Source organism: Thunnus thynnus, chromosome 5 (genome assembly GCF_963924715.1).
Source record: "Thunnus thynnus chromosome 5, fThuThy2.1, whole genome shotgun sequence".
NCBI lineage: Eukaryota > Metazoa > Chordata > Actinopteri > Scombriformes > Scombridae > Thunnus > Thunnus thynnus.
In genome coordinates, this window is record NC_089521.1 from 26,102,894 (window position 1) to 26,174,982 (window position 72,089).

At 38.6% G+C, this 72,089-nt stretch overlaps 1 protein-coding gene across 1 annotated transcript; it reads right to left on the bottom strand.

Moving 5' to 3' along the window:
• Positions 1 to 24,747: 24,747 nt before the first annotated feature.
• lingo1a (leucine rich repeat and Ig domain containing 1a) lies at positions 24,748 to 50,279 on the bottom strand. The gene is made up of 2 exons (XM_067590400.1): positions 49,790 to 50,279; positions 24,748 to 28,691 (listed from the first exon to the last, which is right to left on the bottom strand). The coding sequence occupies exon 2, from the start codon at positions 28,677 to 28,679 to the stop codon at positions 26,832 to 26,834; it is 1,848 nt and encodes a 615-aa protein (XP_067446501.1). The 5' UTR covers positions 28,680 to 28,691; positions 49,790 to 50,279; the 3' UTR covers positions 24,748 to 26,831.
• Between the last annotated feature and the right edge of the window lie 21,810 nt (positions 50,280 to 72,089).

A 72,089-nucleotide genomic window follows, 5' to 3' on the forward strand; every position in this document is an offset into this window, starting at 1 on the left:
TGCTATGGAGCCCCAAAGTGTTCAGTATTAAATGAATAAATTATACATTATGAAACGAATAATCACATTAATAAATTGTGTAGAATATATAAATAAACCAATACACTGTGAAATAATTCAATAAATTATTAAAAACCATTACCCCATTACAGTGAAATGTTATTTTATCATTCATACTTTCATAGTAAGATAGTTTTTTTCCCATTATCTTTTTATTTCAAAATGTTACTTTTCAAGAGTCTGTTTTTAAATGTTTTATTACACATCGTCACATCTTATTTCAGAACGTCACTTTTCATGACACTGGAGTTGTCACTAGTCAGTCCCTCCGGGAAATTGCGATTTTGCAATCGCAATATATTATTAATATATTATTGCAATAATTACCGCCACTTATCCACATGAAAAGACTACATCAATAGGCCGCTTGTGATTTGGACCAATTGTCACATTTCGTGTCATGGTAACTTACATCATCACAGCACACATTCAGGTGCACGTTAAGGTGGAAGATGGACAATTCTCAGCTGCCAACATATATTACTGCAAAATAATTCCCAAATGTTCCCAAATTAAATTTGCATTAATTTAGTCAGAAGAATACAAGTCAATCCGTTGTTCAGACAGCAAAGATGGACATAATCTACCTGAAAGGAAGGATGTGTGATGATATCGTTCAAAGGAAGAGCTGGCGAAGTTCTTATTTTGAAGACGTTTATTAGACGATGGCCATCGGGTCCATTCCATGTACAAAGATGGTCTGGGCAACGTACCACTGTCGATGCATAGCTTATATGGGGTTTCATATCTGTATCTTATCACATGAATAACATGTTTTCCATGGGCACTACTTCAGTTGGGAGCCATCCATCAAGTGATTGACAGCTACCTCACAACATATTATGTGTCACAACATACCACATCTGGAACAGTTCCAAACTTGACCAGGGACCCATTGTTTGTATCTCTAAGGCCCCCCGAAGGGCTATACCATATTACCTAAGGTGACATGCAGACTCTGGAATGTTTATGTCACATGTCCAACACCCAAAATCAGTAAAGTATATAGGGTCAGATAAAAATCATACTAACACTACCTCAAACATAAAAATGGTCACTTTGGAAATGAAACTATATTTTTATGTTAATGAATTTATTTTAATAGCATTATTGACTGATTTTATTTGGTGCTAATGTTGAGGTTAAAGTTTATTTAATAAAGGCTTATGAATGGAACTCAAATACAGTATTTTCTTTTTTATATAACTTTGAGCCCATGGTTCTCATGTTCAGAAAATAAATGGAAAAATTAGCACTGAAATACAGTTGTTTCTGTGATATGCACTTTTTGTTTTTTTTATTGAGGGAAGTAATGACATATGACTCTTCACTGGTAGTAGTTTTTTAAAAAGAATTGTATCATATTCCTTTGCTTGCAATTTTTCCCAATTCCCGCAATTTTACCACAGTAAGAGGACATAAAACATTGCAAATTGTATCGCTGCAAAATCAAGCATTTTTGGCTGCAATAATCACAGAAAAACTCTTTTTAACCAAGCTCAATAACTGCTACCAAATTTAGCCACTTAGCTCCCGTTAGCTAGGACAACATCATTAGAGTTGCAAAGTGGGAGCAGCTATTTCAGGCACCCCTATTTCTGCAAGTAAAAATCCCATTCATTCATAGACAATGTTATGTTACTCACAGTCTGAGCACTTCTATGACATGGATCAGCATGAAACTATTCCAGTTAAACCATCACTATGTTAAAAAATATCTGGTTCTTTTATAAAAAGTCAAAGGTATAAGACATATACACAAAAGTTTTTAGGCAGAAGTTAACTACGTCTCCTAAGGTGCATTTCAGCAAGAGACAGCTAAACACCGAGCTTAAACTTCAGTCACATGTACTGCGTATGGTTGGCAGGAGCTAAAGATTGCAGCAAGTTTGAATGAATTCAGCGACAATTAAGTTGCATTTTGTTTACAACTTCAACGGCGAAGCATGTTGAATTCATTACTGCTCTAATTCGTGCCTCCTCTCCATAGTAATGGCAGCTGAGGCTCATGGGTATTGTAGTATTCTGTAGTATTCTGTCCACCATGCCAAAATCACAGACAAAATGTGATTTTTCAGAAATGAAGATGAATTGAAACATGTGTATAAACCTATAGGATTGAGTTTTCGAACCAGCTGTAGCTACTTTCCACTGAAAATAGTTGGCAACACGGCTCACAACATAGCCTAACTAGTTAGCCAGCTAAAAGTGTGCAGCCTTGTCAAGCTAAATAAAAGAGAGGTAGATGAAAGATACATTCTGCAGTTGCACTGGGACACATCATCAGTGATGGAACCTTGGGTCATTGGGTGTTTTGGGTCTTTCACACCCTCACCCAAGCAACCCAGCAAGGGCTGATCAGACCCCAGCTTGCGTCCCTGCAGCATTTGCCCATAGATCTACCCTCTTGATCCAAAGCCAACTAGTGGCTTTCTCTGTGGCTTCAAATCAAATCAAATCAATCAAAAACGCCCTGCAAATCCCCGGCAACCCACCTCCACAGGCTCACAGCGAGTTCGCCAACCTTGCCTTCTGTACTCACCCACAAGCTCCTGGTACTTGGTACATATGCTCTTCCCAGGGCACTGTGAGTTCCAGCATGATCAGTTGCTTGGTGGACTCTGAAATGATGATCATGTCTGGTTGAAGCCATTTTGATGTTATCCGGGCTGGGAACTTCACCTGCTTGCCCAGGTCTACTTCCAGTTGCTAATCAGGGGCAGTGGAGAGGAGACCAAGCTTTGCTTTAGGTTGTAGGTAGGGCTTCTCTACGGCTTTAAGGAACATGATGGTTTTTGGCTGCTGGTTGTACCTCCCCCTAGCCTGCCCACACTTCCTCCTTAACAAGATGTTGCCGCTCTTTGCCCAGGACATTGTTGACCCCGGTCACTGGGAGGTAGCCTGTGCCTGTACCCCACCAGTTCCTTCTTCCTCAGCCATGACTAAGTCCCGTCCGGAGATTTGTCTGCATTCAATTTCCTGCCTGTTCGAACCTGGATGCCGACAGATGCCACTTTTGGATCCCTGGGTTCTCTTTACTGCAGCTTCCCGTGTCTGTGACACCATAAACCCTTCAGCAAGACCACTGGCCACACAGTGTTACTGGTGCCATACAGAGCAGCACTGCTCAGACTGTGAAGTAGGCCTAGCCATCTTCACAAGTAGCTGCTAATCTTCCCCTCCAGGGACTCGTCTGTCATTATGGGCACTGCATACACCAGTAAAGGCCACAGGATCCAGGGTAGTAGTTAATGTGTCTCTGTATTGTACTGTGGGCTGTATTGTTACAGCAGCAGAAGGTAGTTGGTTGATTCAGAATTACTTTCACACTGTCACCTTAGCTAACATGTGCTATCTGGTTGCAGTTGGTGAGCCTGCTTCCTGAAATAAAAAATTATCATGAGGAAAAATGCCATAAAATAAAAAAAAATCGATAATTAAATAACAATGGACTCTTATGTTATGAAAATAACAATGTTGAAATCACATTCCATAATAATGAGTTAAGTTATAATAGCAATTTCTTGAAACATTTCACAATTAATTTGCCTGTTTACATTTCATTCATGTGATTATTTCACACTGGGGCTACACATATAGACTAGCAACTACAGTATTTTTGGCATTTAACATATTCTGAGAATTTAATTAGAAAATCAAATGCAATTATTGCATGCAATCATTATACTCAACATCAAAATTTAAAACATAGCATCCTTTTCAAGGGCATTGATTTCATTGCTTACAGCTACATTTACAGTTGGGAAAGGAATCAAAAAAGCAGTCAAATACTAGAGAACAACATGATGGTCTCCCATTCTGGGTGTTTAAGGTCTCTTCTTTAATAGCTAATAACACTTCGCTCTGTTCTACATAAGTTTCATTGATTTAATTTGGTCCCTCTGAAATCTGTGGGGATTTACATGTGGGTAATTCCTCAAAAAGAATGTGATGAGGATCTCTATCTCCGGCTGAAAGAGTCAACACTATTTATCCCTCTTGTCCATTTCCTATTTCCTGTACTGAGCCCACCATTCACTTTCCCCCACCCACAATACATGCAGGAAGATTCATCCATCCTCACTGTAGGCATCTCTTATGTAAACAACCACCAAAACTGAATCCTCTTCTATATTTTCTGCCAGCATACAGTCTGTAGATTTTCTTTATGTTGGTGTTATATTTGAGCCGTGATAAAATACAAATCAAACAGATGCTTTCAAAAGCCAGCATTAGAAATTTGTGCAATACAGTGATGCATTGTTCTAGGACAGATCAAGGTTAATCTTGTGTGGTCTCTCTGCATGAATTATAAATAGGTGGTGCAGATGTGTATGTGTGTCTGTGTGTAATTTCACACAGAAAACTGCAAGAGAAAATATACAGGCCTAATTGCCCAGCAGAGAGGAGAAACTTATATTTATCAATCATAAGTTTGGTTTGTGCATAGTTGTGTTCTCAAATGCTGGCAAATATGTAATTCTGTGAAGATTGGACTGGTTGTAACAGCAACACCAGATCATGATAAATGCTTTTTTAGAGTTATTATATATAATTTCATAGCATAGGCTTAATATATCAGATACACTGTACAATTTACACCAATTGTCATTTAAATTCATCTGGACATCTGAATTCTCCAGGTGTAATTGCTTTGTTCTGTGTTTTTTTTTGGTTTTTTTTACATGGAATGGTTCGCTACATGCCATTTAAAAAACAGCATATATCCAAAACAACACAAGCACTTTAAAGCAATAGTTCAACGAAAGACAGATGAAATGATCAATACAACTTTGCATTAAGTACAGATCTGGAGCTATAAGGTGATTAGCTTAGCTTTTGCTTATGCTAAGCCTATTTCTTTCTTTGCCAAGTGTCTCTAATTGTATAATTGTTGCCTGGCACCCTCACTGTCACTCCGTCTGGCTGTTGTCCACCAAGACATAGTGTGTAACCTCCAAAACCACAATTTCTTATTTTCCTTTTCTGTTTATGTATGGATCAAACAAATAAGACACAAAGTGTTAAGTAGTCAGCTTTAGAGGTATATTATTGAGCTTTGGTCAGCTGTACCAACCGGTCTTTACTAAGCCTGGTCCTAACTGCTAAGTCGGTCTTTGTTAAGACCAGTCTTCAGAATGGACTTTACATCAACCAAACCTAAGTCTAGCTGTCTTGCTAATTTGTAGCTAATCATTTCTAATTTGCGGCAATGTTATGGAGGACCAAAGAAGAAGAAAACTTCATGGACACTGAGATAAGAAAATTAATAGAGCTGTACGAGACTGTCAAGTAGTCCAACATAATAACAAATAAGAAGAAAAAGTGGACTTGGAGAGAAATAATGGAGGGCATAAATGATTGTTCAGACTCGGGCAGCCATTGTTCAGAAAACTGGAAAAAGTGCAAAGAAGGCTTAAGCCTAGACAGTGAAACTGGCGTAACTATTGGGTCAGACTTAGAATGTCAAGTTACGACTGACTTAGCTTAAGAACAGGGGTCCGTTTCACAAAGCAGGTTTAGTGAAAACTCAGGGTCTGTTAACCCTGAAATGAGGGAAACTCTGAGTTTTCCGTTTCAAAAAGGGAGGTAACTCAAACCAGAGAAAGAGGGATAACTCTAGCCTGTTTCACAGAGAGGGGTAACTTAAGCTCTTGGTCAGTTACCGTAGTAACAGACTCTATGAACCTAACCTGGTTGGGGCCAGGTTTTTCTCAATGAACCTCGAGTTTCTCTCAGTCTCCGCCCTCTTTCAGAGCCACACACTCCATTTGATTTCCTCATTCATTCAGTCAGCAGGCGAGTTTTGGCGTAGCCTAGTTTTGCCGTCTATCATTTAAAAAAATCATTAAAAAAATCAGAGTCAGTATATTAGAAGTCCATTAGGCACAGTAAGTGGCAACTTTTTCACTAACATGGCATGTCCTTTTGATAACGATCCCATGGATGAAGGTGCAGCATTACTGCGCAGAGAATTAAATATTCGTGGAGAGATGGTTATCAGACTGCGCATAGATGTTCTAGCATTTCCAGACAATTATCTTTTTGAGCGGTACCGTTTCACGTCACAGTCCATCATCTACATACACAACCTAATCCGTCCTTATATTTGTAACATTACCAATCGTAGTCATGCTCTAACATCCCAGCAGATATTGTGTGTTGCGCTGCGTTTCTTTGCAAACGGAAGTTTTTTGTACAGTGTCGCAGCCAGCCACTGGCCTTCCTAAATTCTGGCTGAGGGCCAGCTCCTCTGCCTCCGTTAGAGGTGGCGGTGCTGGACCACCACCCGTTTTACGGACATCTACCTTCTTTCTGTTGGCTGAGTGGAAGTCTGTGTTAATTTAAATAGGATTAATTATTTAACAGAACATGATGTAGGCTAGATGAGAAGACATTTATGTATGTGAAACCAGCATTATGTTGGGGATAAAACAGCTGCACAGTCAAACAGCCACTTAATATTTACTTTACAATGTAAGACATGATCAAAATGAGGTACCCCCATGAGATTATGTCATGGTTTTACTTGTTTGAACAATGTTTTTATATTTCATCCTAAACTGCTGCCAGGTGCGCTTCTCCCTCGCGGGATTGGACCTAAATGAAATAAATTAATAGGCGACCAATCAAGCAGTTTTCCTCTGTAATATTATTGTGATTGCAAAGGACTACATTTAAACTTACGCATTGACCCGAGCAGCGATGTTCTCCCACGCCGTCTCCCTCTCTTTTGCAGCTGCAGCGGTGTTGCACTTCTTTCTGGAAACATGCTCAAACTCGCCGTATTATCGCATTAAGATTTCTAATTCTGGTGGGGCGAAAAACGCAGCCCTCCTCTTCCCCGTTGCCATGGTGACTCGTTGAATCGGGGCTCCATTGATGCTGGCTTTTTATAGTTGTGGTGCACGCGCTTAACTCCAGGTGAAACTACTCCGAGTTGAATAAACTGACTCAAATCAGCTGTTCTGGAACCGGAAACTCAGAGTTTCTTATCTCAGAGTAGATCAACTCAGAGTTCAGGATTAGACTCAGAGTTTGTTGAACCTGCTTTGTGAAACGGACCCCAGGTGTAAGCCCAGTTGGTTCAACCGTCTCCAGTTTAGCTGTTTCTCCATTCCCAGTAGCTAATTGCCTCCCTGCTCCAGTTCGATACTTAATGCACAGACATGTGAGTGGTATTTATCTTCTCATTTTACACTTTGAAAGAAAGCATATACATGTATTTCCCAAAATTTGAATTCACATATTTAGATTAACTTTTTTTAGGATTTTTTCACAATGCTGCACCCTTTTGGGATGAGTGCCCGCAGTAGTAATAGTATTGTGTTGCAAGAGTGTTTCCAGGGTATATGCAAGAATCCTGAAGTTAAATTAAATGCCTTTTAAGACCTTTTTTAAGACCCTTTCCACACATTTTAAGACCTCATTGCCACTTCGATTTCTAACCTGTTACAGTGGCGACACACTTTAACTTACATTTACTATATAGCCTATTGATTGTAAGATAGCACAAATTCTTACTTTTTGATAAGTCTTTCAGGGGCTAAACTGAACCAGACCATGTACCCTGTTTTGTCTTCTCCACAGACCAACTTCTTGACTAATTCTGAATCTGGGAACATAGCTTGAAAAATATCTGAAATCCTGTCATTGGTCAGCAGTAATATTAGATGATGAAGCAGTGGCTGCAGTTGTAGCTTCAGTGGTGGTGTTGCACAGAAATGTGTGATAGAGACCTGCATTTTGCCTCCCATAGCGGCTTTGTGGCTAGCACTTGGCATATAAGATGGGACAGCGTTGATTCCCATCAAGGCTACACTAATAGTCTTCCAGCACACAGAGCAGTATGCCTCACGGTTATTCACAAAGACAAGACTCAGCCATGGTTCCAACTCCTTATCCTCCAACCATTTGTGCGACAACTTGCATTTCCCCATTAGTCAGCTATGTTGTTTAACAACCAGGCATAAAGGGACCATCAAGCAGCAGTCAGTCAGTGGATCAGTGAGGGCGCTAACAATTGTCCTTTTCGGATGATCTCAAATCTAGTGGGATTCCAGAAATACACAGGGAACGATTAAATACCTATGTAATGATTCAATTTGGGCAAACTTTAGCACACAACTTCTTTGGACAAAAATACATATTTAAAACAAGCTATGAAATTTAATACCTTAAAAAATGGCATTTAAGACTTTTTAATAATTTTTAAGTTTTGCTAAATTGATTTATCAACTTTTAATACTTTCTGAGACCCTGCAGACACCCTTCCTTCAAAAATAGCTCAATGACACATGATAGTAATTATATTAAAGGACATAAATACCAATTTAAATCCAAGAATATGTTGTTTTTGTGCCATTGTTTCCATATTGTTTGCAATTTAAACATTGTGCTGCATCCCCCCCCCTCCCCCCCTTTCCCATTAATTTCACATTTAAACATAATCTTGGCCTTGTTGGTGGACAAGCATAATTGATGGTAAAATGCAACATTTTTTATTTGGCCCCAAGTTGAGAGCAAATGCATTTACCTTGCACAGATTAGTTTCGAATTAAACTTATATAACATGGGGTCTAAGCAATCAGACCTTTCCCGGTAGCTCTCTGCGACTCATTTCTTTGAGCAAGTTTAATTATCTTTAATGGCAAAGTCAGGCTCTGCATATCTGGTGAGAAACAAGGTCCATTCCTCATAAATTCATTATACTGTTTGGACTGGGTATCGGAGGTGGTGCTTAAGGCAAGTAAATGTCTTGAGCCATTTATGGAAATGCAGAGAATGAAGTTTGCTGTGGTATTTTGTTTTGATTAGACTGCAGAGAAAATTATCCATTGAGACAGAAATAATTAATTGTAATCAACCTGTATAATAACCATGCACACCCTGAAGGGTGGACATGTTTTCAGATAGAGCACCTCTTTGGACAAACAGACAGTTGAGAGTAGGCAACTTTTGCTCTGTTATTATGATTATTTATGTCTTCTGCTGAGGAATATACATGCAAATATATATCAATTGTGTTTTGTTTGCTTTTTTTATTAACTTACCTTTTGTCAATCAGTTAAAAGATTTTCTATAATATCAGTGACTGCCCTCAGTTGTTGGCTGTCATTGGCCTGTGTCACATGATACATAGTAATGTACTATGTATGTGTGGTGTGTCTGAGGTTGAATGTGAGAAAGGATGATGCCAGCAAGATTAGCTTATTAAATTTCATGCAGATTGGAGTTTTAAATTATGCAAACCTTACTCAGAGTCAGAGCTGGTCTCACAGACATGATCTCATTGGCTGAGGTAAACCTTAATGGGTGGAACCAGAAATCCACAACCCACATGTTTTCTGGCAACGAACGGCAAAGTAACATTACACTGAAGAACACTGAAAAGACATTAGGTAGGAGAGGAGGAAACTAATACTGTGAAACCTTCTCACACTGCTAACTGAAAGAATGCAATCTAGCTAATTATTTACTGTAGTTTAGCCAGTTTACCTTACTGGTCAAGTTAACCGTAAGTACAAGCTAATCTTATTGGCCAGCTAGCCTGCAGAGAGTGTCAACAGGCCAATGAGAAAGTCTGGCTAAAAGAAAACGAGAAACATTTTCCATTCAAGTGTGTCAGTTACAACTTATTGGTGTTGGTTTTTTGTTGGTTTATCTCAATTAATAGGTTTAACTATTTTTTTCTGAATCATGTGCTTCAGGGCTTGACAGCAGCAAGGCACCACCTGATGTAGCCATGCCAAATCTATGACTGTTCTACATTTGCTCTATGCAATTGCAGGACAAAGGTTTGGCAATCCAATTTCAATTCAACAGTGGCCCTAAACTATACCACATTTTGCTAAATGTCATGTTGAGGGGTTATATTTGCAAATGAAATTACTACTTCATGCACAATTCACTTAAATAATCTATATTAAAGTTTTCCATCATTAGCATTTAGCTTGTTAACTTGTTACACCCACTAAACACAACAGAATGTCACCAAAACACAAGACAGACACCAATAGACAGCAATGCTAAACAAGCCTGCTGTTTCATCTTTGGCACCAGCCATGGGCGTAGATTTGGGTATGGACATTTGCCTAATGATGTTTGAGGTGTTGCTGAAATGTAATATATATAATATGAATATTTTTACCATCTCAAACAATCCTGCCATTTTAACTACTCATATTGTTACTTGTATGATATATGCAAGGATACTCGACTTGATTATCTGGCAGTCCTCAACTTCAAACTGTATTACACATTGTCGGCCTGACAGCAGTAGTAGTAGAATCTGTGATGAATGAATGGTGGTGAATCTGAAGCAGTTAGCATAGTTTAAATGTTTTAAACATAGCAGAATTGAAAATGTCTTCATAGGACAAAACTAACATCATATTTCAATTTCAGGCATTAGGTGTTGTTAGCTAATTTGGCATTGTTGCTCAGATACATCATTTTATTAATGAACTGTATTAATGTGGGGGAAAATGCCTTCCAAAATCTAATTAAGACATCAGGTCATTTTTAATGAAGAACCAAAGTGGAAATAACAGCTGAGCTTAGCCAGTAAGAATCAATCCAAACATTCATCTTCTTTGACATTATTAGGAGAAATATTTACTACTTAACCCCATCCCTCCCTTCTCCATCAGTAGATGAGTTATTATTGTATATGGGTCATTATAACATGAATTATTTATAAGGTAAATCCTGTCAGCAACAGCCCGAGCAGCACACAAACAGGTGAGCTGCAGACTCTCAGGTGAGCTCTGATGTCATAAGTGAAAGATATTTCATAGCTCTGTCATAGTGAAAGCTCAGGACTAATAATAAAAAATAAAAATAGGCTAGGGACATAAAAAAAAAAAAGTTCCTACCAAAGTTTAAACCAAATCTACGCCTTGGCACCAACCAAGTCTGGATATTATCATACACATCAATGCTGTTGTGCAGAGCAGAAAGTAAAATAACAGGTATTTCCAACTGTCAACCAATAAGATGCTGTCAACTGGATTGTAATATGTCACAGTCTCTCAGACAGTCTATGTGGGTGCATGACTCCTCCTGTGCTCTTGTGTGGTTTTCCTGTGAGTTTCATTTTCAATTATGTCTCTCTCTAATGTGCTACTGTTTGTGCCAGCGCTTATTATAGGGTAATTATAGTACAGCTGAAGTAGTTAGTATGGTTAATTGCAGATCCCTGTTGGACATAACCTGTCCATACCTGTACATCTTTACCAGACATAAGTCCACATGATGATTTAGTGTTTTTTCTTCTTTTAATCTATTACACATATTAGGTATAGTATCATTCATTGTAATCTAATGTATTCATTTCAGAACCAAACATATGTCATCACATTTTTACATCCTTTCATCTGTCAGGAGATAGCCTACTGGTGATCCAGTTATGTTTATTTGTGAAACCATATACTATATATCTGAATTTAGCAGTGACTGCAGTATGAGGTTCTCCCTTACAGAGCTCATTAACAAAAACAGCAACGACAACAACAAGAAAACACTGTCTGTATCTCTCTGGCATAGCTCAACCATTTCTGGCAATGGCGGTATCCATGGAAACAAGAAAATAACTTGGCAAAGCTGAAGAGGATGCTGGCACAAAAAATGAGGTTTGTCAAGTTTATTTTATACATGCCCAACAACAAAGAGAGTGGACACACGCTACTCAAAACACCAACATAACATAATTCAAGTTAATTATGAAAAGCCTTACGTAACCCTTTCACCATCGGCTCATACTGCGTTGATTACCGTCATAACAAAGCAACAGAAAGATAACTCATGGCATGTATATAAATGACAATGAAACACCATTAACCTAAAATTAGATGTCTAGAGTGATTATGATTCGAGTAACAGGTACTAAGTTATTCGTCCAAAATAATATTCACAACTACCATAAATCAGCCAGACACCCAAATATAAGTTAGAAATTTCAGTGTATTAACAAACCATTTTGCATATAACTACTGCAACAAAGCCAATTGGGACCACAAATATATGTGTATAGTCTGTGAGAGTCTATCAGGGTTTTTCCATTGACACTTTTGGTCATGTCGAGTCAAACCTTGCTGTGTTGATTTGCATTTCCATTACCAGTCTAAATGCACCGAATTGTGCTGAGTTGTGCCCGAGATGGAGCATCTCCAGAGTCAGACCAAAGGGTGCCCGACCCTCCTCCAAGTGGGTTGCGGTGACGTCTCACCAACTGCCGCCAACCCGTGATCACCCCCCTTCTCTTGCCTCTCTCCCTCAAAAAAGCACGTGTTGCGAGACTCAACTCATGTCTGTGCTGGAGACCAGAGAGAAAGACATTTTTAAAAGTCTCTGTGTGTTCAGCTGTCAGTACTTTTGTAGTTTCTAACTGAATCTCTGTGGTTTGAAGTTTAGTTTCTTTCTGTTTGTGTGTTTCTGTTTGTACTTTCAGATATCTGCTTTATTTTACCCTTTCCTGATTGCTTTCAGCCGAATCCGGGCCACGTTAAATTACTACTGATGAAAACACTTCCTGCTGCTGCTGCTTCATATTAAAAGCTTTCCACTGACAAACTAATGGAAGGCTGACTACTGGACTAAAACTTTACTCATCACCCCATTGCAGACAGACCTCTACTTATTTATACACCCATAACACAGAGACAGCACACCGTGTAAAATGCAAGGAAGAACTTCAAAGGCGATTATTGCTTTGCACTTCATTTATTGCCTATTTTTTACAACCTAACTTTGTGGAAAAGAGAAGGGGAACAACAGGTTATGGAGTGTCCTTTGGGAGCACTTTGTGTGTGTCAGTAGCTCAGCTTTATCTCTGGGGAACACCCCCAACTCTGAGAGTGATGTCCAAATTAGGAAATGTGCATCACGTAGCAGGTGGATGTGACTCCCCTTGTTGAGACCTGCTGATAGACGTAACAGTGGAGCAGAGGATAGATAGCGATGTAACCGACCTGCGCACTATTTGACATGTTTTTTTTTCTTCCAGAGAACAAATAATTTTTAAAATATGTGTATGAAACAAATATTCATAAAAAAAAAACACTATTTGCGCTTTGCCGAATAATTAATTTGACTCAGGACCCCTAGTCCTGAGTCTATTCACTCTAATGGTAGAAGTGAATGTGAGCACAGATTATGACCGATTCTTTTGCCCCATAGTCACCAAAATAAATATTGGACCCATTTTTCACATATCTTCCAAACATTCTGACACTAAAATGCCATTTTTCAGACTGACAAGTCAGGAGAAAATTAACTTTGTTCAAGACCTGTCTCTGTCTCAGCAACACACTCTCATGAGATCTGGCAAAACATATATCTTCTCTCTGTCAGGGCAAATAAAATGTCTCATTTGACCCCACTAGTGACTGATATAATGATTAATTCTCCAGGAAGCTAACATCATGCATTGATATAAGGGGTTTAAATGTGAAGAAATGATTGTCACTGAGGGCCCCAAAAAAGCTAACACCTGGGCTTTTAGAAACAAACCAAACTACTAAATAATGAAACTCTGTGTTTTTCAAAGCTCAAAACCAATAAACTTGCATTCACACTGTAAATAAAGTTTTTTAAAAAAATCTAGTTTCTGTAAAATTCACTTCAGCTCCCACTGCAATCACACTGTCTGTAACCTGACGAAAATGTTGCCAAATACAAACTATTTAAATGCTATTTAAAACATGAGGAGTTGTTGCAGTAAGTTGCATGTTTTCCACAACCCTTTTTATCATCCTATCAGCTTCCAAGGACATATATAATGCCTGCTCTCATTTATTTGATGCAGTGAGAAGCCTAAGCGGATGCCTAGTGAATAAATGAAAATTTGGGAAAGCCTTTATATCAAATGTGACAATCATGGCAGTTAACTCAGCAATTTGGAAGCACTGCTTTAACATTGCACTGCCCACCTGCATGGAATATATCCTTTTTTAGAGCACTTGGCTGCATTCTGCGCCAATGTTTTTTTTTTCTGTCTGTTTGATCTGTATCTTCTCTGCAACATTTTTTTTTCTCTTGTGTTTTATTTTCCTTCATCAGGTGTGCTTTTCTGCAGCTGTATGAATTATCTGTGCCTGTGCATCTGTGCCTCTCCAGCATTTACTCACAAATAAATAGCTAGCACATATTTGACTAACTGCACCAATGCTTGTTTTTCTTTTACTATATCTCAATATGCTCCTGTTTCAGCAGTGCCAAGCCGTAGTGTAACAACACACCTGCCTTTCACTTTACTTTCAAGAGCTGCAAGCTCTCAGCTGCTTACTGCTTTCTTGGTTTCAGAGATCATAGAGCTTTGAGTCTCTTGAGTCTCTCTTTAATGTGTCAAGAAACTAGTCCTCAAGTAACTTCACCCCATGAGCACTTGGTCTCTGCAGTCGGATGTGTCACAGATCCTGTCAGAGCAAGGAATATGGGATTAGTGAACAGATTCTTCCTCACTGGCTTATACCATTGTTCCAGATTGCTGAGCCTGAGATAACCAGCTAGCAGGTATAAATTCAGAGCTTGCAGAGCAAGGTTGTGAAGCTCAGGTTACTGTGAAGCTACAGTTAAAGCTGCTCACATCTTTAATCAAGTGAGAAGTTACATCTCCGATGTAGTGGTCACCATCAATAAGATACTAATTGTCAAAAACTTTTAGGTTCCCACACAATTTTTGCTGTATACGCAAAAAAATTGATGTCTCACATTACCAATAAGCAGATTCACAAGGCCAAAAAGCTTCCTCAACAGATTATGGTTTTTGGTGCAAGATATCTATAATTTAGATGACAACACTAGGTGTTTCCTCATGTCAAGAATAAAGTGGCTGGAGCAACAGCAACAGAACCTAAATGTTAGAGAAAGTTTCTGGAGACAGAAGTTTCCAGAGGCCAACAGCAGATGACTGGCTGTAGTCAGCTCACAGATGTGAATGTAATCTAAATTAGTCAGACTTTTACTTAGGCAGCTTGTCTCTGGACAAATAGTGACTGAATAAATAAAATATATGCATCTTTTCTCCATCAAGTGTAGAAAGCTGCATTTGTATGCTACAACATGCACACCACATGAACATATTGTGACTCAACCTATGTCACAAGCAGTTGATGCAAATGTACAAAGTGCCAAATATGTGTTTGGGCTTGTTCTACATCCAGTGTTGTTCCTTTTCAAGACGCAAGCGCTGCAAAAAATCAATTATGTAAAATAAAAAAGGGGACATTCATTCTTTGAATTTAATTGAGTAGAAGAGCAGAAGTCAACTCAGTGGTGAGTGGCTTGTATTGTGTTTGTGCAACATGCAGAATCAACCTGCCAAAGCTGCCTTTGTGTTTCCTTAAAACTCCATAAGCTCAGGATTTTACTGTCTAGGATGTAGATGTATTTCTTGGGTACAAACTTATTTGGTTACTGGTTGTCCACATATTTTTGACTGCAAAGAGACCATGTTATTTTGCTTTTTTTAACACCCAATTGTTCTTTCAATAGGACATGAAATAAGGAATGTAGTTTATAGTTTACATTTTACAGTGTGTACAAACACCATCAAACTACCTTATCTCCCCCTATTTGTATGCTTGCAGATCATCAGATTTATGTATTTTGTCATGTTCTAGCTTCTAGACCTTTGCTGCTATACTAATCTTTTCTCAGTTGAGAAGAAAAGAAGCAAAAAAATCACACTTGTTTCATGTCATTCTTGTCTCACTAATACATCACTGATATGGGCTTTATAGAAAGGATTGTTCTATCAGAAAGATCCTAGGCAATCTTACTATGAAGTCCAGTCGCTAATTGGTTGATTTTGTTTTCTTTTAATTATTTCAAACACACTTATAAAACACTTGGAAAAATCTTGGTGATGTTTAAGATTCTATACAGTGATGAAAATATTCCAGATGGATTTTTTTAAATCTTGTTTTCTATCTCATTTCTGCTCAAAATGATAAACCCATATAAACAAGTTATTTAACTGCCTGGAGATTTTAAGTTTACTTATTTTGCCCTAATTAGTTCAGCCAACTTTTCTTATTGTAGTAAATTGTATGGTTTTTAATAACCCACTGCATGTTTTAGTTATTTACATCTGTGGGTGAAATATGATTGTGTTGGATGCATGTTGGCCATCTCTTAATAATAACAACGGAATTGTAAATCTTACTTTTTGCAGCTTATACTGAAGTAAAACTGAAGTATACTGAAGAAGAAAATCATCTGATGTTCTTCCGTTCATTTGTAAAATACAGCATAATGTCTGGCTTTTGATAAGGAATCCACCTTGAGCGAGATGCGTGAGCTTCACTAGGCTACTCATGTAGTTTTGATGCAATAAAAAAGTAATTCCACAGTCAAGCAAGGATTGAAAGTCAGAAAAAAATTTTAAAAAATAAAAGCATTTCAGAACACTCTGTATTATTTTGTAAGACAACCGAGGTATCTCAAGGGCTGTCCTCTGAGAAACGGGATTTTCTCATACTCATCTTTCTCCTTGTGACTCCTTTTAAATAATTGAAAGCTGAGCAAAGCTGGGCAATTCTGTCCCACTGAATGAGAGAAAATTATTCTGTGGGCTCCTGCAGTGAGACTGTTGAAAAAGCCAAAACAGCTTAGATTTGTAATATCTCTACAGCTATGCGGTGCCTTGCCATTGTTGTATTGCTCATACCCAGGGCTTTGCAAAGAGAAAGTCATTGCTGATGCATTCAGCTGGTGTCTGACATCTTCACTATTTTACTCCAAGGGTCTCACAGAACAACTGGATTGATTACAGTCCCTTTTGTGCTGTTAAGTCTGTCTGAGCATTTCTCTACTGGAACTTTAAGTTATTCATACAGTTATTACCTATAGAGAAAATGAGTGACTGCCTCTGGAAATTGCTGAAAGAACTCACCATACAATAATTATGGTGTGTTGACTACAAGTGATTTTAAATACATCTGTACTTTCAGAGAACAGCCTGTAATTAGCATCAGTCAATTTCAAGTCCTTACACTTCTATGTGACCAATAGCTTCAGCATATGTACTTTTAATATACAGTAAGGTACACAGTTCCTCATAATGATGACAGAATTATCCCTGGAGAATTAACCGTGGGGCATATGTTGTCAAGAGGAACTTCACACATTTTACATGTCAAAGTCCGTTTACAAATCACAGGGAGTTCTACTCAAGTCTCAATCCTGTCTTGGGGTTGGAAACTAAACATTTTTTAACAGAAAGCCTGCATTGCAAATCAGGGGTATGGAGATGAAAAGAGGTTACCAGGCAGGGGGGGCTAATGAAAGATACAGCTGCTTTATGGGTAGTGTAGGATCCAGTGTTTTTGAAGCTTGAAATACACTAAGGAACAAAAGTTAGGATATTTCTTGTTCCACTGTTTCAATTTTGACCATTCTTGGTTTAATCTGTTGTGTTTCTGTAGACCTGTCAGCATATTGAAAGTCCCCCAAATTTGTGGAAGCACAACACTAAACTGCTGGATTACCTCTTTAATATAAACAAAACAACACTACAAAATGTGGCTGTGGCTCAGGACGAAGTCCTCTAATTGCAAGGTTGACACCCAAATTGCTCCTGATGGTCAGGTCAGCGCCGCCCTGCATAGCAGCTATGCTTCCATCGGTGTGAGTATGTGTGCAAATGGGTGAATGAAAGACAAAATTGTAAAGTGATTTGTCTGTTAAGTGCTACATAAGTGAAGTCCATTCAATTCTACTAAAAACTGAGCTTGTAACAAAATCTACATATGTTTACAAATTTCACATAGATCACAATCAAAACTAATTGGACCATATTTTCAAGCAATTTAGAGGAACAAAACTGTGAAAAATAATACCAGATGTTGCAGTATTTCTATTTTTTTTCCCTTTCTTTTATAATCTTTTTCTGTGCTGTTCTTTCTAATACTGTGCAATACCATGAACACTTTGACTTTACTGAGATAGCATGATAGTAGGCCCTCTGGAAAACTACCCAGACAGACAAAAACATAATATCAGAAGTCAGATGGAGAAAATAATGAAAAATGAAACCCATACTCACCTGCACATATCTTGGAACAATGCTGACAAATGGGTGCAGCAGCCTGGCTGTGCTGCTTTCATCAGATCACATCGTCTGTCTCACAATGGCACCTGCCTCAGCTGCCCCATCAAATTTCAGCAGCCCACTGTCCTTGAGGCAAGTAGGCAGAAGCCAAATTATGTGGAGTCTGGTTAGCCACTTCAAGGTGAAACAACAACTGAGCTCTCAATTATTTCACAGTGGCATATTCAGGCCTTACTCAAGGGAATTGGAAATAGAACAGAATTATAGGATAGATTGGCCCCTTACCTCCTCACCTATTTACCGTGATAATAATTACCCAGATCACCTTGGTCATACATCTGCCTGCGAACAATCTGCTGTCCCCTAAAGTGAGTGCAAATTACACGTTCAGTATAGATGTTTGACAGCAGTGGGTCTGTTTTAGCAGGCTGCCAGGAAGATGGTTTTAATGGCAGACAGATGCAGTCTTTTGGCTGTCACATTTTTCGAACTGGGAACTCATGACTCTTTCATGGGGATGTTAAATAAATGAAGAGGGTAGATTGAGTCGCCTTCAGAGACGTGGGCTGTGGCACATGGCCCAGGCAAAAGAGGGCCTCAACAGATCGCCTTTTTGGATGCCATCCTGGTGCATGCTCGATACCCACAGGCTGGCCAAGACAGTCAAACAATAGTAAAGCAGTCAAAAGCGAGTAGCAGAGGGAAGTCAGGTGGCTTTTTTTGGCAGCGGGGCTTGGGGAGGTGTTTATTGACTATGCAGAACTGTCTGCTCAACATCAAAGCAACAGCTAAGTCCCCTCATGGGAGCCACACCAGACATAAACCCCTGAACCCAGAAGGATCAAAGTCTCACCCACTATTCAACTTAAAGCATATTAAATAAATATGAATATTCTGAATATTATGTCATGAATATTAATAGAAAACCCACCACCAGGAAACCATCTTTCACACAAATCATATGCTAATTACTGTAGTTATTTTAAGAAAATGTTTTGGGAGTTATTATTATTATGTTATTTTTTTTTTTTTTCTGGGTAGTGAAATTATTGACTTGAGACATGATCCACTACAGTAGTTTGCAATTTTTTTACACTCATGTGTTTGCATACGGGTGTGGAAAATAAACAGACACAACACAATAGTCGTCAAATACTGAAGCTAATTATTCAAGAGCAAGTTTGCCTCCTGTATGTGTCTAAAAAATAAGTTTGAGATTTAATGTTTTCTAGTTGCATCATGTTCATGTTTACACATCCAGAAGGGCTAAATCAAGGGCAAGTGGGCTTACTTGAAGGCCTTTTAACTCTCATCCAAAAGGCTTCAGTTCAGATATAACATGACCTAGATGACTGAGAATCTTTGCAGACTATGTTTACATTTATTTTTGTATTCCTAGGTTAACTACTGAAACCTAGTATCTACTGTGCCAGTGAGGGTCCTGTAGTAAAGAGAAGGTCGTTTCCACCATGGAATCATCCAATAAATGTACTTGATGATGTGCAGGACAAGTATATATATGGGATTTGGGCATTTATCAGTCAAGCAGTGCTGTAGCTAACAATAAAATAAAGCAACCCTGGTACTGTCTGGCTTGTATGGTAGCCTGTTAACCTTATCATTCAGTCAGTGCGAGTCAAAATAAATAAGCTGTCATGTCCAGTTTTCCAACAATCCTGTAAAGGGATATTCAGTCAACAGCCTCCAGAAGCCAACACATTGCTGCTCAGTTCTGAACAAAGGATGTTGCTGCTTTGATTTTGACTTTCACTGAAACAAGAGGAGACACTCCTAGTTTGTTTTGTGTGTCCAGTATCCATAGAAGAGCTGAAAACTGCTCAGCCTTGGGGTTTGTCAAAAGCAGGAAGCAGTCATGGCCTGTTATGTTCATATTAAAGCTGAGATATGGTTTGTGATGTTTGGTATAAATGATATCCATGTGTGTAGGTGAGAGCGAGAAACACTGAAAAAGGTGCATTTCTGTGGTTTCCATACTTCATACTGTCCACCAGGTAAGTCTTTAAATGGTACACACACATACTATATATAAAGTGGGGTATTTGATGTCTTGATACAAAATATTAATCAACTAACATATCATTATTTCTTAGAATGATTGTTCGAGGGAAAGTTAAAGAACATTTTTGCACTAAAGCCATGTACTCTGTGTATTAAGTAATAACAGCCCCTCGACAGTCAGTCTGAGAACATCTGACATTTTTAAATCTATTTACTTAATCCCCCTCTCCTTCCTTTTTTGCCATATAGAGTACATGAAGTACTTAGCTTGAGATGACTGAAAAAGCAAATTATATAATCGGTATGGAAAGAGCCCAACAAAATCTGGTCAACTGAAGTGTTCAAATACATGGCACCTTTGCAAAATAGATCTAAATGACTAAAAAAACAGAATTCAGACAGGATTATTTGAATATGCTACAGTCCTGTGATATATACTGTGCCAATCAGGAAGTAATTATAAAGGCCATCCACATAGGAAACTCAAATTATAGATTAAAGGATAAATAAAGCTCCCACCTGTGACTTCCTGGAAAATTGCTGCTTTCAAAAGATGGTGGTGTTAACATCATGTGTTTTTTTGAAGATTGTTGTTGCTGCTATATCCCATTTTGGCTTAATGATGCATGAAAATGACTATCTGCAGCAGATGAAGTTTTACAACAGTGAGACAGTAAGCTCTAAACAACCACAGTTGTTGAGCATGAGTTCTATCCCTTTAAGCTGAGTTCATCCCATCACATCTTCAAACTGGGTTTTGGCAATAGCATAACAGGTATTCCAATGATTAGAATATAACATATTAAAGCTTACAGATGATATATCATACAGTATTTCACTTGTTATACAAAACTTGCATTGTGTTTGTAGGGGTTTCTAATCAGAAATAGAGTAGATCTTCATCACTCAACTAAAAGACATGTAGCAGACAGAATACAGCACATTTGTCTAACAATCGATGTTAACACTGTAATGTGTATGTTTTTTATGGTGGCTGACAAGGGCAAACGCACTGCAACTTAAGAAAACACATGCAAATAGACAGAACACAAGCATAATTAAGAAAACATCTTCATCAATTTGACAGCACATTCGCTGCATTTAGAAAACGTGCTGCAAACACCAGAACATGCCATCTAAAAAGTGCAACACTGAAAAGAGATACTTCAAACAATATTCAATAACTTCACTCTTATACAGTCTCTCAAAATCACTTCACACATCAATGATCTGCTGTTGGTTATACTACAACACTTAGTTTGTCTAAAAAGGTTTAGGGGTTATTGAATATTGTTTGAGGTGTCTCTTTTCATTGTTGCACTTTTTAGACGGTCCCTGTCCACTGGTCGGCACTGGTCTCACAGCCAGCTGTACATAGAGACCAATGTTATTTCTCCAGCTCAGAGGATGGCTCGTTTTGGTGAAAATAAGGTTGTAGCTTGTTGTCCACCTTACTACAGTAGGAAAGGGGAGTTGTTTATGTTTTAACAACGTTTTGCTTAAAATATTGACGTGTTCATCACTCATCACACTCAGTGTCCTCTGGAAACACTTCCGTTGTTGTTTCTGTAATGTGTTGTGTTGTGGTATTTGCATCGTGTTATCTAAATGCTGCACATATGTTGTCAAATTGATGAAGATGCTTTCTTAATTTGCTTGTTATTTGTCTTTTCGCATGTGTTTTCTTAAGTTGCAGCATGTTTGCCCTTGTTGGCCACTGAAGTTTTTAACATGTTAAATGTATTGGTTTCTCTTTCCAGCGCACCCACCATTGGTAAAACAGTGACTAACAGGCCATATAAGTAATTTACAGTGTTTTAGCCCATTAGCACTCTCCAAACAGGTTTTCAGTTGATTTTGATTAGTATGGGCACTTGATCTAAGAGCTTTCCAAGGAATAAAAGTCAACTCAGTACATCAACTGAGAAAAAAAAAAGATCCATGTGTAAATCTGTACACTTGGTTGCCAACGGATTTGTAAACCGTGCTTTTGAATTACCAATCCATGCTCACAGATTTGTAAACTGCGCCCTCAGAACCCCTCCCCCTAACAGTTAGTTAGCTTAGCAACCATAACTAGGCATTTTCTCAAATATAGTAATCCACACTGACACCAGAGACACCGCGTCTCTTTACACTTTACTTTACATCTCTATGTTAATCATTTATAATCAGTCTATAAACAGTTCAATATTTTTTGTTTTTTTAATTAAAATATTCGTCAGTTAACAGTATTAGTTAACAACTATAACTCCTTCTGTGGACACCCATAAGTGGAGGCTGCTGTATAAACAGATGATGAAGTAGTAGAAATTATAATTGTTGACAAATACTGTACATTAATAAACATTTAAAGATGTCCTTATATCTGCTTATAAGTATGTTATTGTGTTATAAACCATTTATTAAATGTTTATATACTGATTATTAATATTGTTATGACTGACATTTTTCATGAAACATAATCTCCACAGACAGTTAAACAAGCCTAGTACTGTTTGAGCGCATGGATTGCAAATCTGTGGGCATGGATTCATAATTCGAGGGCATGGACTATGAATTTTTTTTTTTTTTTTTTTTTTCAGCTGATTCCATGGGGGGCTCTGTAAATATATGCCCAGGATAGAGAAAAGTTATGCCCTCCCCTTATTTTAACCACCCACAATTCAACACTTATGAGCAGTATATAACCATGAATAAATGTTTTATAATACAGTATGCACTTTTTTATTATTTTATACTGTGTTACAGCTACAGTCGGTAATGTGTTACCTGTTTACACATCACTTATGGATGACTCATACTTGGATAAGTATATTAATAACATGTAAACTATATGTATATCTTCTTACAACAACATTTATTGATGATTTGTCTGCATCTTATAGCTGAGTTAAAGAATAGTGTTACCAACACACTCAGCATGGTTTCTTTAACACTCATGTGTAGAATGTAACTGTATCATTTGTAACATGAATATACACTATTCTGTTTGGTGATGTTGCCATATTAACATGATTAAGATTTAAGACCTTTCAATTACATGAATTAATTTCCAATAATATTAAAAGTACTGTTGTTGTCTACATACAATTATTCCAAATAATGGCATTTGCTTGCGGTTTAATAATTTCACATGCAATGTTGAATAAATTTACTGTAGGGTTTGACTGACAGTGTCTCAAATAGGTAAATTTACAAATACAGAAAGTAATATAACATACATTACCTCACAGACTCAAACAAGGGCTTAAATTTGGCTCTGTGCTGTGGATATGACATGGATATGAGAGACAGCCAACCTGCCATTAGTTGAGATTCAACCTCTAAACATAACTCTCATATGACTTGCTTTTTATTTTAGGTATCTGCAGCTTCTGTTGTGTGATAGAGGTGCTGCAAACAGCAAATTCACACTTTTGTTTGCTTACATGCAGTGTTTCCCAGATGTCGTTAAGCACATGGATTTGGATGAGTGCAAGGAACACCCAGAGGTGTGTCTGTATTTTCATGCTCAGTTGCAAAGAGGTGACTTGTCGCACGGTGCCGGAATCCATCAGCCTGTTCCTGACCTAGAATTTTAAGCACAGATCTAATATCTGAGGAATGAAAACAATGGATGTCTCCATTACTCCCCGGGGCTCTGAGGCCTCAAGAATAGCTTTGCTCCTTTTCTATTCTGCCTGTCTGTTTCTCAAGTCAAAAGATAAATGAGCATGCTTTGATACAGCTTGAGGAAAAAAGAGAACATCAAAAGTCCCCATGGACTCCTAACCAAGGCAGCAAGGATGTGGAATAAAAAGGAATGGGACAGAGATCCAAACTTAATGCAGAGCAGCACCATGTTTTATGAAACTAGGCTGTCCTAGTCGTATCCCTGGTCATTTCCCATAACCTTCAAAGGGTAACCTAATTTGCTAATTTTGCTAAGAGACATTCCAGAATAAAACTGTTATTCAATGTAAAACAGCTGCTATTTTTTGTTTAATTTTGAAGTTCACTAACAACATTGTCTTTTTAAGATTAGAAATGCACAGTGTAAATTAATATTATTCTCTATAAATATGATAATGTCTGTGATCCTTTACTAATGGTGGTTAATTAATGTTTAGAGGCCAGACTACTGAACAAGTAAACTACCAGTTCCCCTGTAAACATGTAATTAGTGCTGAAACATATGATGTTAAATTACCTTGTAGTCTGCATCATCATTTAATGAGGCATTCAGTCAAAGAAATCAAACATTGAATTGCTCATTTGGTCTTTTATACACTAAAACTACACCAAAATGTTCAGCTAGATCGTGCTTGTCTAGCAAAATATTAAAGGGGTATTACGGTATATTTCACTTTTAACAGTCTCTAACTTCTAACTTTTAACAGTATCGATAGAATAAATTGTAACAAAATCAACATGCCTCACAGTGGTCTGCAAGTAATATGAATAATGAAGTCACTATTGACAAGTACATTTTTCCCTGCCAGAAACCATTGTGTCATGAACTCACGTTGTTGAAATTTTCCCAGATACAGTACAGAGCTGTAGTTTTAGGCTATAAGACAGTCAAGCTATTTCTAACTGAACCTTTAGAATCAAGATAGGACCATAATGTGTTTAGAAAAGTCCATAGATTGTTTAATACAACATACCATATTTTCAACAATTCAACATCAACAAAATTTTGTTAATTAAAAAAAAAATCTGCATATTACCTTTATTGCACAGAACAATTTGAATGTATTTTCCATAGATTTCTTTTTTATTATCTTTTTTTTGTAAAAAGTTGTCTTGGACTACATGGTCTATATAGTCCAGGGTCAAAATAAAAATAAAAAGGAATGACAGAAACAGAATCCCGGGATCACTCGGGACCAAAAAAGGCTAGGTACAGTAGCCACACTTTGAACGAAGAGAGCATTCATAATCTGCAAGAGGGAGAACCATGAGCCATATCCAGTGTTTTTTTGTTTTTTTTCCTTTATGCAAAACGGATTACACCAAAGCTGCTTCAGATTGCTCCATGGTGAAACCATCTGTGTCACTCCAACCATCTGCATATTCAGTCCATACTTCCAGCCCATTACTGAGTCGTTGTCTGTAATGTCATCCATCATAAATAACTTAGCCTTTATCCTCACACACATTTGCAAAGCCCAGCTGTCCACAGTGTGTACTTGAAAAGGTAAGGCTGTAACCTCATGTTTTATATGCAGGACCAACTGGGAGCACAATATGCAACAGTTCTTTATCCCTTGATCAACACTGCTTATTTCTGGGGAATAGCAAACCTGTAAATGATCCTCAAAGGTAATATATCCATGGCTTTAATGGGGGGAGCATCGGCATAAATAAATCATTGATTTCTTTAAACAATCAAGAAAAATAACCAACAATGAAAGAATTATTCTACAGCTTGAGGAGCACATTTTATCCAAAAAAACGTGAGCACCACAACTTTTATTCCTCACAATCGTGTTGAGCACAAAATAAATTCCATTACATAATAGTTTTTGGAATGCAATTTAAAAGGTCAGGAATGAGCACTTACAGTATCAAGGTACCAAATACCAGCAATTCTGTTTGACAGCAGAACCGTGGGGATAGATGCTGCATCTACTGTTGGTACAGAGCATCACATCAACAACTCACATTTCCTTTTGTATCATGCCTCCAATCCATGTGTGTGCATTGTCTGGGTTACATCTGAAAAATATGAATGAGTGACTCTGATACTGGTAGCAGATACTAGGCTCAAAGGGCTATATCAGAGAACTTCAACAATGCTAAAATCCTATACTAAGAGCCACATTTAACAACTTGATGTTCTCCTACCTTTCAACACTAAATATTGTTATATTTGTCTTTCTAAAAATGCAGTAATTTTTACATAACTTTTGGCTTATTTTTACAGTGCAGTAGTGAGAATTGGTATCAATAACAAAAGTTGTAGACTGCTTTATAGTGCCATTACTTGTATAAGTTTGATATAGTATATCACCTACAGTTTTGTATTCCCAATAATATCACTGTGCCATATTTTGTCATGAATTTATGCTAATTGCTGGGGCATACTCTTTCAACAATGTTTATCAATTATTGTGACACAGATATACATTTGATGGATTACAGAACAATCATCACTGTAGGAAAGGAAAAAAAGACACAAAGCCTTCACAATTCTAACACTGATATATTGTAATGACGTGCGTGAAATGCATCAACGTTGTATAAATGTGCTCATCAACCCATACAAATCTCATTCATATCTTGACATCTAACCTTGGAAATAAAAAAATAACAAACACTAAAAAAAAAAAAATACAGACAAAAAACAGCAATGGCCAAAACATGATCTGCCCCTCGCATTCTGGCTGTTTGAAGTGTTTTTCTTTTCAGATATATTTTTCCCAGTATAAATCCACAGGAATATGAACTGCTTATGACAAATCTGACTTTCAATTAATGCCCCCACAGGCCTTGTAGAAACCACCAATGCTCTGTAGCACTGGGTGTGCCTTCATTCCCTCTCACTTTTGAAAGTCAAGAACTGCCCTCTTCTTTAGTGCTTCAGTCAGGAAAAACATATTACTCTATGTTAACAGACCAGAATCCACAGGTTTGTAAGAGAGGAAAGAAAATGTCATCTTTTCCATTTGTCTTATTTTTGAGTTCAAAATTAATAAACTCCACAACTCCATTATATCATCTTCATGTTGAACTTGCGAGGAGCATCCACTGTGCTGCTGCTCATGCCTGCGTCCGATTTCCGTGGCACATACTCAATCTCAATGTTGTGCTTAGTGTTGCCTTTACCTCTGCTCCAAAGGAAGAGCAGCACCAAGCAAAACAAGACGACACCAAGAAAAGAGATGAAACCCATTGTGGTCGCAATGATCAGCGTCTTTATATCAAAGGGGAAAGGGACATTGGCTCTTGTACCATTAGCACCAGTTTCTGTGGGCTGGTTGGAGATGAAGGCAAAAGTCTTGTTGGGCTGGTGTGGCCAGTCAGGGGAGTAGCTATGAATGTGCAGGTGAGCAAGAGAGGTATCATTTCCGCCTGCATTGCTAGCTATACACACATATGTACCATTGTCTTGAATCTGGGCATAGCGCACCTCAAGAGTACCATCTGGCAGCACAGAGAGCCTTCCAATTGTCTTGGTGGTGATAAACTTTTTCTGTGGGGATAGCCACATTATCACTGGGGCAGGATCTCCATCTGCCTGGCAAGCAAAATGAACAATGGCTCCCTCATCAACAAATTTCTGCTGTGGTTTGCGATCCCGAATCCTGGACTTGCGACACGTGAAATAGTTAGGCTGCAGAACATCTGGGAAGTCTTTGAATTCTTTGCCTTGGACAAACTCGGGGGAGGCACAGGTGGGCGGCTGCCTGTTGAAGTTCAGTCTCCAGCGTCGTCGATAAACCCATATGAGTCGGCAGTCACAGGCCAGGGGATTATCATACAAGCCTAGGGTTTCCAGGTTGCCAACTGAATGGAAAACAGACTCCTCTAAAGTGCTAAGAGAGTTCCCAGAGACATTTAAAATCTTCAGGTAGTTTAGACCTCGGAAAGAGTAGGGCTCAATCATTGCCAGTCTGCCTCCTACCAGGTGAAATTCCTGAAGACGCAGTAGATCATGAAGCTTATTCCCCTCAATGGTATGAATAGGGTTATAAGAAAGATTAAGAAAGCGCAAATACACCAAGTGCCGCAGGGCTACATAAGGAATTGTGGTCAAGTTAGCATTTGCAATGCTCAGGGATGTGAGATTTAATCCATACAAGCAATTTGGGGTCATCGTATCCAAATATGGCCAATTGGCAATTTCCAACACCTTCAGCCGATAGAGACGTTTAAAGGAGTAATCCCGTATGACATTGATATTGAGGTGGCGCAGCCTGAGAGTGATCAAACTGTGGAGGTGAGTAAAAGCCTCTGTTGGGACAGACGACAGGTTACACTTCTCAAGACTCAGGTGCTCAAGGCTACTTAGGCCATGAAAAGCCCGGTGGGAGATGAAAACCAGGTCATTATCACCCACCTCTAAAGAACGGAGGTTGTACAAATCCTGGAACATGTAGTCCAACAGGATGACAATCTTGTTTTCACTTATGTCCAGCTGTGTGAGATTGCTCAGGCCTGTGAAGACACCGAGCTGGATCAGCTTAAGCTTGTTGCTACGCAACCCCAATGTCCGCAAGCCGTAAAGGTTGTTGAATGCCCCGGGTTCAATAGTGGAGATTGTGTTCTCACTGAGCTCCAGGTGTTCGAGGTTGGGGAAGTTGGCAAATTCGTCTGGGTTGATGGTTCTAATGCGGTTCTTGCTGAGGTCCAGCAGGTGTGTTTCTGCGGGAATGCCCTCAGGAACTGTCATGAGCTTCTTGCGGTGGCACATCACAGAGCGCTCTTGAACATTGCACTCGCAGCGGGATGGGCAGCCTGTGGTGGAACCAGACAGCACAGTGCCCAACATCAGGATCAGAATGGGCTGCCAGCAAGCCACCAGGTAGCTGTGCCCAGTCGCTTCCCCGGCCGCCATCTTATCGGTTACCTTGGGAGACACAGAAACAAGGTGAAAATTTTAGCTAGAAAATTAAATTCTCTTCATTAGCACACTAATGATTTTTTTGAAACGATGTAAATGCAATGCAGATTGTACACCATTGACTTAATTCATCTCAAACACAGACAACAGGATAAAATTTAAATTAGGTTGTATGGCATGATTTCATATCACTGAGCTTTGGGCTGACTTTCAGATATGCAGTATTCTACTAAAAAAATGTCACATCATATGTGGTGAGAGTGAACTGACAGCAATATGAATTGTATTAAAAATACTTTCCTATGGCCATTGTAGCTTCTTTCTGCCAGCAGGTTAGTTCAACAATCATAAGTGCTAAAAGGATGCCATTCTTGTGTGACACAATTCCTAACAGAACAGAGTATGAATTCTGCTGCAATATTCATGCCACAGACGCAAGATGAATAGAGGTGGGAGGTTATGAAGAATAAGGTATGTGCTTGCATAATTGAGAGTGCTGACAATTCTGCATCGTTCACTTTTCTGCACAGAACTTCAAAAGGTATTCCAAATGCACGTAGGTCCTGTGAATGCACAGCATTATATCAGGCCTATTTGTGGTACGTATATTGAAGAGGAAGTGCTGATTCATAGCTTAAAAATCAAAGGGCAAATCATTCTAGTACTCTACATACACCCTCATTGTGTCTACTGTGGAATCCTCAACACCATTTCAACAAAGCATCAATCAGTCAATGCTATCACTCTGATATGAAGTGAAGGGGTGCAGTTTCAAGTGGAATTAACAGCATTTTTTCAGACGGTAATCCAATTCATGCTGTGTCACAGACACATATGCTAAGTACATATGTGGATTGTTCTGGTACCATAAAGTCTGTTTTTAAGCCCTAGTCTTCTCTTCCTACCTCCAGCCTGAATTTGCTGTCTGATTAAAAAAAAAAAAAAAAACAGTAGGTGGGTGGAGCAGCAGTAGCAGGAGGATGCAATCAAAGACGGATGGTGGCAAGTGTGATGTATGTGCTGTGGCTGACACTCGGCTCATGCAATCTTTTATAATAAAATATAGACCATACACCACCAGGGAATTGGATACAGAGAGATAAATACAGGGTTTAAGCTCAAAAAAAACAAACCATATTTAATTTCAATGCCATCTGTTAGCACAAATGATGCAGTTAATACTGGATTTAATCATTACAGAATGTCCAGTTGTATGCAAAAAAAACATGATGGAACCAGCTACATTATAGTGTGAACTGAACATGAGAGTCTCATTAATGCTATGATTTGCAATTATTTTGAAATATTAGATGTGTGAGGGCTCCAGTAGTAAAATGCAGATGGATTTTTAAAAGGTAATAATCACAATGTTATTTTCAACATACAAGCACACAGACTTGGATTGTTATTTACTGACATGATAAATTATGCAAGAAAAACACTGAAATAAAACCCTTCACATCTAATTCACACTCATCTTAAGACATGTCTCTGGGGGACTCCTGTCCATGTGTGATGGCTGTTGTCACAATACATAGAATTTTGCCACTGGTATGCAGCTCTATCTCTTGCTCTAAATTTGTCTTTTAAGTCAATTGCTAACTGGTAACATGGTGCTTTTTCCTGATTCACAGACGGTTTGTGAAGAAGGATAATGCAGACTTTTGTGCTCTGGCAGATTTCATGGACCATATTACACGTGACAGATTGAGACTGTAGGGAAGGGGGAAAAAATCTGTGATATCATGGTTGACAGTTAATTATGGGATGACATGTTACTACCATTGTGGTCACTGCTAATAACTTTTTCTCGCTGAACCAATAGACAACTGGACATCAGATTAATCAAAAAAAGGGGGTTTATGGGTTAGATTTACTTCACTCAATTTCATTTTATACCCTCTGAGGTCAAAGTTCAGATTGGGGATTTGATGATACCATCGGTAATCAAGTGAAACCAAGAGATTCAGAACAGACTGAGAAGATTGTGCGCCCAAGAGCAGAGACCTTCACCAGAGCCGTTTCTGCCTCCAGCCATACTTAATCATTCTTATTCCTTAACGCACATTGATCAAGTCTGTGCTGAGTGCTGCGAGATGGAGTGGTGTGAGGCTTTGTGTGGCATGCTAAGACACCTAAGAAGAAGGAGTGGCCTTATCGCAAGCTCGATTCCATCTGTCACCCTCTATCATGTGGCTATTGCATATTGGATATCACTCAATGAGATGCTATTATGTCCAACTCTATTACCACTGACACTGAAACTCAATCAGGAAAATGATCAAATCATAATCCCTTGTTGGTAAAGCTCCATGTCTGCAACTTCAGCAGGTTATGGACCCCTGTGAGGTATCTTAATGAGTCCTTATACTTCTCTCCACAGGGTCAAAATCCCAATAAAATAACACTTCACTTGAATACTCATCATTATACGTCTGATTATTTTTCAAGATCCACTAGAAAGAGACACAGTTAGTCCTTGTGTAGCATGTGTAACTATGTCTTTGTTTTTTTTCATGACACAGCAGCTTCAACATTTATTGTGCATGGCTTCAGCAGCAAACAAGTAAGGATAGGGACACATTAAGATGAAGAATGCCATCCACCGGTAAACATTTGCAGCTCTGTTTCGTTAATGATCTGGTGTTATCATTCCCTCGCAGTCATGTAGTCTGAATGCAGTTCTTCATTCCAGTTAGCACTCCAGTGAGCTCCCAGAGAATTACATTAATTGAGGTGAAGTGAGAAGGGGGTGTGCTCCTCAAAGGAATTAATGTGGTCGAGGAAAAGCAAGACAACAGTGCTCAATAAATGAGGATCCACTGGTCCAAAACCAGTAATAACTAGATCAATGAATTGTGAGATTAATGCATTTATGACAGCATCCACTGGGCTCCTGAAAATGTTGCTTCAGATGATGAAGTGGATGGTGCCCTGTGCTCCTGTTACAATACAGTGGCATAAGATCTCATCAGTGGATATAAAATTGAATGGACAATAAGTAAGATGTCACTGTTCCTTTGTGTCAAATATCTCAATGTGCATCTGTGGAGGTTAACTGGTCACACAATTCTATTACCTTTTGTCCAAGCCACTGTCATTAAGTCAAGTTTATGGGAAGGTTGTGATCAATTTTGAGCTGTCATGTCTCAAAGGAAGAAATTGTTGCCACAGGAGGGTTTCAGTCAACCTTCCTTTCCTGGGTTATTCATGTTTTTAGTCTAAAAAAGAAATTACAATGGAAAACAATATATGCTCTTTATCAGGTAAGAGCTTACAAGAACGAACTCCTGCACTGATTAAACTTTTAAAAAATCCCAGTCAAAATTCAAGGTAGGGAGTAGACGTGTGTATAATTTATCAGTTACAGGGGGGTTTATTTTCTGCAGTTTATTATTGGTCCTGAAAAGATCTGAGAACAGTATCTTTGCATGAACAGGCTTAAAATAAACCATATTCAAAAAACCAAGCCACCATTTCCCTATAATTCTGAGTTTCATGTAGTTTTTTCAAAAGGATCATAATCTTTTTGATTTACTTTACAAAAACGCTTTGCTGACATGTTCAACAGGTTTCATGCACCCACCCGCACAACATGTTATCACACCACAACATCTTGCTCCATGTATTTGAATGAAGCTATCTGTCATCATTAATTTCAACATAATAAGCATAATCAAACATAAGTGGGAAGGTATTATTCAGACTTAACCATCTTCTTAAGCTTTAGTTTACCTGTCACAAGACATCACTCCTGAGCCTTGTTAAATGCCATGGTTAAATACCTGTAAGCTTCCGGGAAATCCCTGACATGATGCTGACGTTATCTGCACTGCAAAGTGTTAAAAACCTTTAAAGCCCATTATTCTGCAAACTGCTTAGTCAGCTGCCAGGCTAATCCCGAATGGACAGACTCAGCTGCAGAATTTTATTTACTTTACTATTTGCATGAGTTTGATAGTCTATCCATGAACAATTTGCAGTGAGCAGAGGCCCCATCTACCCAATCTCCTCCATCAATAGGTGTAACAAATTCATATAGGAAAGAATGCCTATGTCGGTATTATTTTCTAACCAACACCATATTAGTAATATTTTTCATCATTTGAAAATTAATCAGTTTAATTATGCTTCAGAAAAGAAGTTAGACTGAGCTGCTGTGGTTATAAGTTGAACTGCTTCTGAAAATGCTTATTAGCACAGTTTCCTACAGTAAGTAGCAGCTTTGAGTTATAACACAGAAGGGATGTCTGACCTTTGGCTCCCCAAGTAAGATCACTTTCACACAGCTATAATGTCGCCTAGCTGAATTTCAAGAGAAAGGTTACCCTTGTATCATTGGGAAGCTAAGCTGCCTGGTGGGATTGCTGGCTGGTGCTAGGCCTGTGAAATGGCAGGGCTTAAATGTAAGCCGACGCCCGACAGATGGACAGCAAAGCCCTAATCCAGGCGAAGAAGCTGGTTGGTGCAACAAGGTGCTGAATTCCAACAGTGGCCAGCTGTTGTCCTGATGAAACTCTGCCATGAAACCTGTCGACAAGTCCCTCCTGAACTTCACCTCCAAAAGGGGTCATTTACTGTGTCTGTGCAGGTGCTCTGTTCACGCATGTACAACTCCATCACACAGCAATAAATATATTTTATAAGAAAGGATCATACTTAGAATGATCATACAAGGACACTTGACTAGGTGTTTCCTTTCAGCATGGGCAGTAGGGACAGTAAAAGTATACTATGAGTTGTTTTGGATATTTAGTCTATTAATATTGTTCCCAGTATAACACAATAAAATTCAACAGCACCATAAACTACACCCTCCACAATGACGAATGACAATGATGAATTTAGGATAGGATGTAGGATGTATTAAAAAGCTGTTGTACTTACAGATGGAAAATGGTAACATTTATGTTTAATATTGTGCACCATCCCTTAAAAACAAAATAAAAAAAGAAATAATACTTAAAACTAGTTGTAGCTAGTTACTGCTAAACTATGGAAATACAACTCGTCTAGAAAGAGTAAGGCCCCCGATCAGACAGCACTTTTTAGCAGCCTCAGCAGCTTTTTGTAATTGTTTTCAATGAGAGTGAAGGTTTTTGCTCACTGCTTTTATGCCGCTGAGCACTTCACATTTTTGCAGGAGTGCTCTGAACTTGAGTTGAAAAAACTTCAACTCAGAGCGGAAAAGCGCCCAACATCATTAGCATTTTTTCCCCTTGTCCAATCGGTTGAATTGAGAGTGGTGATGACAACAAGTGGAGATAACAGTCATGGAGGACAAACTAGTAGTGGCTGTTGCTGGATACCTGGGGGTGTATGACTTTACCAACTGTAGTCACCATGATCTGAACAGAAAACAGTAGGCCTGGAGTGAATTTACTTCACAGCTAAATAACGGTTGGGCTAAGGACAGGTGATTCTGTAGTTGCCTAGCAACAAAAAAAAGAGGCTTCAACGACAAAGGCAGTGTGTTGCACCTCACGCTTTGCAACCTGCAAAAGGCGCTCTATCTGATCAGGGTGATAGAACTGTTATAGCATTGTCGGTAAGTTTTCTGATCCAGAGACGATACTGCTGGTCCATAAACGCTGATAACCATCCATTTTTAAAGGTGCAACGTGTAAGAATTGGCCACCTGATCCAAACAAATAGGGAGCAGCATAACACTAGAAATCATAGAAATCAAAGTTCCCAAAACTGTTATTTCTTCACATTCTGTTGATAATTTTAATTTCTGAATGTTTTAAACTAAAATTCTGGCCAAATCTTACACATTGCATCTTTAAGGGTCCTTGAGTCTTCAAACACTGAATCTCTACAAGTTGACCTTTTGCTCTGACCTTATTGAGCAGTGTGGGTGGTAAATAAAATGTATTATTATCAATATTATTGTTGTTATTGTTGTTGTTATTGTCACAGGTTAAATGGTTTTGTTGTATTTTCTTTTTTTTTTTTTTCATTATTTTCATGCTTGCAAATATTAAATAAATAGGAATAAATCTTAAATTAAGTGAGATTCCCCTCCAAGAGGATATGTTTACTGGTAGTAGGATCTTTTAAAACAAAAGAAATGAAATACTAATAATAATTGAAAAACTCCATTATTTCTAAATGGGTGACTCTTGGTGCAGAGATCAAGTCTAATGATTGTTCTTATTAAAACTCAGAAAGTTATGTTTCATTATACCAAAGTTCACCCAGGTTCCTAATTTGGGTTATTTCTTTTTCAGAGGTGGTTGGGTGTTATGAGTGTGCGTGAGAGAGTGTATGTCCTTATGTGATGTTCCATCATTATTAAGCTCATTATCCTCATCTTCCCAGCTCTGTTCGGAGAATCACCATTCATTTTTGGTTCTTAAGGAGATGTGTTTTCAAAGAGGACCAGCCAGCAGAATGTCAGACTTTTTGAAAGTGGATACAGGATTTTGGAAGGAGTCCGATCAGCACCCACTAATGAGAACCTGCACTCCTTTCACAACATCCAAAAAAAGAAGAATGAAGAGCCTGTCAATAGTCTCACACAAGCACGATTACACAAGAATCAGATATAATTTCCAAATCAAAGGCAGATTAGATTTACATTTAAGTTAATACTGTCTGTGATTTGACAAATAATATAAACAGTTATATATTTTATCAACTAAGCACTGACAAAAACAAAGATGACATGATCTGTCATCTATTAGTTTTCTTGTTTCACCTAAACTGAGCCTGGGCAGTATGGTGTCTAACAAAAATCTTTGATATGAGAGCTACACAGGTGCTCATCCTCACTGTAATTTCACTCAGCCACAACAGTCAAGTAAGCTCATAATATCATTTAACTGTAATGCAGCCTGTATGACCGAAAATAGACATCACAATATCTTTATCCTCTAGCTCTAAAAGCAATAAATTGAATCATGGGTAAAATATCTACTGCTTTAACCTTCAGCCAAATTGCTTCAAAGTGCTTCTAAAGTGCAACCATATTGGACAAAGTTGTTCTGACATTGGCTTTGATTCATGTGATTCTCTGTGTTTGCAGTGCATTTGTACAATTTGGTGAAGCCTGTCAAGCATTTTCACATAAAAAAGTGAAGATCTAGTGCCTGTACCAGCAGGTAAACTAAAACATTTTCACTTTTTAAACTTTTGTTGATGTGAACCTGCAATAATTGATTTTCTTTGGCCGCTTGAGAGCAGCAGAACCAAGATATATTATCACCTTTTGAGTTGATACGGAGCAACATTAACATTCATTTGGGGTTGTGTTTCTGGCCACCAGATGAATGGACGTCCAATTTTCACTCTCTACTAAATGCTCCACTATGTCCATCGGCTAGTTGCTAACTGTCTATCTGCTGTTTGTTTGGTGGTGGACAAGTAGCACAAAGTGGGTTTTTAGAACTTTTTTGCTGCCTGTGTGACGTAGATGAGGAAGGTGAGAGTGGGGGGCGGTACTGTTGTGTGATAATTCTCTGCGGGTTCATCACTACAAGCAACATTTCACATTCAATTAGTCATGTGATCCTTTTTTTAATATAAAAATATTGATTATAGATGCTTAAAGACTAGGGAATATAAGCAGAAGGCAGATTCCTGCTCTCTCTTTTTAATGCATTGTTCTAAAAATACTGCATGTAAATACTATGCACCTAGTGAATTGATAAAAATTTATTATAGCAGCTGCTTTTTCGTTGTTGGGGGGGAGAAAGTAACTAAGCAGAACAGCTAGAGTGTGAAAGATTGAGCTCTCCCAGAGAGAGCTGCTGGAATGGCCATTTCCTTTTTTTCCTAAGGCTGAGAGAAAATGCTTCACAGGTGGGAGGGCTGCACATGCACCCACACACACACATACACACACCACACACACATACATACACAGATGCTGTTATAAAATTTCTGTTGCTGTTGTATATGTATTGCTTTGTCCCATAATGCTGTGTCACATACTCTGAGGCCTGATCTTTTGGGTTGGGGACAACTTGCTGACAGAGCCTTCAAGACTTGAGGCGATTATGTCACGAGGGCACACGGTTACACATGGATTCTTCTCTAAACACCGCAGGAGATGCCAGCCTTCAGTGCTCCGGAGCACCACTTGCTGTTACAATGGCAAAACTGAAAACAGTGCAGCTGTGGCAATACATGTAGAAGACACAATAACTGAAGAAGGTCACAGGGCTTTATATTTTTTACAGGGTAGTGATCTTGGATGAGCATTTTAGCGTGTGGGCTGAACCTGGCCTGTTTTACATTTGTTTAGATTGGAAGACTGAGAAACCAGCACTAACAAGGCCCCATGAGGTGCTTTTTGGAAGTCTATTTCAAGCAATGGGACAAAGAGAATATGTTTTTTTGTTGTTTTTTTGTCAGCAGTTCTTGTCATAATATTTTATAAAATGTTAAGATCACAACCTTTTTTTTTTACCGACTTCTATCAAAACAGTTAAAAAGGGGGAAAAGAAGTTTAATGACCAATTCATCTAGTGTTACAATTAACTGTTCAATTAATTGTTTAGTTCATCCACAGAAAATTAACCAATAACAATTTTGATTATGGATTGATCATTTAAGTATTTATCAAGCAGAACTGCCTAATAGTAGCTTGTTCTGGCTTATTAAATGTGAAAATTGTTGCTTTTCTCTGTTTTCTACCATTAAGAATTGAATGAATTGAATTGAATGTAGCCCGAAACACTTCACACATTCTTTGCTCGGCTCACACTAAAATAAGAGATGCTGTGCTTGTTTGTACTACATAGTATACAGAGGCCACATAACAATTAAGATAATTTACAAAACATATTCATCTTTAGCGTACTCAAAAGTGTTAATTTCTCATTCACCCAAAATTCAGAAACCTTTCACCTCTCTGTTGTAATGCACCCACGAGCTTCTGATTAGAGACACTGACATCTTACCATTATCATTGTAATGAATCCACACACTATTGTGCAAAGAGCAAAGGGGCATAGGCAAATAAACAGGTTCCTCGATTGCTGCTTTGATGAGCAGCCATGAAAACATCTATTTATGTAATCATTCATATTTTCTTCACGAGGCATCTATTTTATTTATCTATTTATTTCATACAATTTAAAATCCAATTCATCATATCCAAGGCACAACAAAATCAAACCAAACTACATTTTTAAATGAGCACTTGAAAAGTCACTTCTTGGTAGTTTCAGGTTTCTTGTGGTAGGTCAAGTGAGTCCAAACTTTTGATTGGTACTGTAAGTACTATCTATATGTTTTTATGACTGTAAATTGTATAGTAAAGACAGAAAATTGGGAATTTCAGTTCACAACCCCAGGTTGTAGGCCATATGAAATTCAAAACAAACAAAGTTGCTGTCAACTCACTCACATATCCTGCCAGTGCATCCAAACTTATTTAAATAATCCACATTTTTGTTCAGAATTAATCATTCATGAGTGATGAGTTCATATTATGCAGCTAAATCAAGCCCTTACCTCTTCTACTGCACATAAGCATTCGCCAAGACATAGTGCCAGATTTAATTTAAGAATGACAGTATGCAAATCAAAAACAGTCCTCAAGTAGTGCTATGGGGGAAGAATCGTTTTTTGAAAGGTGAAGACGTTAAAATTGTAAAATTCCACATAAGAACCCTGCTGAATATCTCCACTAATTAATTCAAGGGTAGAGAGAGGATAAATGAATGTTTTGCAAGGGGGGACTGAACATATTACTCTTCTCACTCAATTTCTCAGTGAATAAATTCTTCCCTTAGATGAAGTGAGTGGATTTGGCAGTTGCCATGAGTGTGTGTGTGGGGGTGGGAGTCTTCGTATTTGGGCAGGCTCTTATGCTGGTTTATGGAACCACCACTATATCAACTCCTCCATATACCTCTGCAGGATATAGTTTTAATATCTGCAACTACACCACAAGCTACATTGGTTGCTCAGTTAAGGGAATCAACATGGAAACATGCCTTCATGTCGTAATGAATAATTTAGTCTGTAGCTTATCAGCTGCTAGGAAGTGTGATGGGCACAGTGTGGAGCGGCTGAGGGCCATATTGACTTTAATTGTGACTGGCATCTAAAGGCTTTCCTCCCAGTGAGGTGAAGAAAATGTCCCCTTTACTTAGCTGGCCCTGCAGCTCACAGTGAGGCCTTTAAAGGGAAATGAGTGGTAATTAGTTGATAGAGAGGTGACCCCGATGCAGAAAATGCCACACTACTAGACTAGGATCAGGCATTGGAGGATACTGCTGTTGCCTTCTGTAGCAGAGAGCAGCATACATTACAGACAAAACACAGGCAAAAGGGAGCTCCAACATTCCAGGGGTTGTTTACAACATTCATTATTTAATGTCAATGTTTATTTACTGCAAGTAATTACCAAGAAATGCTTGTCAGGTTGAAAAGCCCTTTGCATTATTGGAGAAAAAAAAGATAAACATCTAGACATCCGACCTACACTATGCTAATCCAAGCTTATTCTACATTGGGTTGAGGACAGGAAACACCTTGGTTAGAATACAAAACAAACAAATAAACAAACACCCCAACTAATAAATCCTCCAGGATGATATAATGACTGATTATTATATTATAATCAGTCATTATATTAATTATGTACTGGTTTTACATCTCTCTAATGATTTAGAGGTAGAAGTCTGAGTAAAAAGTGTAAAATTGTAATCCAGTCTATATCTTATACCAGCAATGTAAAGGTTTTTAATTTCCCTTCAAGATTAAAAAAGTAAATGTCATATGCAAGGATGACTAATAATGTAACAGCCATTTCTATTCAAGTAGAAATCCAATGGCATTGAACGCATTCAAGCAACAATCAAGCTATCTGTCTCCCAAGGCCTTACACCCACCATTATATGTACCATTTCATATCCTGCCACTATCACATTTTCACCATGAATCTAAGAGAGAAAATAAGCAATAGGACAACTTCCTGGCCTCAACCTTGGGTCATTTTTCTCATTTCTAAAATGGCATAGTTCTTTAAAATACTTATTTTTTGTAGGACATCCATGAAGGTGAACCTAAGGAGGACAGTATTTCATGGATTTAAAATGAGTGCGAGTGTAACCACACCTTCAGCAAAGTGACTAGGTACAAGACGCAAGACACAATTTCATCTTGAAACAACACATTAAAGGAAAAAAAATATATAAAGTATTTGTTTTTTCTCAAACAGCTCTGGGTTTATGGCCCTCAAATGTACAGACTCTTGTATAAAACTGCCTGAGCAAAGTCATTTCAGTTTACTCATTTAGGATTTATCTCCTCCAATGACATGAGCTTAGACAAAAACAGTGTGCTCTATCAAAAACCAGAAGTGGATTATGAGAACTGCACATGAGCCAGCCAAAGCTCTGAGGCTCTGTTTGTGCGCCATAAGAAAAGAAAATGTGTTTTGTTGTTGTTGTTGTTGTTGTTCTCTGCTTTAATGTGAAAAAAGTCAAAAGGTAGATTTAACCTCCCACACAATTAGTGACAGGTCTACAGTGTATCACTGCCTGTTCACCCTCCATTTATAGGAGAAAATACTGGCTGTTGTTTTAATGAGTGTTGACCCACACTTTCATCTGTTGACTCTCAGCACTAAAATATAATGAGAGTAAACCCAGAACAACAAGGCATTTGAAATTCATAAAGTGCTGTTCTTGCACTTGCAAACAGTGACTTTGGATCCTTTCTCCAACTAAAATGAATTACCTGATTGTATATGCAAACAAAATGGCGCCTGTTGAGGCATACAAACTGATTGTAACTGAATTGTTCGAAGGATACGGTCTGCTAGGCTATTGATTCAAATGGCTCTCTGCTGATAAAATAGGCTGGGGTCGACTTGGATATGTTGGCAATACAACAGACATACCAACAGTGAGAATAATTCACAGAATTTAGGTTATAGTGGGATTTGTTACACACTGTAGCTGATATATAAACTTTTACTAGACTTGCACAGAGGGCATGAATCAATGAAAAGCAAAAACAATTTCGGGCACTTTGAGAGTGCTGGTCTGAGATGGTTGGCCAAACTAAGTGTGCTGAAGATTTTTCCAAAACCTACACCACAGCTCATCATGTAACATATCAACCCCCCCATCCCCCATCCTCCACAATCTACAGATTGGAGCAGGCCCGGCCGACCCCACCGTGGCTCCAGTGCAGAGATAGGGGAGCTTAATCCTTGTCCTCTGAGAGATTGCCCAGAAAGATGAAGCCTTAATTAGCCAGATAAAACCCCACATAATGACGCTATTGATATAGACTGGGAAATGAGGACTAAGTAGAACAAAAAAAACAAAAAAAACAAAGACTACTGTATATAAGATGACCAAGATGGGCTTTGGAGACCGTTAGCAAAGTAACTGCAGTAGATGGAGAAACGGCAGTTCACTCTCACTCTCAACTCCAGCAGGGTAGCATTGTCTCATCTCTCCAAACAATCCACCTGCTCCAAATTCTCTCATAAGAAGCTTAGACAAAAATGCTGACCTTCATATAATCAAAGATTATGTGGAGGAAAACAACAACAATTTTTGGAGTACTTAAGCAATAGCACTCATGGGAGGTTCAAGCAATTAAAGGCAAAATTACTTGTCTAAGCTGTCCTTGTATCCTCTCGTTCCCTGTCTTTGGTTCCCCATAGTATGAGAGGAGGTCATAAAGATAGTGAAAAGAAGAGAATCACATCTCACTAGCTCTACTAATCCTAGGGGTACTAGAGGGAGCAGAATCTCACTTTTAGAAAGACAATCTAGGTATTTCACATGCTACACATGGATCAATGACAAGGTGACCCTGTATAGTAATACCAGATGGCTTCAGGGTTGGCAAAGACACTGCAAATCCCCTGTCAACACTTGTGCACTCCTTGAAAGTTACAGAAAAAAAAATGATTTCAGATTTGGATCCTTTACGTCATTCAGCTAAAATATATTTAAAATAGTACATTTTGGTAAGCTCATATACAGCACATATGGATTAATATCTTTATAACACAAGGAAAACCTAATTAGATTCTGAGTTTAACTCATCAAAGCCCATCCAACCTCAATCTGCAGAGCTGGGAAGTGTGATCCGTTCTGCCCTTAATGCCTTAATTACTGAGAATGACTGTCTTTTTCCTTTGTTTCCCTGCGAAGAGCAGAGCCTTTGTTGAAGCCTGCTGACAGGCAGATGATATGCTTGTGGACACACATTTTAGAATTTCGCCTTTGTAGTCTTGTCATGTTAGCCTTGTTATGATGTAACTTGTATGGCATTTATGGCGAAGATGTAAGATGGCATCGCTGGAACACTGCTAAATGTGGTAAAAAAAAAAAAAAAAAAAAATCTTTATGGATTTTTCTCTGTATTAAAACCTTTATTTGTGCAGTCTGGGTGATTAAAGATATTCTTCATAGAATTGTCCTAGGAATGAAGGAACAGGAATGATGGTTTCACAAACAAATACCATCTAACCTGAGAGCTGACAGTATTGTGCTTCTGGGAAATAAACAGTTGTGCTGCAGTTCAAGTTCAAATTCCAATAAAATTTGTCTCAGTCACCAAGCAAAACTGGCAAACATTCTCTGGGTTTGGCTTCTCCAGTGTCAGGGTTGCCTTCTTTTTTATTTATACCAATGTCAACTGAATATATTTGGGATTTAGTGTGTTGGTTGGACAAAATGAGAAATTGTGACATTGTGTCATTTTTCACTGTTTTCTTAAGTTAAGAAAATATTTAAACAATAATTTATTAATCAAAAATAATCAAAGATGAAAATAAATGTTAGATCCAGCACTGGTGGCATTACATTTTGAGCCATATATGGCGGACATTATCCATTAAAAACGGGGCCATATCTGTCTTGTGGCTTGACATTTAAGGCTGATGGACAAGCCCAGGTAAACGGAAGAGACACTACATATTTTCCTTATCACTGTTTTAGTCATTATTGTCAACATGGCAGGAGCAAGCATGAGGAAATGCAAGATGAGCTGAATTATTTATTTCACATTTACATATCCACCACAGGTTCGGGTGAGGAAGGATTGATTTATGGACGAAGACTACTCCTGAATTCTTTTTAAGGCATAAGACCAGCTTCATCAATTTACTTCTCATCATAAGCAATAATTTAACGCATAGTGAGAGTTATATCATATGTCACTACCATTCACACATGAAGCAAAATATTATTTTCATGTGAGATTGACTCATTTTGTAATAACCTTTACCCACCTTTGCACCTTTGAACATAATCCCTTGCTAAATCAGTTATAAGATGGAGGGGTTAAATTGCCTGGACCATCCTCTCACCCCACATCAGCACTCTGCAGACCTGATCTCTCTCCCCTCTCGATTCCCACAGGTTCCCAAACTACTTTGCACTTCTGTGGCAGCGCGTCACTCGCCAGCATCCAACAAGGTCAAATGCCATTTCATTTTCTCGCCTTTGATCGCTGCCTGGTTCTTTCATCAGTGAAGCTCCCTTCTTCTCCTTGCCTGAATATGGATTGTGAAACACATTACTGTATCTCTGCTTCTTGCCTCTCTACTTAATTTAACCCAGCCCATATACAATGCAGCTCAGCTGAGAGAGGCTATATGTTCAGCTGTAATGTGAAGATCCACCAAACTTATCACATATTTCAAATCAAATCCACTGCGTCACTACTACAGCACTTTCATGTTCTAATGCAGGTTATACTACACAAGCTGACATGATGTGAAAATAAAATGAAGCTGCAGCAAATGACCGCCAGTTATGGATATGCTGAACTTCTGACATGTCTATCTATCTGCTTGCAAAAAAGCATATCAATGGAAGATGCCTTGGGTTCAAGATATTGCTGAAAAGGTTAATTATTTAGTTGAAAATCGATTCCAGGTTTGAACATTTAGCAATTTAGCAATACAAATACAATTTTCTGGATACACGTTCACAAATCTGAAGAGCTGATTGCTTTTCTCTATTTCATATTATCATAAATTGAACACTTTTGTGTTTTTGGCTGCTGGTCAGACTAAAGCAATTTTGACACATTGCTTTGGCTCTGGAAACTTGTGATGGGGATTTGTCATTATTTTTGAAAACACTGTAGAGGAAATTACTCAAAAATTAATCAGTAATTATAATAATTATGAGTTGCAGCCCTGCTTCAATCTAGTTTTCTCACTGTTTGCAGTATTTCTACATTGTGGATAGGTGTTAAAATTAATAGGAATAGCAAGAGTGTCTACATTGTTTGCCACATTCACAAATAGACAGGATATGGTGTTTATATGCCAGAAAATAGGCATATCCCAGGTGGCAGAATCAGGTAATTCAGATTCAAGATATAGTCTTATCCCAGAATATGTGCACAGAAAATGGCACTTAAAATCATAAGTAGAATATTTCATTACACTGATTACAAAATTAAAGTTGATGTAAACACTTTCAGTGACACAGCATAATTTCCAGCTTTACTACAAGATCTGGGATGGCTCTATTTCAGGTCTTACTGTTGGTGGGATTATTGCTGCTTCTTCATGTCTAGCAAACTAACATCTACTCATGCCACCCTGTCTGGTCGATAACTTGAAATCTGACCTCTTGTTTCCTCCCTGCACTTTCGCTCCCCTCCATCGACAGTATAAGCAGTTCTTTTTACAATGTTCTGCCATTCCTTTCTCTTCCTCTCTGCGTTGACAGCAAGTGGGTGAAAGAAAGCCGGGTTGGGTGAGGGTGAAAGAGAGACAGACAGAGGGAGCTTTTATGGAAGTTAACCAGAGATGGCAAGATCGAGGGAGAGAACCAAAGAGATGGAGAAAGCAAGCTTTTAGGGAACTAAAAGCCTCTGCCCCCTTTATACCTCAAAGCAAGACCCATGTTGTCTTGAATCACATGATGAATGGGGACAGACTGTCAATGGATAAAAAGAAACAACACTGATCTGAAAAAAGGAGGGCATAATGGACTTGAAGCACATTCAAATATTTGAATCATCACAGGACACTTTAATCCAAGTATCACGGAGGGTGACGGCCTTTCTATACTTTCGCAGCATTTGAACAGGGGTGTCCATGTTTTTAATGGATTCTAATGGGATTAGGCACCTTTGAGTGCCATGAAATAGCAACAGCAAGAAAACAAGTTGGGAGACTTATTCAGAGAAGGTAGACCTTATTCATAGACCTCATCCAAATGAATTAGCTCAGTGTATAGGAGGGCAAAGAACTGCTGGTCTGCATGTTGGTTAGCTAAACCCTGTGCAGGTGCATCTAAGAAAACTGATTAATTTACATGTTTTGAGCTATTGTGTCTTTCACTTCTGAAATCAGAGGAGACCTGTAGCAGGTTGGGTGTAAATGACAACTTCATTTCTAAGTAGGAGCTCAGTCAGCCTACTAGACAGAGGAGAGAGAGTTGATAGTACTAGTGCTGCCCCTAAACACCAGACCCAATGAACTCTGGATCTCAACAGGGTATTTTAAAAGCCATTACAGCAGGGAGGTGGGGCACCAACACAAATCTTGTTCCCACTTATGGAAAATATCATACGCTCCATTCAAGTGAGGCTGTATAAGTGGAGCCACTATTGTCCCAGTATTGTTTCCAATCGCCACTGAATAGCATGGTTTGAATAGATGCTTTCAGTAGAACAGATGCAACATATTGTAATATTGCTGCACCATGCTAATCATCACCACTGCAAAACAATTTATTCAGGCTCTCGTTATAAATGCATGTGCGAATATCAAATGGGACAAAAATATCCATTGTCTACAGATGGAAAGGCAAGGCTTTTCAAACAACAATTGATATGGAATTCACACCCCAAAGAACATTACATTTGGTGCTTCAGTTTTTATGCATTATTTGTGGATGGCTAACGGAGGTAAACAAGTGAAATTAAAAAGTGCTTTTTGCCTGGTGGAGCTTCAGCAACTTCTATTGAAGTGTTTTAGCTTTACAACTTCCTACCAAAGCTGCCATTGATAGACTGAACCAGTGTAATTTACAGCCCACTAGCAGCTTAGCAGAGTAACATACCTGTCATCCCCATGATCGTCTTAAAGATGGGTGTCAAAGTCTAATTCTGCCTGGCAACAGGGGTGCTAGCACAGGCACTGATTAGTCTCTATGCAGAGAATACAAATGTTCTCTCCAGAGGGTTGGTGAGGAGCCTTAGTAAGCACAATACTGCCTCTCCAACCCTTGACCTATAACCTCATCCACCATCAATGCCTTTTTAATGATGCATCCTCCAAGGGACTTCAAGTGGTTTATGGCATAGTGTTATTTCAACCCTGGCAACGACTGGGGGTTTGCATCTATTATATATAATGTCTAATGGCTTGAAATACAATGAGAATGTGAATTTGATTGAAAGTTGGAGGACAGTGAATCCAAAGGATCATCAAAACTCAGCATTATTACAATAAAACTGAATGGATGTTGTATTTACATGCAGACAGACAGGGTCAAGGCTTGTGGAGGTACATTCTAATAATATACAAGCCAAAATCCATTTCTGTTGGCTGCTGACATTTGAAAACATGTGGTAATCCAGTTTTTCTTTGTGGACAGCTTGATTTTTCACAAAAGGTGAAGGCACAGTTGCAGAAATTCTCTAAAGACATTTTTCAGAACACTGTGAAGCAGATCAGAATGAGCTTTTCTAACATGAATCCTTTAAAGGTGAATGGACCCTACAGGCTAATGGGAATGCATGGCATTTAGACATGCCTCTGACATGCCTCTAACAAGGCCCAACTGTGCAATGACATTTCATTTAAAGCATTAATTCAAATACTAATACAGTTATAATTAATAATGTGGTCCTCTATGTGACTCCTTTTTTTCCTCTTTGTGTTACCGCTTTTGATTAGAACAAGCCCTGGAAGACCTGTCACACAGCCGCTTAAAATAAAGTCGCAGCAGGATGTGGATATTCTCCATAGCAGTTCTAGCGAGTCTATTTTTGTATGTTATAAATGTCATAGCCCATTTGCTGCCATGTGGCCACTATCATTGATGTGATAAATGATAATAATTTTGTGTAAATTCTGGATTAGTGTATACAATAATTATGTTAATGCATCACAGGATTAAGGGCAATACAATCACAATTCAACAAATTTGATTTCAGAAATGACACGGTGAAAGCCATTTTCACTCTGATGAAGGTAGTGGAGGGCAAAGCATGGGCTGCATGCCCAAATGTGTGTGTTTATACAGTGAAGCATTTAGGAAACTGGGATAAAGACAGATATTCACCAGAGCTTTGTTAAAGCAGCATGGAGCAGAGAGCATGACATTTATATTTATATTTATATTTATATTTATATTTATATTTATATTTATATTTATATTTATATTTATTTGGTCACCCAAAGGCCTACAAACCATTAAGCTGTGAGAGCAGTAAAATCATAACACTTCTACCATGTACACTGCTGCAAAGAACAAATACACATGTTTTTGGGCAGGTTGGTCAAAGTAGAAACAAGTGAAAAAATATGTGTTCATACTGTTTAGGGGCTGTGCCCGTTCCATTGACTGAGACACTTTGAAATATGTGAGAGATCCTTCTTACTGCTGAAACTGTGAAAGAAAGACCAAAAACTGTTCTCTTCGACAGTACCTGCAGCTGCTCTTCCTGCTTATCTCTTTCAAAATACATAAGCCAAGGACAACAGTGACTTGTGAACAGGAATCTCCCTCCCTCCTCCCATCAAACAGCTAGCGCAGGCCTTTTATAAACATGCCATCCAGCCTCGGGCATCGATGTATCAAGGCATTGGCATCAAGTGGAATGGCAGCTGAGTCTTATAAAAACAACATAATTGCCGTCCCGGGTGAAAACTCTCAGCACTGTCATCGTAGCATTATGTAGGCATCATGGCCTCACAACTGGGAGCTAATAAACACCTTGTCAATGCAGTAGGTGTCAGCTTTACACCCAGGATGAGTGTCTCCTGGAGACATGCTAACACGTCATAAGCCAGCATTATCCTGCTCACTAACACTATTGGTCATTTAGTGTGTTATGAGAAGGCAAGCCTGTGATCTGTTCCCATGCACTAACATCATGGTCCACACCATCACCGCCCACTATGCCTTGGCTGCTACTCTGCCTCATTCTGCTGACAAATCTACGGTGAAGCTGATTTCTGCCACAAATGCTTAAAATGCTCTCTTGGTTTGCTAGTCCATTCTCTATAGGCTACATGTGATTAAATTACAAACATGCCAAGATGTAACCATACTTCACTGAAACATAATGCTGTTATGGGGAGCATGATTTTCCTGTGACATCTGATACTCTGTGTTACATAGCTTATTGCAAACATTGATCAACATGTTGTAATTCGATATAGAATGTCAACAGCAGCATAAGGTTGTAGGATAGGAGGGTGGGAAGGGAGGGGGGGCTTTGCTACATCTGTCCTGTAGCCTATATTGCAGGGCAGAAAGGTGAATCCCATTGACAACTCGCAGATAGCCAAGGTCAGCGGCCGCACATTTGTTTAATGAAGGCTGGGTGTCTGGACAAAGCGGATCACACACCTCAGCAGCCTCTTAGCTGCTGCAAGGCAGCCATGATTGAGTCAGCAGCATCCCAATCATCAAAGAGATCAACCTGTAAGTGAAATTAAACACACCCACAGGAATGCAGTGACACAATGGGGGATTAAAGAAAAGAAAACATTTAGTGTGATAAGGTCACTCTAAAGTCACTGCTGTATGACACAAACACACTTAGAGTGCATGCAAAAGAAAACCACTAAAGGTATTTTCAAAAAGGTGGAAGGAAGGGACTCAGAATAGGCCTAATAGTGAAGCCCCCTGTGCCACACCCTTGCCCGTGCAATATCTAAAGTGTATCAGCTATCTATCATCTTGGATTGTGAGCCCAGATAACGCCGGAGAGGATGCTGCTGCTGGAGCTCCGGGAGGCTGCTCCTGTTCTATCTGGCTGTCCGCTCCCTCCGGCTATTTATAACCAATAGAGCTACAGCACTTTATGAATGTCCGCAGGCACAGCATCACACAGTCTTCTGATACTCTGCCGCAACTGTTTTGGTGTGTCATTATAAGAGGCAGCACTGGACAATAAAGGGAGTAAAAAAATCAGGGGGCACTGTCATATATTCTCTGGAAATACTGCCTTGAATAACAAACAACAGAGGGTGTGTGGAGCTGTAAACACATAAGTTTGATCCACTGTCCTGTGTAGTTGCAGTAGCCTATGTGGGCTATTCAGATCCCACGACTGTTCTCTTGATGAAAACAAAAATTCCCAAATCGTTCCTGAGGATCAATAAAATGCACGACTCCGTTACAGCAGAAGCCAGCTTGCTTTTATAGGCTGCCAATTTAACAGATAGCCATCTTTGCAGATGAATAAAATGGCATATGGGGAGGATCACGACTGCCTCACATGTCCACACAATAAGAAATGTTATCTCAGCAAAGCCCATACTTGGCCAAATAAAGGCTAGATTAAGATAACATTTTGCAATTCAGCCCCCTCCCCGCACGCGCGCGCGCGCACACACACACACACACACACACACACACACACAAGCACAGACATTCGCGGGACAATTAAATTTGATTAATGGCTTAAGCCCTCGTCCTCACAGACAAGCACACATACGCACAGAAAAAGCCAGAGAAGGAGATTACATCGTCAAAATGTGCATCGATAACAAATCTATAAATTAATTTGGAATCTGTGTGGATTAGATGCATCTTTACCTGCAGAGGACGCGCCTAACCACACTCAAGTCCCCGTTTGCTTTTCTGTCCTGTCAACCGATTCTGCCATAATCATTGCGGACTTGAGGGGATATTTTAGCCGATTTGACATCGGAATAAGATCCGAGGAGTTTTAGGAAAGCCTCTTGTATGAATTGATGGAGCTACTGGCACACGAAAATTCATATATTTGACGGATGTTTTCTCCAAAGTACCCCGGAGAGACCAGGATTTAGCTGCATTCTGGACATCCACCTCTCTAAAATCTTGGCCTCAGCCCACATTAAACTGAGACATACATAAGCACGACCACTGAGGAAAATATAAAAATATATCTTGAGAACCCCCTTTTTGTGGTCTTAATCAGCTACTCACCTGCTGTAGCCTTCACTGCTTCCAAGCATCCTTTCGCATTTCTCCCCGACGGCAACTCCCAGCCAACACTCAAAATGAGACGCACTATCTCAAGTCCATCGCCTTGAAAGACAGCTTCAAAAAATGAGTGGGGAAGAAAAGGCAAACAACCAGTCGTTCTTGCAGATTCCCAATGAGTTTCTCCACGACGGCAGTACCGCAGTTCTAAGATGACAGCTGTAAAGCAGGCAACCCACACACACACACACACCGAGCGATCCTCCCTCGGTAATGGGACTCCCTGTGCGCCTGAACTCGTCCGAGGATGAGTGTAGAGAATAAAGAAGGAATGCAAATGGAAGGTAGAGAGAGATCAACTCCCACGCACCGTTCCCGATGCGAGCGCACAGTTCTCGCTCCTTGATGCAGTCTCTCCACAGCCTCGCACTCACAACACTGTGTGGCTGTCGTCAGTGGCACAGGCAATCCGCTTGCTGGAGGGAGGGACGGAGATGATCGGCGGAACGCACTCTGCCCGGTGTCCTACTCAAGTATGTGTGTGTGTGCGTGTGTGTGTGTGTGTGCGTGCGTGCGTCTGTGTGTGTGTGCTGTGTTTGCCTTTATGTGTTTGATCACGATAAGCATGCAGTCTGTTCATTTGTTGGTTTATTTATTTAGACCCTGTGCGTTTTGTTAACCGGCATATTAGTCCAGATTTGTCTGTCCAGATTTCAGCCTCCCCTGTTGGCGCGCACACAGACGTTTTTACGCGCACACAGGCACACGGACACACGCACATGAGGACACATTTCAAAACTGAAAATGACAACTGGTTGTATATTTGCACCATGCAAATGTTTCACCGACAAGCTGCTGGCAAATAAAGAAATAAAATCAGATTTAAGTCTCTGAGACTGTACAGAGGGAGGGGAGGGGGGGGTTGATCCATGAGAAAGTAGCAGTTCCTCTTTTGAAGGCCTGATGGCACTGTGGGCTTCAGATGCTGCAGACAAACGCACACACACACACACACCCATATACAACACAGCCTCTTTCAGGAGGTTGGAGTATGTTGTCTAATAAATATCTGAACCATTGTCTATACCTCCTGTGGTTTTAAACAGGGTCTCAAGCACAATCAGTCTGAGATTGCAGAGGGTTTGAAAGGCAGGAAAAGTTAGCAAATTCTTGTCCAATCCACTGTTCTCATTTCACTGTCTTTAATGTGTTGTCAAATTGAGAGAAGATCATATTGCTGTTCTTAAATGTATGATAATGAAAGGGGGATTCTGCTTCACTGGTTCTTGTGAAATATTCTGAGATCGATTTATGATTATGAAGTCAATTTTAAAAACATTTGAGATAAGTTTTAGTAGCCAAGTGATATAACTCATTTGTAATCACTGCCCATGGTGTACATTGATTAGCAAAGGTGTGTGGGAGGACAGAAAATCGGATGGATTCCTTGGGTGTTCGTTTTCACTAGTGTCTGCTCAACCATGAGAGGCCCCGGTCCTGAATCCTAATCCTTGGTCTGCTGCTGATTAGTACAGGGCTAGGCTAGAGGTTTTTAAAATTCTGAAACAAAAATGAAGTTCTCATTAAAATTTGAAAGTTTTTTTTTTTCCTCTCTTTCAGTCTTGTTTCATGTGTTACACTAACACAACACCTTTCAGCATCAGTTCCACATGTTTATAAGAGCAAATGTATTTGATGGACTTTATCTTGCGAGTAATACAAAACTTTAGAGTAGTTCCAGTGTTCCAAATTTATACTGCAGATTTAAACTTACATTTAGCTTTTCAGCAATTACCAAGTGCTATTACCAGCTCTTATGCTTCATTTTGCTTTTAATAAAGCTAAATATTACATGTACAACCTTTAACATGTTTATCTCTGGAATGTTAAAATGTGTATATTTGGATATTTTAAACATGATTATGGTCAAATCAATATTTTTAATACCAGTTTTGTGAGGCTGGCACATTATTTTAAGCAAGAGAACTGGAGTGTACAGAGACCTCTAAAAACCAACAGTATAAATGTTTCATTTGTGACAACTTTTCAAATCAACTGCTGTCCTTAAGCAGGCATTCAAGTATGTCTACACATGTATCATTGCTGACATCAATGGTCTGGGTGTTTAACAATGAATTCATCTCTAATTACTGCAAGTCATGTAATGTATTAGTAGCTAAAAGACGATGTATCACTTATGGGAACATCTATATAGATAAAATGTGAAAAGTGTTTTGACTTTTGAAAGGTTTTTAACAATCTCACATTCTCATTTGACATGAGCTGAAAATGATGTGATTTCACCGTTGTTAAGTGGTTTGGAGAATAAAAAGACTCAGGTATTAAAACCCCGATTACATTCCATACCATGCATTATCTGACACACTCATTGCGTGTACATTTCAGTTAAGTTTTCACTCATTGGCCACAACAGAGAATATGCCACTAAAGTATTTGTCTGGCAATGTTACAATGTGTCTATGTGCTTCTTGCATCCTTGAGCTTCTCTGCACAGACCCCTCAGAGCAACTTAATCCATTCAGGCATCACAGCTATATGTGAATGTCATCAGCATCAGTTCACGCATGGCCAAGACACTCTCACTATGAGTACAGGGTATTTTCTCTGTATTTTAGAGCTGTTTCCCACTGCCTGGCTGTGAAACCATTCCTTAAGGGGGGGACACACTCTTCTTCTTTCCAGATCAGTACACTAGACCTGACCACATCTTAACTCAGCTGTAGAGGTAACTGTATAGCTACTTAAGACTAAAAGTCAGTTGACATTATATTTCCCCGTGGATGTAAAATTAAACAATGAATGATTGAAAATAGTTGTAAATAATCATGTCTGGCAACATTTTTCATCTGAGCCTAGGTGGGATATTAATTATCTGGTCCTTACTGCTTTTTGTGTAAACATAAATTAACCAAGCATTACCTGCATGTTAGCAACACTGATCAAATGTGTCTAGAGTGTTGTGAGATGAATGAAGCCCAAAGAGAATGACATGAGAAAAGAGAAAATTAGCTTCAGCAGGATGCACTTCATGGGAGGGTGGAGAGAGGCTAAGTTCTTGGTCTGTAAGCCTCCCCGCCTGCCTGCCTCGTCTCCATCCTCTCTACCCTGCTAAGAGCTGCAACCAACAACAGAGGTAACAATGGATACCTAGTGACGCCATGGGCTTTGAAAGCATCCCATCAATAATTAATTTGTTCTGCTGTGTTCCTCAACACTGGCCTTAATCTTTTGTTATAGGGTCTGGTGTCTGTCACATGTACATTCCTGACTCTAAAAGATAAATGGTTTCGTGATGAGATGATAAAACAACCATTTGCTTGTTACAATAGAATATTGTCCCCTGTTCTTGGGCAGGTATGTGTTTTTGCTTACTAACCTGCAAGGCTGTCATTCTTGTAGTCCAGTTGTACTAATAGGCTCTGACTTTTAACAAGAATCCATCTTATATTCATATTAATACACCTCAGAGCATCAGTTTTATACAATCACACTATAGCTAGATTCTTGTGTTGAAAGACACGCATATTTTCAACCAAAATCGTAAAATGTGTCTTCAAGAAAGAAGAGCTTCCACTCCAGCTTAATTCATTTCCCCTCTTTCCAAATTAAATTTTGGTGTTCAGAGTGACTTTTTTCCCCTACAGTAGGTGACAAATGGAAATTTAAGAATGGAATTCAAATTGTCTTCTACATGAAGTGAAAGCAGGATTTGGCAATGGTATATTCATGTAAATCTTTCCTTTGCTTTTTTGTCCCTTTGGTATCTTTTGGAATAATGGAATAATAATAGACTCTCTTGCCATGATTAGCAGCTACTGATGGTGTATGTGATTGCATTAAATTGTACATATGTTCATGTATATTTTGACTAAAATATGTAATGTCTAGTATATGACATAACTGTCTTTTATCTTACTGTTAAAAAAAGACACAGGAAGGACAGAAATATTATAGTCAAGAAAAAAATGTATTGCCAGCAGTATTGTGATATAGATGCATCATAAACTATTGTGCTATACAGTCATCAGATGCAGCCACAGTGCTTGCAAAGCATTGAATTCATAAGGATGAGTAAAAAACTTTGGAAGGAAGGCTGACATATTTTAGTGGCAAAGACATAGGACTATTTTACAAACTCCTTGTTTTTTTAAGGACAGATTTTTTTCCTCTATCAAGCTGCAGAAGGTCTCTCATCAAAAGACTTTTTAGATTTTGTGTTAAGTCTTTTTTGAAGGCCCACACATAGCACTTTGCACCATGCTGTGACTGCAACCCAACCACAACATTGTACAATTTTTCTTACACATACACAAGCCAAACCACCCAGCCATAGAAAGAGGACTGCTTTTTATGATATTAATATTTGAACTTGCAAAATATTATCTTTTTTGGTTGTTTGTTTTATTTATTTTTTTTATTTTTTAGCAGCATGTTAAAAGAAGTCAGTCTTTTCCTCTCTCTCTACTCAATTTAGCACTAGATTACAACCAGTAACATTTACACACATTGTATAATGTCAACATGAAGCAATTATATACCTTGTAGCAGTGTTGGAGGCTGCTAATATGCATGCTGTGATTCCAGGACCATGGAGAGCACCAGTCACTGATTCAAAGCTGAGTAACACAACAGTCGACTTGCTTTCTAATCTGTTCAGCACCATGGACAGAACCAGACTTAGGCAGATGGGCCCACAGCCACAGAAATTTCATGTTCTCCTTTTACAGCAGCACAGACAGAGCAACGAATATAGTGAGCCAAATTATTTGTCACCCTGTTTTTTTTATGTACTCCAGTCGACAACAAGGACAGCCTCTCTTCCTGCAGCAGCAGCTGAGACAGGGGGGAAAGCCAGACATTATGCTCATAGGTGTGAGAGGGTTATGCTAAACTTGGCCTGCATGGTCTTGTCAATATTATGATGATTTTCCAAGGTCTGCAGGGTCAAAAAATATCCATGCCCAGCAGGCAGATGTCAAAGTCACAATCAGGCAATGGGCTCTGGCACAAATACTCAATGCAGTATTCATACTGCAAATATATTACATTTCAGTTTATTTGTTTGGAAATTGACAGCCATCATTCTTGTACTTGTGCCACAATGTAAACATGACAAAACATGACAAACAATCATGGTATATGTTTACCCAACAGTATGAAAATTGCAAGTGTCATTTTAAAATGGGTAAGCTCTTGTCTGTTTTTCATCTGTTTGTTGATTCGATTAACACCTAATTCAAAAACATTCACCAGCAGTTTGCACAAGCATCCCAAGCAGTGCCACAGCAACACCAATCAATCTTTCTGCGCTCTACCCCTTGTGGCCTTTTTAGCACTAGCTCCCTAAAAGCCTCGGTTTTACCACCCTATTGCAATGTGCCTGTCCTTCTGACCGTTAAACTGAATATACTTTAGTGGCACAGGCACTTACAACATCTCTGAAATACTCATGTACTTCCATGTGGGTTTGCTGGCAAAAACACTACACAGATTCATTCTGCCTTTCTCTATTCCTGTATAAACACAGACACACAAACCACCATGCCACATTCTTCATTATTTGTGTGTCAAATCCACTTCATATTATCAGTGTGCATACAGACAGGCAAAGAACTCTTAATTAATTGGAACATGGTTTGCAGAGTAGCTCTTGTTCAGAGGAATGAGGACCACACTATTGTGGTCACAGTTTAAAGTATCTTAGCAACTGCCTTCTTGTGACATGATAATGAAGGTGTGCAACTTCAGTCATGCTTTTTTAACTTTCTCAAATCTGCTTTCAGTTTTTCAACTTCCAACATTAGTGTTTTCATTTATTGTATTTTAAATTGTTTTTTTCCTATAAGACAACAGAAAATTTGATATCAGTGCTAAAGAGCAGCTGGGACTTTTACATTCATATTTTATTTTCTGTAAAAGAGCAACATGGAGCACAACACGCTTTTCTAACATATATAATAAAGTGAACATGACAGCAAAAGCCTTATTTTTACATGTTCTTTTATATAATCAAAGGCTTAATTGTACATTTATGCATTAAAAGGTCACAAATTTACAGTATTTATAATGTTTTGAATTTGTCATTATGGGGTGTTGTGTTTAAACTGAAGACCAAAATATCTAATGTCTAGTATGTTTTAGATAGATAGATAGATAGATAGATAGATAGATAGATTGATAGATAGATAGATAGATAGATAGATAGATAGATAGATATTTTAACAACTGGAAGTAGACAAGTGCATAAGAAATACCATTAACAACAAGAAAGCTGTACAACAATGAACAAAGTGCTAAAAAATTAAAGGGGCTCAAGTGTTGAGGTGTTCACAGAAGAGCTCAGATTTCAGATGTTTCTTGAATGCAACAAGACAGTCAAAAACATGCATACACATATTATACTTGCATATATATTATACTCTTATGCCAACAGATACAGTAGCCGCTGTGAACATAATTTGCATAATTCCTTACAAATGGCCCCACGATTTCTCTATGTCACTCACACTCACTCACACACAGAAACACACACACATACATTGACTCACTCATTGTCACTCACTCTCACCCTCACAGTCACTCATTTGCCCTGACTTGTATTATTGTGCTGCTATGTAAAATGCCTGGCGCAGGAAAAATGGAAAGCAGTGTATTTGGTATAAGCTGGGGGGGAAACTATCCTCAATGGGCTTTAAATTGCCAAGGTCCTGAATAAGCATTGTAATATGGGCTTGCAGGCAGCAACCAAATGTGCAAGGAATTGGATTTGGCATCACTGACATCTGGTTTTATCATTGCAAATAGATAACCTACACAAATACAGACTCAAAATCCAACAGTCATACACATTAACAAAATCCTCTCATACTGTAAAGGATATTGTTCAGGGACTGCACAGAGTTTTGGTGGTGGTCCTTTTGATTTTGTAGTATGACATCCTTGGATAAAAGCTATTTTAATAAGAGGCAGTTCAAAGCTATAATGTTGCTTAGGTGCTGAACTGATATGATAATGACAGTCATCAAGATCATGAAAGTCTGTTTGAGACAATGTAAGTACACCAGAGCACCATTTCTGTGATGGTGATAAGGGTGAAGAAGTACACACAATGAGCAGCCAACTACCCATAATCATGGCAAAGGAGATTCATAAATGTTATTGTAGCATTTAGTTAATGGTCCCCACACATGTCTAATAATTGGAAAAGCAGACTAACTACGTAGCTCTTTGGTTAGTAACAGTTTGGCTAGTGTTGCACTGGAGTCACAAGCACAATATAAGCATAACCTTACATCAGTGAGATAGGTTGGCCTGTCATATAACGAAGACTTAACAGTTCACTGGACTTACCAAGTGACATTAACAAAAACCTACCCTCAATTTCAGAGGGATAAGAAGGGGCTTATTTACACCAATTGCAGCAAATTGGACCTAGCTCTGTTAGGGCAGTAGACATATGAGCAACACTTTGTCTTCAGTGGTTTAGATTTCCCACAAAACAATTGGCAGGCTGTTGCTCTCTCACTGTTACTCAGCCTCAGTGCTGTGCAAGAATGACTACAAAGAAAAATGATGCTCCCATGCCACTTGCACACACTGCTTTGGGCAGACTATCATTCCCATTAAACTAATAACAGTTAGCTTCTTATCTCACAATGTCTTGGCAAAGTCACTTCCACCCTTGAACAAAACACAATGTCTTTGAATGCTGGGGCTTAATCTATCACTGAGGCGCAAATGAGACTGCATAATCCTGTGCAATTTGCCTTCTTGTATTCTACATTATCACTGATTTCTACTGCATTTTTAGTACACAAATTTCTCTTTTTTGGGATGATGATGCTGCCCTTCAACTTCATGAGCAGGCAGAATTTAATTATTTTTTTCATCTTACTGCTCAAACAACAAAACCATTCCATTTAGAAACTAATACAAATATAAAAACTTACAAGTGTGTGTTTGCTCTTTTGTGAGATGTAGCTTATACAAACTTAAATATTACAGTTTATGACCCTAGTGTAAATATTAAAAGTTGAATTAAACCCTTTCTAGTCACAATGTCAGAAGAGTGACAGCCCAGAGGATGATGTAGGTTAAATTTGCCCAAGAGACATCAGTTGATGAAAATGTTCCTATAATTACAGATCACCTGTTTCTCCGATTCCATGTGGTCATGGAGTAACTACTGGAACAAGACTGAATGTGTTGCTAGTCCCTGAAAACAAATAGTCTTTGAACCTGATGGGAAATGACAGGACATCTCCAGTTCCTCTTTAAGGTGTAATAGAGCTAAACCAAGTTTGAAGTGTGCTCATCTGAAATGTCCCGCAACAGAACATGCTCCTCTTACATAAAAATGTCATGTAGATTTCATCAATATGCCTAAAAAAGTCAAATCAATTAGTTCATCATCCATCTCGTCTGGATCTCCTTTGGATAAGTATCATAGTTCTCTTACAGTTAGTACAAGGTGAGATTTTGCTGCAATAACATGCGAGCATGTACAGCATGGCAACCTGCTTAACCATGTCATTTTTATAGCCCGAAAATGATTCAGACTTGTTAAATGTGGAGAGAATGTTTGGCTGTATTTTCAAAATCAGATACATAAAACAAAATGTCATCTGCATACAGAGGTATGTGGTGTTTTGTCACTTTAACAGTCATTTGATAGATGGAGATGGGTTCCATTAGTGATGGAAGAAATTAACATTCAGGATGGTGACTCTATTGACACACTGTGGGATTAGCATGATATCTTAACCATAAATTAGATCCAAACATAAACAATTAAGACTATGCATAAACTAGGTTGCAGTCAAATAATTTATCAGTGTTTGGTAGCCCAGTATCCCTAGAAATTATGTCCATATTGGGCGATTGTGCATCTCATAATTTATGTTTATTTATGTATATTGTATCTGGGAAATAACATACACACAACACATAGTCAAACCTTGTTGACATGACTTTTGCAAACATCAGAGTTTAACACTGGAATATGATGAAAACTAGACATTTCAAAATAATCTTTTTCACTCTTTGGTAAAAAAGTTCAAAGTAACTTTTCACTTCATATAAGAGGTGTCTGTCAGAGTAATTTAGCAACTCTGGTAAAAAAATATATTCAAGATGGTTGATAGTTCCTCTTGGAAAATATCCAAATCACAGTATATGTTTGTTGTCACTGAGTCCTAAGGGTGCTTAAGCTCTTGAAGATTAAAAAGAACATTAACACTATTAGCCTTGTTAAGAAGTACATTAAAAGTATTGTTAGTTGTATAATTACATTATCTTTATGCTATGACTTTAAGAAAACAAACAAACAAACAAAAAAAACAGTTGCATGCAGAATGTAGGCTGATGAGTTAATTTTCTTGACTTGAAAAAAAGGTCATTAAAAAAAACCACAAGGGTGAATGACTAACACATATTAATTTTGAGACAAATTTGAGGTGAATCCTTCTGAGGAGTGTAATTTGGAATAAAAAAAATGCATTTTTGACAAAGTCTGCAGATGAAAAATGTTGACTTTTTTAGTCACAGTGTCAGCAGCCATCCAAGTTTTTCTGCACTCTCATAAAATGTATGTTGTGTTTTTTGATAAATTGATTCAGTGGGCTTTTGTGGTCATATTTTAAACAACATTCTTAGTCTACCATCTAAAAGACTACTCTCTGTCGGTCAGGGTTGGATGGTTGCTGTCTTTCCTCATTCGGTACCTCTCACATGTAGTTGGTCCAAGGCATATTACACTTACATTTTGGCTTAGTTATTTGACTCCAGAGGATGTGAAGTTCACTTTTTGGTGCAACAAAGGTGGACAATAAAGTTGGTTTGTTTTTGTTTAATTTATATTTACATTACTGTCTATAATGAATTAATTGCATTATATTCAAATCTTCAGCTTGCATGGCAATCAGCATCAGATATCACATCATATGTCACAAGAACCATAAGTAAAAACATTTAAATACACTATATTTGGGACATAAATTAGTCCTTGTAAAAAAGCAAGGAATAAATTACTAAAAATTATCTGAAATAATATAAAATTAAACAGATTAAATGAGAAATCTGCCTTAACAAAGCTACAAATTTACTAGTGTTATATTCTTTGGTGTTCAGGGATAATTTAACCTTGACATAAAATTTTATTGAGTAATGAAGATATGGTTCAAGAAACCATCCAAGACTTAAGGAAATTAATTCTTTATTTTTTATTTTTTTCTTGTCGTCTGTCAAGTACCCACCAAATATATAAAGAGCGGATTCACCATTCAATGTTGACTGTATTAAATTCTGACCATATATTTATTGGTCAGCTACCTTGTAAAAAGAGCTATTTGGTTTTAGTTTTGCCAACAAGACAAATGTGACAAATGTGTCTCCCTATAGACAAGCAATTACGAGCAGTGCTTTGGCCTCAGACCCCTACAGATATTTTGCTCATGGCCTCTGAAACAATGGCTCTGTTTTATTTTTTTCATCTGCAGGGCACCATCCATCGCCAGGGTTACTCGCCTGTCGTATTGCCACATAGACAATGGCTTCCTGACAGAAGAGCTCCTTGTAAAAGATGTCGCTACCCCTCCGTCTCTGTGCAATACAGATACACATATAAAAGCATGTGCTGTTCAGTCACCACAAACATGTGGACACATGCACGAACAAATACACACGAATCTAATCTGGCCCTGAATCAAATCCCGCCTTTTTGTTTTTCAGACAGCAAAGGAGTGTGAGGGAGCGGTATAGTGTAAAGTAATCACTATTTCAAGCAGTTTTGGGGTCACTCTCCACTCCTCACCAACACCACACCATTCAGAAGGGCAGAGAGATTTCAATCACTTTATAGCTGCCACGATGGCTTTAGTAAATTGTTCACAGCCAAATCCATGTCGATCCGTTGAGTGATTGCATGCTGCGGAAGGTCTAATCTCATTTTCTCTTCAGCTTCTGACTGCCTGTAAATGAACAAACATTAAGTTTGGGTCCTCAGTATGTTTTTCTCTATTTTGATGGAATGCCGTATCATACAGAGAAGCCATTTATGCTCAGTTCCAGCTCTAAATTTTTATTTTTGGACTAGTAGGTTTGCATGATACACAGTTAAAAAAACTTCTTATTTATCTTATACTGACCCTTTATGCAGTCCCTCAGAATAACCTGTCTCTCAACTGTCCATTTGAGCTCCTGTCTCCTTAAGGCCCCTAACCCGATGCACCCATGCTGTTCTGACTGGCCAGCTTTCCAGAAACTGCCAAGGGCCAGCATGTATCAGAGTTGTGTTAAGTTACCGCTGATGCAGACCCAACATTTTCCAGTTTTACTGCTTCAAATTTAAATCTTTTAAATGACTAAATAATGGGAGACTTTTATTGTAAAGACTTTCTAAGAAGTGAATCGTGTTCCTCACTGAATTAGTAGAGCTTTGTTAAGGAACTGAAAAATGGTTGAAATAACAACATATGGACATATTTTGAGCTGTTTGTTGAGTGTATCAATTAGAAATAATACAGGGGCACTGTGCGTGGAGCAGATGACCATATAAAGAAATCCATCACAAACCAACGTTGGCTTGGACATAAAGTAGAAAGAAAAATACATTAGAAACCGAGCGTTCACAGCAAGCTGAAGCTGGTGCTTTTTGCTCACATTGGCCAATTTTAACATTAACATCCAACACTGTAACATTATATATATGACTGACAATAAGAAAAAAAACTGTCCATTGTGAATACTGTTTCTTACTTAAAGTGATAACTGATACTGACACATGTAAGACTGGCCTTAAGAACGCGTTATGGTGAAATCATTTTACACACATAGGCTTCTCATAAAGACCTCCATGGTCAGTGCTCATGGATTTTGCTGATGTCACACACATAAAAGTGCTTATAGAAGCCCAGTGCCTCTGGCTTATTTTCCAATGCCTGCACTCTTTATGTTATTCATGCATTTAATATTGTTACTAAAAGCCATGAGTCATGGAAAAATTATGAGACAATGTATATGAGCTGCATCCCTTAAAAACAGACATAAAAAGGGCTATAACATACAAAAACAAACTAGTATATATTCCAAGAAACGTGTTCAATAATGATTACATAATATTGCTTATTATACTGACAAATTCCTCAAACACTCCTATTTTTTTGTGTCCTTTGAGTTGAATCAGAGCTTTGGCAAAAAATGAGAGACATGCACAACCAGAATGTATTTTAGTATTGCTTTTGATTAATAATGTGAGGAAATTAATGTACCTGAAATCCTTTAGTAACAGTGTACAATAACCTATAATACAAATATCCCTGGGGACCTCTTTTAGAGATTCTTTGCTGTTTGTGCTGTTTATGTAACACAAATTCATTCACCCAGTATTTAACCCATACAATCTCACTTTATATTATACTCAAAAGATGAATGGATGTATTGATATATTGTAACTTCATTGACATTAACACTGGAATGGAAAGTACTGTCATGTTGATATCATGCCAAATCAAAGTTTCACCCTCCCCTCTTGAGCATCGGGCTTTGCAACATGACAAACTGTCATCAACCCACTAAAATTATTTGTCATCTGCTGTACATTAGGGCTCCACTGGGGCATCAAAAATCCATTACTTTTTTTTTTTTTTTTTAAACATCATTTGTTTTCTCCGCAGAACATTTTCAAGTGACAGACAGCTTTTTAACCCCTCACACATTTCACAGTGAAAATGTCTGAGCTTGCACAAAGCTAATGGCTTGCATCTGATGCCTCATTTGAACAAGGTGGCGACTTGGACCATGAATATTTCCACTCTGTCATTTTGTCTCTGAAGGCTAGCACCATTAACCCTAATGTACTGATATAATGTTTATGTTATAGGCCTTTAATGCAGGAACTTTTTTCCCCAAAAACCCTACAGACTTTAATTTTAGAGACTGTCCTCCCAAGAAAATTGGCAATCAGTTGTTTCAATAAGTGCCCCAAAACGACATGTTTATGTTCAAGTGACAAAGCCAACTAGAGGCTGTGTTATGACAGGAACAAAGGAGGAAATAAGGTGACCTTATTATTGAGCGACAAAGACTGCGCAGGAGGGTGGGTGGGTGGTGGATGGATTGGTCAACAAAACATCGATATGAACCCATATGAACAACATTCATATCAGAGGCCGCTGTTCCTTTCTAGTTTCCAACTGCAAGCCAGCATAGATTTTTTTTAAAACAATGACCACATGTTGTGATTTTAACCCAAACCACGATCTTTCTCTAAACCAAACCCAGTTGCTTTTGTGCCTAAGCCTAACCAAACCTTAACCATAACATTGTCACACCATGAAAAGTTTTATTTTTCAACAGTGATTTGTAAAAATTTTGGAAGGCACAGACAATGATGTTGTCCTGCTGATAGCGGTGTCAGATCAGAAAATGCTTCTATGTGTTGTTCTCTAGTGCATGGACCAACAACCTATTTTTCAGTTGCACATGTTGATATTTCATTTATTCAAATTAGTTTGAGAGTAAAAACTGTTGTGAGATTCAGAAAGATTAGTAGATATACACCATGTGTATAATAGAAAATATATGAATGAATACCTTTACATATAAACTAAACAACAAAACATAGATGCATAGCTGTGTGTTGCTTAAGTTCTATTCTATTTATGCCTCACTGAAAACACAGCAATTCAAATTTATTTTTAAGCTGGCAGTATTAAAAAAAAAAAAGAAATAAATAATAGGTGTGTTTTGATACGGTTGCCTTTAAACCACAAAGAAGAAAGAACATCTTGCTTCGATTGCTGCAGTGCATGCTTATAGTCCAGTGCGCTTACATTGCCACCTTAATTCAGGGTCACAAACTCACTCTCTACTGTTGAAGTATGTGGGTGGTGGCACATTTCCCATATGAGCTTACAGATTCTGTACAAACTCACAGCATTACATTTACTCACATAATGTACATTCATACAATGTTGAAGAACTTGTACTTTATTTGGGTATTTCTCTTTCAAGGTATACTTCCATGCTTCAATTCCACAGCATTTCAGAGAGAAAATTGTAATTTTTACTCAGCTACATTTACTTGACAGCTATAGTTACTAGATACTTTTGAGCTTACGACTTTACACACAAACATATGATAAGCTTTTAAAATAGAATACATAGTTCTAAGTAAAACTACCCAACAGTACATAAAATTATTATATACAATTATAAAATTAGCACCCTTGCAAGCAACCATAACATTAAAATGCTCCTTACATGTTAACATATCAGTGATAATACTCAAATAATGTGATATAAAATACTCACATTATTGAAAGGGGCCATTCAGTTTGCAAAGTGACTACTTTTACTTGGACTACTTATTCTTGTAATAGAGTGTTTTTTACAGTGTATAATTACTACTTTTACATAAATTATTTCAATGCTTCTTCAGGCACTGTCTAAATCACTGTCTTCCTCCTGTATTATGTAAGTACACTGCCGCCATTGCTCACGCAATCTTTGTTTCACTACTCTCTGAATTTATCTCCAGCATCATCTCCTTCACCACATTTTGCAAACTCTGCACTCTGACATGGACATACAGACATCCAGACAGTGAGTATATTCTGCTGTATTCAACAGTCCTCAGGAACACACCAAATATGATTTTGTTTGGAATATACTTGAGCCCTTATGGTGCTGTTGGCATTTCACTATATTGGTGATCAGTGCAATGTGCCAGTTTAAGATCCTGCTTTTTAGTTGGAGTTGCATTTTCATCTTTATCTGGGGAATTATTTTCAAGTCCCTGCATATTTTTTTTCGACCTTGCTAGAAGTCTGCACCCAGCAGCTATCTGGGATTAGCTCAACACATGTGCAAGGGCTTATTAATCAAAATGAATCAAATGAAAACAAAATCCACAGTTCTGTCTTGTTTGATTTACAACAATACCCATTCCAGCACAGACAACCCACTGTGATTCAAAGTCTGTCAGGAATACAGTCAAACAGAGCTGCATCTGTCAACATTTGTTGGAAACGTTGAGAACACAAATGAGTAGAATTTACTCAAATGAGGACAAGAGTTTTTATTTGATCACCCTTAGAGAATGTCTTAAAATTTGTGGTCAATAGCGGTGTCACCAGTGGTTAAATAACAACATTATTGACCAGAGCATTGGCCTACACACCAAATAAATAATTGTTTATTGTATAAATCAATAATTTCTTTATTGATCCCAATAGAACAATTCTTTTCTTACTCATTCCTGTCCACAGGCAGATCTGGGGGTCTAGTTCAGCTACGGAGCATCATGTTAGTCACCAGTAGACACTTACAAGTCCAGTTCTCATGTGAAGACTTGAACCCTGACCTTCTGACTAAGCTTTTCAGTCCACCTCCCAGATGAATTTATCCAAAACATTTCAAAAAAGTGTCCAGTAGTTCAATAACTCCTGAAAACCGGTGGATTAAATAAGTAACTTAATGAATAGAATGACAGCATATCAGCTTGTAAACTTACATCATCAATGGCAGAGTCTGTTTGCACTTTAAATAGTTTTCTAAGCTTTTGTGGTGTCAGTCAAAATATGAAACATATCGCTCAGTATAATAGCCAATAATGATTTGAATAATACAGAGGATTTGAATAACAGTGAAAGCAAACAAAAAATATTTTCTTAAATACTCTGACAAGAATATTGCAGAGTTCCTTCTACTATCAAAAGCCCTACTCAAACATACTTGTTCGTATCATAATGCTCTGTAAAAAAGAGGTAGGATGAAATCCGCTATCAAAACAGCATTTCTTTCTTTTTTCCTAGCTTTTTTAGGTTAGAGGATAGATACAGCAATGATACAACAGCAATTTCACAGGAGCATGGAGATAGGAGTTTCAGCACAGCAAACAGGCAATAGCAAATAAAACCATTTAACCTCTTCAACCTGTCTACCCTGTAGAGGCAAATGGCAAATACATTAATGTTTGGGCATATACACGCAACTGTGCACACACGCAGCTAAGCAAGACAACTGTGGAGAGGTTGGATACAACATATATTGCATTCAATCTGGCCACTGCATTGTGTCAGCAGAATCTCATTATTTCCATGCAGTTTCTGAGGCAATTATTGGGTGGGGAAATGCTGGCTCTCTATTGGGCGGCTTTATTTGTTCCAGGGTTATAGCCATTTCTCAATGTACGGCTCCGAGCAACATACCAGCCCCTGTGTGTGTGTTTGTGTGTGAGGTTGGAGAGTGTGTTGAGATCACTATTAGCTGTTTCAGTGAAGAAAAGCCAATGCTGAAATGGCTGCTGGGACTTCAAGTAAGTGACTGGGGGTCAAAAGTCAAAGAGGATTCTGTTCGCTCTGACTTTTATCTGGTAATTAGAGAGAGTTGAACTAAACCACACAGAGCAGAGCTTAGCCAGATACAATATTGAGCCTAATATTGACCCCTGCCCCTTCTCTAAGTTTGCCATGTGAAAATTTCCTTTCAATTCAGTTGGCTCAATGCAAGCCAAAGTCAAAAGAGAGGACACTTTTGACTAGCAATGCCCAGTAGTAGGATTTAAATGGGCACATAAGCCACATATGGGAATGAAAGTATCTGTAACAAATTAATTCTGGCTATTCACTGAGCCTACTCTCAAACTAGTGTTAGAGGAGCTGCCAACATGTACCATGTACTAACACTAATAGTCAAATAAGTGTAACTTGATGTAACTGAGTCCACCTGGGATGTGGTCACTGTCCTACAGTGTGAATTAGCCACATGGACTTTAAACAGTCACAACACCAGACAGATTTTTCAGGGTGTATGTTGTGTTCACACTCCTTATCAATAACTCCTAGACATAGTTACTGTTAAGAGAAATTATTTCTTTGGACCTCTGCTTGATATGTATTACAGCTGGGACAACAGAGAGCTAAACCAGTAAGTATTAAAATGATTTAAGCATTAAAAAAAGGAATATGTTTGAGTTGTAGCTGCTAGCAGGGTGGCTGCAGCTAAGCAGGTAAAGGATGAGGAAAAACAAAACAAAAATGCAAACAGAAATCAAAAGGAGAAAAAGAACAGTCCATGTGGTTGTTCATTTTGTTGTTTTGTCCCAGAACCTCTATTACTGTCAGCTGTCCTTGTAAATAACGTGTATGAAGTGACTGATTTATGCTTTTGTTTATTCATGTAATTGGGATCAAGGTGTCCTTCTCCTGCTCAGAGACCTGAGGGCAGCAACAGAATGGAAAATTAAGAAAAACAAACGCATTCAAACAAATGAGCAGCATGTGAGGATTTACATGATAGTCTTTGATAAAGCATTGCAGGTGCATTAATTTGTTTTCCCTTGCTTTCATTGAGGGTATGTAATGTGATGTCCCTGAACAAAGAACACAGGGCATAGACTCAACTGCAGACTCATACTTAAGACAGGTGAAGGTTTAACTCAACTGAGGACACGGAAAACAGGAACAAATTGGATTCACAGGTACATGTTGTACAGGTTAGACAGACAATTTGAGAAACCACAGCTAAACACTTCCTCCTATATACAGGTACAGTGTGTACTGGGAAAAGCTAATGAACACAAAGCTTGTAAGGCAGTAGAACAAAATCAGAACACCTATAAGAAATGTCAGAGTGAGGACAACAACTAAAGGGAAGGAGATAAATGATGAAATCTAACACAACAGGAAATGATCAGCAACACAAAAAACATAGGAACTAAGGCCCTGCTCACACCTGGTATCAATGTGTCTTGGGTGATCCGATCACAAGTGGACAGCTCTAAGTACGTCTCTTCACACCTGGCATTAGAATGTGTCTCCCAAGTGCCTCAAGTGACCACTTGTGATTGATCCAACTTCCCTGCTCTATATGCAAATAAACACATACATCATTTCTGTTTGCAAAGACCAAATGCGGTGCAGAGGAGAGCAAAACTTGGGATAGACTCAGCAGACATTTCTCCATTAGGAGCAGCTGAGATTGTCACTAAAATGAGAGTAGCCGGTGCACCTTTAAGGTCAGTCCACCTAAGGTGAGCCTGGTCAGGTTAGGCTAATCCACTGTCGCTAACTGCAGGGCTCACCCCCTTCACTTTAATCAGCAGGTGGCAAGCAAGACACAGGAACTTGGCTTGGGTCTTGAGGAGTTGTAGCATTTATTCACTGACAAATAGCCTAAAATGTACACACATTGCATCGCTATATTCACAGCTATGATGCTAACTTCATACTCTCTGCTCCAATCGCCGTCCCCCTTGTTGTTTTGCACTTCAGTATGACACCATTGGCATGCAGATGAGTACATACGTCTGCTTACGCACAGGATGTCAGTTGAGTAGGTGGTTCTTCAGTGTGGCCCAGACCATCTCTGAATGTGGTCTGAGTGATCGGATTGCAATGTGTCCTCATAGCGTTTTGGGTACATTCACACCTGTACTTACAGCTGTCCACTGGTGATCAGATCAGACACATTTTAATGCCAGGTGTCCACAGGGCCCAATTTATAGCTTACTTCTTGATTGCAGTAATGAGGGAAGTGGAGATTGAGGAGGGAGGACGGAGCATTTGTCTCTATGTTGTATTTACATCTGTGAATATTCTCAGTCATTCTGCTTATGGTATATCCAGAAAGGCTAAGTCAAAGGCAACTGGACTCGCTTTGGATTCTTGAGACCATCATCGCCTCAAAAGTTATATACATGTGAAGAGGTAACATCGCAGGACACCATGGTTTCATCACTCTGGCTGAGAATCATACAGGGATGACTGATGGTTTGAAAGAGAAGTGGAACAGCCATCACTCAAAAGAAGAGGTGGTCTTCGACACCTGTTATCAGCCACTTACAATGCAGTTCTCGCACCCCTTCCCATTCACACCTTAACTCATGTGACTCTAATGATTCTGACATGATAGCCAGGTGGACTCACAATCTACTTGTGACCGCAATGACTCGTACTGTGCACCAGTCAGTCAGAACTGAAGAAGCCTTTTGGATGAGAGGTAAATATCTTCAAGAATTCAAAGCAAGTCCAGCTGCTCTTGACTTAGCCCCTCTGCATATATCTGGTATTTTGTTTCCTTGTTTTTTAAATTTTATTTTGTATTACATTATTTTAGTTTTGTGGCTGATTGTTGAGTAGATACATGTCCTGAGTCTTTTTTTTACAGCATGCTAATATTTCAATAACATTACAAATCCATACACTGTGTCTACATTCACATATTTCATTGCAGTTGGGTGAAAATATGATAAAAGCCATAAAAGTTTCTCAATCCCTAGAGAAGCATGTTGCAAAATGTGTTAAGTGTATGTTTGAGAACATGCATTTTGCATTACATTTTCATTTTGTTTTGTACACTTGGCTTGGCTGTACCAGTCCTTGTGATTAATCTTACTTTTTCACATGATGATGCACGTCATAGTGACTCTGACATTAAGTGCTTGATTTTCCTGTGAGTATATAGTTGGGAGGTTAACCGTTCTGTTCTGTGAGTTGAAATATTCTAAAGTAATAGCTCAGGCAGCACATGCTGTCAAATATTAAAGCCTTTCACCGTGGGAGGACCTAGGACATATTAACTGTTTCCTGCCTCAGAAGAGCTGTTAATAAAATAGCAGGTTACTTTTCCTGCACAAGGAGACCCCGGCAGTGTTACATTTCATTTATAGATCTACAGTTGGCACTGATAAGTGAAATGATGATTGAAGGTTAATTATATGCCAAGACTAAGGAGGGAAAACATTTCTATTCCAACAATAGTGGCCATGATACCTGAGGATCAGTCTCCCTGATAAAGTTAAACCAATCCAAGATGGTATAACATATCACCCATCACAAATAACAGACTCTTTGGGGAGTGCTATCAGTTTAAATTTTACAACAGCAGAAAGATGCTATGGCATGCATTACTCCCCTGAAGTTTAAGACTGATATGTGTGTAGGTGACTTGCCATATGTGATGTTATCATACAGCATGGGAAATATTTTTAAAGGGGAATTTTAGGGTTCAATACTGAAACCCACTGAGAAGGATAATGTAATCAACAGACACTTGGATCAGACCAATTTGCAGTTGGTCAAGAAATGTTTTCTGAAACAGGCCATGAAAGGCTTGTGACCTAACTGAATCTCTGTCCAGTCCAATTAGTCTAATCACTCTAGGCCAGCATTTACTCAGAGTCATATGGGAAACGGGGAGAGTTGCATGACTCAGTTGGACAAGAGGGGCATGTTAAGATGACGAAAAAACCAAAAAAACCCCCCAAAAAACAAAAGACATGGCCTGCCTAAACGTAACCACTCATTCTAAGATAACCAACCTTGCTCCATCACTTGCCAGAAAGAATAACATTTCCTATCTGTTAATTTATATTCAAATCCTCCAGGTCCTGTACGTACAATGTAAAAAATAAGGTCTCTCGGCAAGCAGAAAACCATAATCACTTTTCCTTAATGGGTTTTCTCACACTGCTCACTTGCTTCAGATGTGCACAAACTTCATTCACTTCAGTCCTGACTCAGCACTAATCTCCTGACAAAAAGTTCCCTTTCTTTCTCTCACAGGGAGGAAGCAAATATTTACAATTGTCATCCCCCAAAATGATGCAGTCACGACATAAGTCAACCTCATTTGGCCAATCTGGGAAATATGATTGACTAAGGGTGTTAAAGGGAAACTTCCGTATTTTTCGACCTGGACACTATTTTTCCATCATTTTGTGTCTAAGTGACTAATGGGGACAACAATTTTTGAAATTGGTCCAGTATTGAGCGAGAGCATTTAAGCTGGCAGTCACGGAACGGGCTGCAATGTAATCTGACAGGGAAATGGTGCCATGTCAATGTACATCCACTAAAAGTGCTGGTTTTTGCAACTGACAGGCTCAGATTAATATTATGGAAAAACAACAACATTATGGAAAAGACTTAACAAAGAAATAAAATGTTTTTACCTTTCACTTGATCCGGTCTGTTTGTTATTGTGTCTAACCAAGTCTTGCTCAAGGAGAAGTCTGGTTCTGAAATCTCACAAGAGTTAAGTTGTTATTGAAATCAGCTAAATATTCAGCCATGACTTTGAAAATCCTTTAGATAACACTAAGCTACGCTTTCTGTACTCCAACACATCAAACTCCTCCCAGCACTCCTCTCTCCAACTCTGTCATGGCTGAATATTAGCCCCTTAGCTGTTCTAAAATCACTGTAAACCACAGCCTCATGTGGCTTATCGCTTTTATAAAATGGTTACTACATATACCTGGCAAAGTTTCATAAAATGAATACACAGCAACAAAAAATGCAATAATTTATTGATTGATTAACAAATAATCATTCTTCTGCCAAGCAATGTACTTCCTTAGCGACATTTAGAAGAACGGTTGCCAAGCAACACACAGATCCAGAAACACAGAGACACAGTGGAGAGCATGCTTAAAGATTGGGGTGATTATTGACATTTATCTGGATATTACTGGTACAGGGTTGTTTGACTCTGGACAGGTGTGTTTTAATTGCATGCTACCAGAGGCAAGGATATTTCTTCAGCATCTTCTGTCATTGTAGTTTGGGCGCCAGTAAGATTGTAGGGACGATTCACATTTATGCCCCGTCAACAACATGATTTCTCTTGACTCCAGGCCAGCATCAAAGAGTTTCTGTACAATGGTGCCTTGTGAGGCATCACTGTACAGGGCTGCTTTACAAATCTGTGGCAACATGAAGCCAAGGAAGTTCACCCCCATGGGCTCTCTAGAAGACTTAACATCAGGAGAAAGAACAAAAAATATTTCCAGTTACACCGGATGTTTTACATTATCTGTAGAACGCTTACTTTGATCTTTAACATTAGATTTTTAGTTTAGATCTTCCCCTTACTTAAGAGTTAGTGATGGTGGGTATCAGGCTGCTGCTGCTCAGGATTTCTAGTGAGTCATCCTCTGTGTACAGCCAGTCAGCGGTGCACACAGACGTGGGGAAGAGCCAGAGGACGACCGTTGCTTAGAACCAGAGCGGGAGCAACCTGCCTGCCATCCAGAGAGAGACACACTGAGAGCAGGCTGAGCAGGCAGAGAGCGAGAGAGTTTCTGCTGAAAACGAGCACCAAGAACCAGGGGAGACATGAGAGCAGCTGCTTGCTAACAGCTATGTGTGTTTACAGCAGAGAGCAGGAGGGAGGACAGACGTCTCACTCTACTACTCTGTGCTGAGATTCTGCTGCTGCTGCGGACGGTTACAGAGCAGACACTTTCAGTTTATAATTGTAGTGCCTTTCGTTTGACTAA

What these genes read in the sequence shown, in the direction of transcription:
- lingo1a (XM_067590400.1), bottom strand. Translation starts at nt 28,679, where the DNA reads ATGGCGGCCGGGGAAGCGACTGGGCACAGCTACCTGGTGGCTTGCTGG.